Genomic DNA, 71,093 nt, shown 5'->3' on the forward strand with positions numbered 1-71,093 from the left:
AAAACCTTCCTTTTTAAGAAAAGAAAAGGGGAAGTGCTGTGGGATGGTCTGTATGTCAAGTATGTTGCTGATTGGTCAGTAAATAAATCACTGATTGGCCATTGGCTAGGCAGGAAGTATAGGCGGGACAAGGAGAAGAATTCTGGGAAGTGGAAGGCTGAGTCAGAGAGACACTGCCAGCCGCCACCATGACAAGCCGCGTGGGAAGGTCCCGGTAAGCCACGAGCCATGTGGCAAGGTATAGATTAATGGAAATGGATTAATTTAAGATATAAGAACAGTTAGCAAGAAGTCTGCCACGGCCATACAGTTTGTAACTAATATAAGTCTCTGTGTTTACTTGATCGGGTCTGAGTGTCTGTGGGACTGGCGGGTGAGAGAGATTTGCCCTGACCGTGGGCCAGGCAGGAAAACTCTAACTACATTTGTTTGTTTGTTTTGTTTTGTTTTTTAACAGGGTTTCTCTGTGGAGCCCTGGCTGTCCTGGAACTCATTCTGCAGAACAGGCTGGCTTTGAACTCACAGAGATCCACCTGCCTCTGCCTCCTGATTGCTGGGATTAAAGGCATGTGCAGCTGTTGCCTGGCCAGAATTCTTACTTCTAAAGGTTTGGATTATCTTGTGTTCTTTGTGTTTGTTTAAGAAAAAATTCAAGTTAATTTCCCACACTCGGATTACCCCTAGCCTCCACAGCAGAAGACTAGGCAGATGCACCTTTCTTTCTTGTGTATGCAACAGGTGACAGGCACCCCAGGTTTGGTGCAGTCACCAGCTTCTTTTTAAACTGTGGCTCTGCCATTTGGAACTTCTGTGCTTGGGCTTGCCTTAAGTTTTAGAAGGGCTGCTGGAGTTCCACCTATCACATGTGCACTCCTTCCCACAGGGAAGAGTAAAGGGCAGGTGTCCTAGGCAGCTTCAGCTGTCAACTGAATGCAGTTACCTGAGGGAGTGTCAGTTGGGGGTCTGCCCAGTTCTGATTGGCTGTGGACATGTCTGTGAGAAAGTATCATGACTGATGATTGATGGGAGAGGACCCAGACCACTGTAGGCGGTGTCGTACCTAGGCTGGTTGTCCTGGGCGGTACACAAAAAGCTGGTTGAGCATGAGTCAGGAAACAGCACCCTCTGTGGTCTGTGCTTCAGGTTCTACCATCGCTTCTCTCTGGGAGGGCTGTGAAGTGTGAGCCCAAATAAACCTTTTCCTCTCCAGATGTTTTTTGTTTGTTTTGTTTTTGTCAGAATGTTTACCACAGTAGCAGAACTAAACAAATACAGCAGACATCCCTCTTTAAAGAACACATCTTGCAGGCCCCACATACTTTTCCACTTACATCCTAACAGACAGCACTTAGTCATATGGTCCTGACATCCACAAAATGATGGGAAAGGTGGTCTATATTCTGGATCACCGTGTGTCCGGATAAAATTGGGGTCACGCTGCTTCAGATTACAACAATGTCTATCACAACAGATATTGGCAGAGGCCTAGGTGTCCTTGTCAATGCAAGGCTCTTCCTCAAAGTCAGGGCAAGGACACGTCCCTTTGTGTCTGCATCAAGGCCATCCTCTGCCACACCAGGCACTTCCCAGCCTCTTTCTCTAGCAGATGCTACACTGAGTCTAATGAAGCTGCATTCACAGCGCTGTGTTCTCAGAGCCTCTGGTGGGGTTCAAGGCCAATGGGAGAGGAAGGGAGGGAGGGAGGGAGAGAGGAAGGGAGGAAGGGAGGGAGGGAGGAGGGAGGGAGGTAAGGAGGTGAGGGAGGTAAGGGAGGGAGGGAGGTGAGGGAGGGAAGGGAGGGAGGGAAAGGAGGGAGGGAGAGAAGAGAGGGAGGTGTTTCCTCCTCTAGGCTAGGAAGGGCTCAGAGATGGAAGATGACATGCTAAGCTGGTCTCTTTTTATCCTGGAGAGCACACTCCTTCCAAATGGCTCGTGTTTTTCTAGAAACTATTAGAAATCCCCGCCCAAAGCAGGGGATAATTACATGTTACTGATCTCAAGTCTTCAGGTTTTGTGATCTCTCTTTTAAAAGAGATATATTTTTACCACATATTGTGTTGGCAAAACCCATCTCCTTCCCTCCCCATAACCAGACTCTGGTGAAGAAGGAAGGCTACGGGCTAGGTTTGGTCAGAGACCAGACGTGGCTGGTAACTGCAAGGGGATCGCCAGGTGTCTCTGGTCCTTGCCTAGAGCAAAGAAAAAAGATCTTCTATGGCAGGTGTGTTGGGGTGACAAGCCCCCTCTTCAAGTCCCTGGGGTGTGGGTCCTATAAGACAGAGCAATCAGTGGGCCTCAGTGTCTCCCTCCATCCACTGGAGTTGGGCATCTCCACTTCTTGGCCCTGGGCCTTGAACAAAACCCTCCTCTTTATGGGTCTGTTTTCCCTTTGACAGTGGGATCCACAGTTCTTAACCTGAGACTGGCTGCATCCGAGGTCCCTTCCGAGAGCTAAGGATGTCATGCAGACCTTCTTGTCACTGTGCCCAGCCGTCTCTCTGTGTTGACAAAGCCATATTTGTCTGGTTATTTGCCAGTTTAGACCATGAACTGGTCATTTACCAGTTTAGACAGCTGGTTTGTGTCAGTGGTGTGTGATGCCCTGGGGTTGGAAGGCCAGGCCCCCACTCAGGCTCTCAGAGAAACAATTTCCCTGGGAATCATAAGAGGGCTGGAGAAGGCCTCTTCCTCGTGAGCTAGGAATAGGGAAAGGTGGCTTACCTTGACTGTAAGGATAGCCCATCTGAAGGACGTGGGCCAGACGACAGGGAAGGCGGCCATGGGCCAGCTGTAATGTCTGGGGAAGGCTTTCTCCCCTCCCTCCCTCTCCACTGATCAGTGTTTTAGGAACCATTTTCCACATTTCCCACATCCAGACAACTAACTGCCCTGGGCTCGATTCACACCTGGCTTTGAATTTTATAGTCGCAACATCATGCTTTATTTATTTCTATTTCTTGTTTTGTTTTGAGACCAGGCCTCTCTCTTCTCCGGTCTGGCCTCGGCTTTGCAGGAAATCTTCGGCCACAGCCTCCAGAGCACTGGGATTACAGGCACACAGGCTGGACGTCCTGTGTGGTGTGTGTGCACCGAGGCCAGGTGTCCTCCTCTAGAATTCTCCACCTTATTTTTGAGACATGGTCTGTCACCGACTTCGGAGCTCACTGATTTGGCCAGGCTGGCTGGCCAGCAAGCTCCAGGATCTCCAGATTCTGCCAGCCCCAGCGCTGGCGTACTGGACCTGCCGATATGACAGCTTTGACCTGGCTTTCATGTGGGGGCTGGGGATTTGAACTCAGGACCTTATGCTTGTAGGGCAGGCACTTTACTGTTGAGCCATCTCCCCAGACCCTAGATAGACTTAAACAAACAAACAAAAAATTATTTTCCAGATTATATGCCCACAAGAAATTCACTTAGTCAAAGCTGGCCAGTCTTCTCGCCAAGTATCACGCTTGGGAATGCTTACTGGGTGAGAATATTTCACTATAAATTCTCTTCAACTTTAGTGAAGTATCATGAAATTTTCATGACAACTAAATGGAACGATTAATGAATTTGACATGATGCTCGCGTTTCCAGACAGTTAATTAAACATTTACTATGGTATTTTTTTCTTCCTCTCCATAGTTTGAGGCCCAAACTCCTCCCTCTCTTTCCCACTACCAGACTCTCACCTGTGGGTGCTGTGGGCACTCCATCCTAAGTTACTAACTTGGGCACTTAGTAGGCACACAGCCAGTACTGACTGCCCTTGGCTAGGTCCTGGCCTTGCCTTAGTGTTTGTGAATGATCCAGAGGCTCAAGGGGCACCTGGTTACGAGGTGCTGATGACGGTGGCTGATGTGTGTGGGGGCATGTGGGGTGCCATGAGTGGTGGGGGAGCAAACGCCTTAGGCTCCTTCCTAGGTTCTGTAGAATGCTCAAGTGCCGCGGCCAGGAAGCTTGCATTGACGGTGGGTAGCCCAGTGCCCCTGGTCCAGCAGGTGGCCATGGCAGTTCCCAAAGAACTGAAATGTTCACACAAGCTTAGGTAAGCCCCAGCTGAAGCCAAACTGCAGTCACCCCTGGGGCTTCCAGCTCCATATTGACTGATGGTTTTAAAAAACCCTGGGCCTAGCTGGGCAGTGGTAGTGTACGCCTTTAATCCCAGCACTCGGGAGGCAGATCCAGGCGGATCTCTGTGAGTTCAAGGCCAGCCTGGACTACCAAGTGAGTTCCAGGAAAGGCGCAAAGCTACACAGAGAAACCCTGTCTCGAAAAACCAAAAAAAAAAAAAACCAAAAAAAAAAAAAACCCTGGGCCTTAACGTTTGTGTACTATGTACTGTGTGTGTGTGTGTGTGTGTGTGTGTGTGTATGTATGTGTGTGTGTGTGTGTGTGTGATAAAACCACCTTGGAGCTCTTTTAGGGGGTCTGTGTGCCCCACCAGCAGCATCCAACAGCCTTGTGTTGAGCCTAGCACCCAGAGGTGGGGCACCCATGTGTGGCTGGGACCCTTCTCTGCTCCACGTTTGGGCACTGAGGGCCAGGAGAGCTTGGTGCCTACAGTCCTAGGTACAGCCTACCCTGCCGGCCACATTGCTATCCCAGCCTGAGGCTGGGCTTCACCTGCAAACAGCTTGCAATTCCCCTCCGAGGTCAGGGGTGATAGTCCATCTCTTGCACACAGCCTGAGTCTCAGAATTCACAGACCTTACCTGAGCTCTCCTCAGGTAATGAGTGATTGTTTCCCAAGAAGGTAGAAACATTGTTAATATCTAGGGCAACTTTTTTAACCCCGCCAGCCCCCCTTTTATTGGGGCCACTTGTGGGAACAAGGGTTTCCTCTGACATGTGCCCCCCAGCACCACTTCATCTGAAATAGAGGTTGAGCAGACTGTTTGAGGGCCCCCACAGCTACCGTAGCCTCTGTCTTCACACCATGGGTCCTGGGTTTTGCAGAGAATGGGAGTGGGCGAGGAGAGCTACACAGCACCCCCTGCCCTCCAAAAAGGGAGAAAATTCACTCTCCAAAGAACTGTAAAATTTATTTCATATTGCGGCTTTTCAGAACGCCATCATTGGCACCAGAGATTATAGATACACAAAGAACAGCTTCTCAGGCCTGGGTACAGTCTCCCGCAGTGGTGAGCTCCAGGCATGGAGGAGAAACCCCAGGTGTTGACCAGGAACAGAAGAAGAAGCAGGGGGTGGGGGAGTGTGGCTGCAAAGGAGGGCAAAGCCAAGCTGCAGTGCAGCAGGACAGTGTGCTGGGGGAGGGGTGTCAGGTGACACAGGTGGTGTGGGCCACTAGACTGCGGTGCAGTGGCATTTCCGGCTCTGAAGTCCAGAGCGCAGATCAGCACACTTCTCTCACTGTTACAATATTCTACGGCTCTGGAAACCGAGGGGCACATGGAAGTCTGTCACGAAGGTCACAGGAATGACCAAGAACAGAGAAGGGGTCTGGTTTCTGCCCGGCCCTGATTCCTGTTACAGGCTGGGTATGGAGTCATGTCTTAAGTTTTTGCTAAAACAACAGGCTTCTGAAAAGGCAGCAGGCAAAGTCATGCACATTCAAGTTCTGCAATGCTGTCCCACAGCCCTGGGAAATGACTTCTCTGGAGTAAGCACTTGAAACAGGAATGTGGGGCAGAGGGAGTCAAGGGCTGTCACTTTCTCAGAACCTCATGGAGTAGCAGACCCCCTTCTCCCAAGCCAACCAGGTCGGTCCCTCTCTAACCAGCCACTTCCTGGGACCTGCCTAACTTCCCATGGGCAGACTAGCATCTATAGAGAGCGCCCGGTGCCCAGGGTCCCGCAGCCAGCAACATGAGCTTGCTTGCATGTGTCCTAACTTTGACAAGCTCCTCTTCAAGCTCCTACAACCCACATCCAAGGGACCCCATTTTTCAGTTGGGGGTTGTTATCAAAGGGGGTGGGCCTGCCCCTAAGCCAGATGGGCCCAGCAAGCTTCTGCAACAACCTATACAAAGAAGCAGGCCAGTCAGTTTTGCTCTAAAGGACAGTGGGCACATTTCAGCCTGGCTTTCGGCTGAAGCCACATACACGAATGAGGTTCACTTGTCTAGATGTCCCATGCGGACGAAACCGCATGCAGTATTCCACAAGAAGGCTGCAGGGACAGTACAGGGCCTCACCAAGCAGGGCACATCCACGGAGCGGAAGGGAAGGGAAGGGAATGATGCAGACAGGCTCCAGCAGTAGCCCTTGACGGCCCTGTGAATGAGACACTGTACAGGAGTGCCCCCACCCGGAGCCCAGAGGGAGATGCTTTCTCAGTAAGGCATCAGACATTATGCACACAGGGCAACATGGGAACTTGGTGACAACAGAATCTGATATCTCTATGCGACGTTTCAAAGAATCCTCTTTGAGAGAGGAGCCAGGTTTAGGTCAACCCCTCCTGGAGAAGCTGGTCTCAACACTGACAGGTATGGGGTTTTTCTGCCAGGCAGGCCTGCAGAACTCTGGGCTTAGCATTCAGCAAGGCGTGGTGGGGGTACCCTATATTTTAAAAATGTGTATAAACAGGTGTGGTAGCCTGAACTCCAAAAGATTTTCAAGTAATAAAAAGTGCGGTATATAAATTATTGCCTCTCATCTCTTGTTTACACCTCTGTGTACGGGAAGGGTGTAGGATGGGAAGGAATGAACTCCTGCAGAGCCTCCTGAGGAGGGATGCCTCTGCCCCTGCTGAACCCTAGGGGACCTCACTACACACACACACACACACACACACACACACACACACACACACACACACACATACATTTTCTCTTGCACTCACATAAGACAGATGAGCAATCCTCCTAGAGTTCCCATCACATCCCATGCACTAATTAAACTATTGGAAATGAGATCCTAAGCTCCTCAAAGTGACGAAAACAGACAAACGCTCACATCAAAAACAACCATTTCTGGGTAGAAGGGAACGGTACCAGTGAGAGAAGGACAAGTTGTTCTAGAGCCTGAGGTAAGGGCTGGTGTTGGTGGCAATCTTTTCTAACCCTTTTGGGCTTCCTGGGAGGGGACACTTGGGCGACTGTCCCTTTCCATCTTGGGTTGACTACTAATTGGCTTCTTGAAGTGAAAATCAATACAGAGTGGAAATAGATTGTCTGAGGTCAAGTAGCTAACACCCTGGGTCTTTCCTACATGCCAGTGTAGTACTGCATACATCCCAACCTTGGAACGCTGGTGTCCAAGCCCCTTCTGCGGGAAGAGAGCCGCTGGATCCCCCCGGCACCAAAGGCAGGGAGTAGCTTTGGCTTTTGGGGCACACCTTGCCCCTTCCACTGAACCTTCAGTTTCTGTGTTTTAAAGAGGAAGAAAAAACTAAGATTCCTTCGGTAACAGTTTATTTTCATATTGGGAAAGGCATCTGGAATCAGGTGCCTCTGTGGGGGCAGTCCTGACTCAGCTGTAACCCAGAGGGACAACATGGGTCCCCTTCGGCAGGGAATGTGTAACTGCTCACAGCCTATCTGGACAGAAGCATCCGTTGGCTTGCAGGTGCATGGCCCTGGGGAGCCCGCCATTCTTACACAGGAGGGGCCCTCTGAGACATGGAGGTACATCCCCACTGCTCTGTTCAGGCTGAGCTCAACATTTCTCCTTCAAGTTTCAACACACTCTCTAGAAGTTTCCATCAAACAAGCACTGATATATTATATTAAAAAATAGTGCAAAATCTCAACATTTATATAAATAGCTCTAAACCCCTGCTTTGTAGGATTTTTTTTTTCTTTACAAGGTAATACACACTTTCGGAGTTGGCACTCAAAAAATTGCCATTTTTTTCTCTTCTAGTTCAGAAAACAACTTTTTTTTTTAATAGGCCTCTTCTAGTACAAAAATACTCCTGCTCTCCCACATACAGCGTCTCTTATTTTATATATATTTATATATATAATATTGCAGATCTTAAACAAAGGTTTTGTGCAAATATGTCTTTAAAGTTAAGTGAAACCATCATAAACAAAAGAAATTAAGCATTCACACATGGAGCTCAACTAAGAACAATGGGAAAAGACTAGTGGAGGATTTTTTCTTTTGCCTTCAAGACACAGCTCAACAAAGAAACGTGGTTTTTTTTTTTTTTTTTTTTTGCAAGCTTTCTGAGCTTCTGCATTCAGACCACACAGAACATGTAAATATTTACACACAGAGGAGAGCTGGCACACGCCACAGGGCCTGTGTGTCCCCTGCCTTCCACTCTCTTCTCTCTTAAGTGCGGAGTGTTTTTGCTGTTTTGCCTACAGGTGCCCCGGCCCCCACTCTTAGAGGGGGTGACCTTTCTGCTTCTCCTTCTCCTTGTTCTCCAGGGGGGCAATGTGAGGGTGATGGAGCCGGGTCCCCTCTAGCAGGGAGGGCGGCCCGTTACTCTGCTGGTGCTGGAAGGAGGACCCTGGGTAGTGACCGATGACCTCACTGTAGGTGGGGGGCGGCCCCTCCATGCGCCCCCCACTGCTGTAGCAGGTAGCGCTGATGCCCGAGTTACTGCTGGGAGGGCAGGGGCCTCCCAGCATGGCGCTGTCCATAAGGTCGCTGTCGAAGATGGTCCGGTTGGGGGGTGCACGCACAGACTCTCGGTTCAGCTCCAGCTGTTGCTCAGGGTCCCGTAGCTGGAGGGTGCAGGGACCCTGGTAGGGCGGGGGCTCCTCCCCATCAGACAGTGAGATGGTAGGTGGCAGGGCAATCTCCTGCTGCAGGTAGGGGTAGGTGGGCTGGAAACGGCTCCGCTGGACGAGGGGGGGCACAGCCAGGCGGCCAGCGGGTCGAGGCGGGGCATAGACCTGTGGCTGGAGCGGGCAGAGTAGGCTCAGGGAGGGAGGCAGACTCAGGTTGGGTCCCCAGATCCAGAGACTGAGCTGTGGGCTCAGGAGGGGCTGCCCCAGGTGAACCCCTGGGAACTCCTAGAAACAGGGCCAGCTGCAGATGCTGCTGCTGATGCCCCTGGAGTTGGAGTGTGTGATCCTGGACAAGGGCTCTGAGAGCAAGGGTAGTTACTACAGGAGGGGAGGTGGGGGCTTGTTCTTACCTCTGGCATTCCGGCTGACACCGTACTCTCGGAGGGCCAGAGGCATCCTTCCTGTAGAGTGGAAAGGGATACAGGGTCAACAGTGGACAGAGCTGTTGACACAAGGTTCCACCCATCCTAAACACAAACTTTTCATCCAGAAGTCTTGGGCCCATCCACTTCTCATCCTCCACCCTCCCCACATCTGTGTGGTCAAGGACAAGATCACATCGGCCTTCTTGGCTTCTCCTGCAGCTTCTGCTACTGTCCCGTCAGGCTTTCCAATGCACACACGTCATCCGTGAGATACCCTCTCTCAAAGCCTTCAGGCAGCTCCCCTGGGCATTACAGCGAATCTGCAACTGGCTTATAAGGAAGCCCAACATGGCCTTCCCGCCTGCCTTCTCTTCCAGAACTGCTTGCTCCCTGTGTGATCTTGCCCAAAATGTTTAACTTTGACCTGGCAGGTTCAGCATCTGAACATGTGGATACATACACTTGGCTGGAGACATTAGTGAATTTCATGATGAATGTCACAACCACCTGACCCCCAGGATACATGAGAAAGTGATAGGTGCCACCACTGCCCCCACCCCCAGACTGACAGAAATCAGGTATGACATGTCTCAGCATGCTAAGCATGTGCCACAGGGCCTGTGGATTGACTACTCTACTTGGGCCCAGTTTCCTGTTGATGTTCAGTGCCCAAGTCTCTACAGAACAGTGGCTCTCACCCTGTGTGTGGCAACCCTCTTGGGGGTCACATATCAGATATCCTGCACATTGGAGATTAACATTACGATTCATAACAGTATCAAAATTACAGTTATGAAGTAGCAATAAAAATAATTTTATGGTTGGGGGGGTCACCACAACATGAGGAGCTGTATTAAAGGGTCGCAGCGTTAGGAAGGTTGGGAATCATTGCTTTAGAGTCTCAAACACCTTTATTAATAAACAGACACGGAGTCATTTGTGTGAGGATTGACACTCCCGAAGCTCATGTCCTCTGCTGTGACATCCCAGGAGGGAGCTGAGCTGCTGAGTGGCTCTTGGTGTAACTCCCAGCCTGGGGAGAGGATGCCTTAATTCCGGCTTCATTGAGATGTACCTACAGAAGTAATACACTTGAACATTCAAAGCCTACAATCTGGTCAAATACAGACATCCCATCACTGCAATCCAGATGAACACATCCTATCACTCTAAAGCTGGTCTGGGCTGCCACTTCCCTGAGTTTGGGGAAGAAAGTCCCTCCCCCAAGCTGCAGAGGCTTGCAGTTCACCCAGTGGCCACTAGGCGGTTCTGGGACGGCACCTACAGGTGGAGACGGTCTCTCTCCCATACAGTGAATGGCCCAGCTGCCTTTAAGATGTACAAGCCAGACCCACAGGTGTCTCCTGCCAGCTCCTCCTGCTGTCCTCACTCCACCCACTGGAGTCTCCCTCAGCTCTCCCTCCCCCACACAGCCACCCAGTCCACTTGCCTGGGCACCTCTGCCTGCTGGATAGTGAAGGCCTGAGCTGGTCTCCCAGCCCTGCCTTGAATATTAAGCCAGGCACACGCTTAGGGAGATGGGAGCTCTTCCACAGGGGAGGCAGCAGGGCTTGCAAAGAGGTTTCCACAGGCCTCATATGCTGCATCCCCAGGGTCCTGCCTCTGCTCTGCCTCTGCCCCTGCCCACTGGGCCCAGTCCTTCCTTACCCACACCCTCCCACCAATTTGCTGAGATGCTTTTGCATTTCCTTCAGCCTTCAGGATGAGCAGCCAGGCCCACCCTGCCAGCAAACCTCGCAGCCCTCACAAGTGTTTCCTGGCCTATAGCATGTACGATGTACTCCTCCCCTACCTCTGATCCCAGCTGTCCCAGCTAATTTTTGTCAGTTTGACATGACCTAGAGTCACCTAGAAGAAGGAATCTCAACTGAAAAATGGCCGGAATCAGCTTGGCCTATTGCCAGCTGGTGAGATACTGTCTTGATTGATGATTGATGAGGAGGGTCTAGCCCACCGTGGGTGACACCATCCTTGGGCAAGCTGGCCTGAGCTAGCTGAGCATTCGCTGGAGCGTGAGACAGCAAGCAACGCTCCCCCATGGTTTCTGCTTCAGGTCCCTGCCTGAGTTCCTGTCCTGACTTCCCTCAATGATGAACTGTGACCTGGAAGTGTGAGCTGAAGTAAGCCCTTCCTCATCTAAGCTGCCTTTGGTCCCAATGTTTTATCACAGCAACAGAAAAGCAAACCAGAACACTAGCCCTTCCCCTCCTACACACAACCTCATCTTCTCTGTCCATAATGACCTGTCTACATGCCTCACTCTGAAAAGCTGCAGTTTTACCGGGAGGGGCTACCATACCCCCATGACTACTGTCCAGTGTGGTTCACAGCACATGCTTAAGGTATGGCCCTCAGCCACCACGCAGCTGTCACTTAGTGCTCCCTAACCCTGGGGCTTCAGGCAGCTGCTGTGGGGAGGTGGAGGACAGCCCCTCCCTCCTTTCTTCTAGAACTTTGTGTTCCTTGGCCTATTGTGGCTCTGGGGCTCCTTCTTGCTCCTGACACTGGCTGGGGTACTGGCTCCTGTTCTGTGATCACTTCTCAGTTGGGTTGCCAAAGTTCACCACGGCTTCTCCATAGCCTCTCCCTGGACTTCCCCAAAGCAGGAATCTGCCAGCCATTTCCACAAAGGGTCAGAATAACATTTCTGTATGCATGAACTCTCAAAGAATAACCAAAAACATTATACCAGAAAAAACTAAAACTCCAAACAGTTTCTGCTTTATTAAACCCTAATACTTCACAGACACTAACAGGCATGGTTGTGCACCAATAAAACTTTATTCACAAACCCAGGCATACAGCCTTTGGGCCAGACCAGTTTGTTGATGATGTCCACCTAACTCCAACTCCAGATCGAGGGCTACTACCGGCCTGGAAAGTCCCTTCAGGCTGCTGCTTCCTGGCAGGGGTCTGACTGTCTCCTCAGCTCCACAGTGACAATAGTCCCTTCTCTGTGGGCAATTAGTCACCATCAAATTCTGCAAAGCAAACCTCTGGCAGGTAGAAAGCTGGGACCCACCCTGACACAGGGTGAGAAAGGCCTGAATCTCTTTGAAGCTGGGTATAGATGTAGGCCTTAGCTCCCACTCTGGCTGACCCCTGTATCTGGTTTTACTATAGTTTTGCCTTTGGCCCCAGAACACGACTCTTGGCAGGCTAGGCTCCATGGGAAGCAGGAGGCCTAGGCCAAGGGTTGATGAGAAGATAAAGCATGGCTTCCTCCCAGCCCCTAGGTGAGCTCCTGGTCTTAAGTGATCTTGTTGACAAACCACACTCCCCAGGGAGCCACTGACAAAGTGGTGCATCCAGCCAAGTCCAATGGGAGCAGGCACAGGCTGTGAGGGGCGGACAGGAAGTCAAGGCAGGGACCAACGGTCTCAACGGACACATGAAGGACAGCGGGTGGATGCTTGGGAGTGGGCATGTGTGTCCCCCCGACCCTCCTGCTCATAACTTCTTCCTGTTTATCACATGGGTCTAGGGAGAGGTGACCTGCACATAAGGCAGGTGTACTGAGACGAAACTGTAGCCCACTCACACCAGTAGGAGGGGACCCCCAACTCCAAGGTCTCCTTGAAAAGTAGCTATTGCCAGAGAGATCCAAGGGCCAAGGCCTGGATGGGCAGGAGAGCCTAGCGTGACACACTGAGCCCAGGCAGACAATTGTAGCAGACATCTTAGATGTAGGAAAGAGAGGGAGTCCCAGGGGGAATTGTCACCTTCTGCTCCAGGCCTCCCCTGGGCTCCCTGTTTATCCAGCCAGGTGGCCCTGGGGAGGAGGGCCATAGTCTTGTCTGTCTGTCTCAGGCGCTGAGTTCAGGTGTCCATGCAGAACAAGCTCCTCCCCCTCCACCATCTGCACCCAGAGCCTCTCTGTTTTCTCATTCCACACTGCTGGCTAACTGCACCCCACAGCGGGCTGTGGGATCTTCACATAACCCTGATGTGAAAGCTGTTCGGCCTTAGGCAAGTGCTCCACCTCTCTGAGCTCTAGTTTCTCCTCTAAGGGAGTGAGCCCTGGACGCAGCTCATGGCTGGTGCCCTGTGAAGAACACTTGCCAGGCAGATGGCAGTGCCTGTTGCTAGGTAACAGAGATAACAAATGAGCCAGGTGAGCCAGGGCATGGCAGGCAGGATTCCTACACAGCAGGTGCCGGCTTTGCCCTCAGGATGTGTCTTGGGCTTCAGTCAGGAGTGCCTGTGTCTCTGTCACAGTTCTTGCCCCGATGAACTCGTGATGCCCTGAAACTGGGCCTGACGCAAGCGGAGATGCCCAAAGCTGCCAGGGACAACCCTGCTGTCTCAGGCAACGGGCAGTTCTGTCTTGGCTTAGCTCTTAGACTCTAGGTGCCTCTGCCAGCCTGGGACATCCCCCAAAACTGGAGCACTCTGCCCAGCATGGCCCATCTCATGCCATCCTCCAAGCACCTGCTGAGCCATCCTGGAGCAGGACTGCCTCCTGGGGCTGCACATGCGCTAGCTCTCTCCTGCCACTGCCTGCCTGGCCGACAGCAACTTCCTGTCCTGCACTGTGAGCCACAAAGAGACGACAGCTCCCTTTGTCCCACTGTCAAAGATGGTGAACACCTGAGGGCAAGACAGAGGTTCCCAAAGGGGCCCCATGTCACAGTCAAGAGGGCAAGTGCCACCCACAGGCAGTGATTCTGGAGTCCGGTGGGGATGCTGTTGAGTCCCAGGAAGTCCCTGATGCTCACAGTGCTGATGCATCAAAACACAAACTTATGTCAGCCAGGGTCCCCTCAGGCAAAGTATGGCTGTTCCTCAGTACTACAGAGGGCAGTTTTAGGATCCCCAGAGGTACCAAGACCAGTTTTGCTCAAGCCCTTCGTGTGTGTGTGTGTGTGTGTGTGTGTGTGTGTGTGTGTGTGTGTGTGTACACTTGCTTGCTTGCATAGAGATCAAGTGGCTCCTCTGGGTGCATTAAGGTTACCACTAGGTGACTGACCCTGGTAGGATGTAAATAAATGACCTGTGACTAGTTACACAGTGTCATTCAGGCTAACAAGGGGCCCAACACACATAGGAATGCTTGCTTCCTGGGCTCTGAGGATGGCTGAGCCCCTGAACTCTTATCCCAAGGCTAGACGGACTTGGTCCTCCCTCCCTCTTAGGAGCATCATGTCTCCAGCCACAAAGCTGGACCTCAGAGCTGCTCACCCACAGCTTCCCCCAAGCCGGAAGCCCCTTATGTGGAGCCCCTGCCTCTGTATGATTTTCTGCCACCCACAGTCCTGGGATGGTCCTGGCTGTCTCCTGTGCCAGGGGAGCTTGGGCACACAGGGAGCCCTCAGCAGAGAGCTGGCGGGTGAGGTATCACGTGGATGAGGCAGCCTTCCAGCCAGAGATGGCTAGCTTACCATGTCAAGCCTGAATTACCCATGTGCCGCCTTTGCTGGCTCATCATTCCTGAGGAGCCAGATGAGATTCAAGCCCAGGGAGAGGCTCTTGCGTGTCCAGTTGCTTCCATGGCATCCCAAGGCACTTGGACTACATGGCCCCAGTGCTGGTGGCATGTTGGCGAGAGGGTAGGACTGCCACCTCCTTCTATCTAGGTCACAGCCACAGGACTGGGGCCATCTTTCCCACACCTCTGTCCCGGTGGGCACCCAGTCAAGCACCAGCTGCTGCCTCTCTGCTCTATGTCATCTAGCTTCTCAATGGCCTTGGGAGGCCTGACCTGCCACCACACACCCTAGCTGTCTCCTGTCTCCCTGCTCCCCCCAACCCTGTTCCCACTCAGTCTACAACAACGGAGGTTAAGATGAATCCTAGTCCTGCCTTGCACAGTGGGGCTCCTCAGAGAGGCTCTGGAAGCCCACGAAAATCGTACCTGACCCCTCCTGCTTCCTCTGGGAAGACAGCAGAAGCCTCTCTGCGGTAGCTGATCCCAGGGTAGTGCTGGGTATTCAGGCACATGTCCCCTCTGCCCCGAAGGTGCACATTCCTCCAGCCCAAACCTCCAGTCACCCCTGGGCCTCCCGCACCTCAGAGCAGGCTGAGCCAAACCCACGAGGCAGTTCCTGTTCTGCTGACTGCGGGAAGTCAGGGGTTTCTGGGCCCATATCCTGGTTCCTGAGGCACTCAAGTAGGGTAATGTGGGTGTTGAGTCAGAGTGTTCCATGCAGCTGGAAACCCAGGCGGCAGCCCCGATAGTCACTTACTGAGGACAGTCCGTCATCTCTCCTCCTGGCCTGGCTGTGCCGGCTGATGAAGGAGCGGGCTGATAGCTTGTAGTGGCTCAGCAGGCATGTGATCATCACCACCATCACCATCATCACTACCACGATGACCACTATCTGCACGAACTCCAACTCCGCTGTGGGGAAGAGAGACACATGAGACTTTAGGGCCAGCCTCCAAAGGCTCCCATCTACATAAGGCTGAGGCAAGGGGAGAAGGCAGCTCAGAGAGCCTGTCCAGAACACGGCCTGGCTCCAACCACGGACATGCGTGGAGACACAGTCTCAGTCCTCAGAGATGCTAGGCATGGCCTGGCTCTCAGAAAGGAACCTGTGTTTTAGATCCCTGTGGCTGGAGTCCTTTCACTTATGGGGCCTGGGGAACAATGTGGGGAAGAGGGGGCTCATGGGGGCTGAGGGAATGCTGGAGTAGGCTGTGATCAGAAGCAGAGGCAATACATGGGCATGCATGTACACAAGACCAGCCCAGTGCAGGGGTCTCCAATATACTAACAGTCACATACCCCAACAAGCAACGTTTCAACCTTCCTACCCACAAAACAACAGCCCAACACTCTTACACACCCCAGCCTTTTCCGCCACCAACATTCCAATCCGCCTGTGTATCTCAAAATAACATCCCAATACTCCTACACACCCCAACTCCCCACCAACTTCCCAAACCCCCTACACCCTCAAACAGCCCAACATTCCAACACTCCAACACTTCTTCATTCCCCAAACAACAGCCCAGAGTTTCTATGTCAACATTCTGACATATACGCAAACCCTCCTAAACACCCCAAAATAACAGTCCTATACTCCCATGTTCTTCTTCATCTCAACTTTCCAAACCTCCTACACTCCCCAAAACAACAGCCTAAAGTATGTTCATCCTGTACACCCTGACACTTCATGATGGAGTGACATCTCAAACGCCCCAACCCTTCCACACCCCTCAAAACAGCCCACTACTCCACACTTCAACACTCCCATATGCATCCCCCAAACCACACCTCAACATTCTGATGCTCCAGAAAATACCTGAGTAAGCAATGGGCCAACCCTGCTTCACACCTCAGACACCTCAGGAAACACAAGACAACTCATACACACAACACACAGCTACATAGATAACCCGTAAGCACACACACACCACATAGCCACAGATAACCCATAAGCACACACACCACACAGTCACACAGCCACACAGATAGCCCACACATCATACAACCACACAGATAGCCCACACAACACACAACCACACAGATAACTCATAAGCCCACACACCACACAACCACACAGATAACCCATAAGCACATACACCACACAGTCACACAAACTTACACTTACCACACAGGGTCATGGTTAGAGGCTCCTCCTAGCGAAGGCCTCAGACACATCCCAGGTACTGCACATATTGGGATCCTTATTTTTTTTTTTCTCTTCCTGTTTTTGGTTTTGGCTTATTTCTCCCCTAGAAAGAGGAAAAGCCTTCCAGCGCTGGGAAGGGAAGAAGCTATTTTGACACTGTTTAGGCTGCGGGTGGTTCTGCTGAGTCCAGTGGGCTGTGGCCCGGCAGCTGGCCACAGCTGGTGCCAGCAGAGCCCCCAGCAACAGGCAGGACTCCAGGAGCCTTGCAGGGCACTGGATTCGGCAGACAACGGGCAACCGCAAAGGCCTTGCTGGAGGTGGAGGCACCATGATGAGTCTTGGAGGGAAGACCTAGGGGGAGCACTCCCTAATGCAAAAGAGGGAAGGGACCCCAAGGCAACAAGTTCAGTTGCAAGAGTAAGCCAGCTCTGCACTAACCAAGGACAGGAACTGAGGAGGAGGGGTTGGAAGACACCATCGGCCCAAACCTCAAACCCTGGCAGGATTAACTCTCTTCTCTGGTTTCCTCATTGCCTTGAGCAGGGCAACAGCACACTCAAGGTGGGCACTGTACTGTGAACGGGTAGACACTCAAGGGCCTCCCACTGTCCCAGGTCAGCCCCTCAGCCCCAGCCAGTCTCTAGAATACTGGCTTCCCTTTCTGTTGCCAACACCCCCACAGCTGCTCACCAGACAGACCCACAGGTCCGCCACACCACTGGTCACTGCATGTGCTATGAAAATCATCTAGGCAGGACCCACCCCGCTACTGAAGGTCTGTGAGGCTGAGACTGCCCTTCCCCTGATGTAAGTGCTTTCTCAGGCCCCATCGGAGGGCAGTCTTCAAGCTGAAACAGAACCCGAAGGAGTGGTTCACAAATTCCAAGCACTCACAGCTGGGACTCCAACCCAAGCCTGGGCTGCAGCTGGAGTTCCTGAACTAGGCTCAGTCTCATTTCACCCTGGAGGAGCCAGGCGGGGCTACGGTGGAGAGGGTCAACTAAAGGGTTCTGTTGGGATTCACCCATGCCTCAAATAGGGACCCTTTTAGTGGGGGGTACAGAGCCTGAGTAGAGCCATGGTAAGGGACACCAGGTCACTGCAGCCACACTCCTGTCTCCCCAGGAGAGGTGGGGCTGGGGCTGGGCAGCTTGGCTTGAACGTGCTGGGTACTCCGGTCTGGCTGTCAGAACCCAGGATAAAGTGCAGCATTCAAAGGACACAGGGCCCGCTTTGTGCAATAACACCCACACTCCCCCAAAGGGCCCTCAACCCCTCCCCCTCGACTCTGTGCACTCCTCACCCTGTCCTGAAACACCCCCTCTGGCTGTTTCCAGGGCTTCTGCCCACATCAGGCCTAAAGGGAACAGGGAGGTGTAGACAGCCTTTGTCCCTGGCCTCTGGCAGCCTGAGGGACTGGATAGGCGGCTACACTCCTCGTGGGGTGGTCTGGGGCCCTGGGAAGACTGGGAGACAGCTGAGGCCTCAGGGCTGGCAGGAGCCGACAGGATGTGGGGACAATGGACGTGGCCCCTGCAGGGCCAGTTGGAGTTGACAAGTCTGGGTTCCTGTGTCCAGAAAGCGGGAGAATTGCTCCCCAAAGAGAGGGGAGGACACTGTACACACAAATGTGATCACTTGGTTCCAGGACTACCCACTTTAAGCAAGACCCAGACCCAGAAAATTAATAAACCAGGAGAAGGAAACATGGATCCAAAACATGAAACCAAATCCATGGAGATGTCTAGCAATGTCTTGTGTTGAATGTGGCTGGCCATTGAGCAGGGCAGGAAATGCCCACGAAAGGCTCTCGCGCCTCCACAGGGTGCCCAGCACCCACTGAAGCAAGGTAGGGTGTTGGGTTAGGAAGAGAACACAAGAGTCCTGGTACTTCCATGGCAGGCTACAGATGGACACACCTGGTGTACAGACCAGCCTCCTCAGCAATTCATGCAGGCCAGGTTCAGCTGGACCCATCCCTGGCAAGGCTGGACAGACGAAGCAAAACCATGCCGCAAGGTCCAGGCCACATTGCCCGCAGCAGAGGTGAGAACATGGAGTAAAGCCAGGCATAGTAGCTCATGGCTGTTGTCCCAGTACTTGGGAGGGTGAGGTAGGAGGATTGATGCCAGGTCAAGAGCAGCCTCATCTACACAATGAGCTCCGGGCCAGCCTGGTCCACAGGGTGAGACCTTGTCAATAAATAATAAAAGGAAGCCAATGACATCCTAGCAGTTATCAAACTTTTAGGCAGGAGTGAGAAGGGAGCCATTCTGTGTAGCAAGAAGGGAGACCTCCACAGCTGGTCCCTGGTGCTGACAAGGCTAGCCTGGGCTACATAAGAACCTGTCTCAAAACAAAACAAAATGGGTGTAGTGGCACACACCTTTAATCGAAGCATGGGACAGAGTTTGCCTTTGTCCCAGGGAAGTGGCACTTCAGTTCCGGCTGGTTAAGGTCAAGGTGGCATCCTTTCTGTCAACATCTTTGGTGCCTACTCGAGATGGCAGAGCTATATATACTACATGGAGAAAGAACTGGGTTTGAATCCTAGCCTACAGCTCCTTCCCAATGCAAATTGGGGGTGGGGAGCAAATGGGTCCAACCACCTGGTATCAGGGTAGATGTGCTTCCAGTTAAGAGTGGATCGAAGTGGGGGCTGGAGAGCCAGGCAGATCCACCTGGCTCCTGCTAGCCTTAGAAGGTTTTCCTAGACCAGATGCTCTCCGATAGCCTTCCCCTGGGTCTACCTCAGGGGAGGGTAGCAGCCTCCTTCCTAGTTAACAAGCAGCCCGCACCCGGCCCTGTCTGGCCTCCTGGCCGCACACGGAGGAATTAGGAATCGGCACCGTCTGAAATTTATGAAAATCTAATCTCGTTAGGCCCGCCTGGTGGAGACCCGGCGGGCGGCCTCATTGTCATTCCGAGGAGCCCCAGTCGCTGGGGTTCCGGCCACTCCATCAACAACCCTCCCCCACTGGCTGTTGTATTTGAATATGAACTGGCTCCCCCATGCCCTTGAATTCAAGTAAAATTAGACCAGACGTCAAAGGAATCGCTTTGCCATCTCTCGGGTGCTGTTTCAAACACCCTGAAGGCGCATTTACTTCTTAGTGTAAGAACTTTCGTGATTTTTTTAATTGCTTTTCCTCTGAAGGATTGGGGAGCAGGCAGCAGGTTGTGCTGCACTTTCTGGTTTTCAGGACAGATTTCCAGGCTCTGCCAGGTACCTAGCTCTGGCCAGATGACCTGGAATGGCAAAGTGACACCCCACCTTGCGACTTCAGTCACTGCTATCTTGAAAGCAAGAGGACAAGACACAGCTCGAGGTCAGGAAGGGACTCCACTCCTGGCTGCCTTTTCTGGGTTTTGGTCATTGTTTTGTTTTCCCCCTGCTGAGACAGGGTCTCATTTTGTAGCTCAGGTCGTCCTGGAACTTACTATGTAGACCAGGCTGTCCTCAAAACTCATGAGATCCACTTGCCTCGCTTCCTTCCCAAGTGCTGGGGTTAAGGGCCTGCACCACTACTACACCTGGCTTGTTTTGTTTTGAGACAGGTTCTTATGTAGCCCAGGCTAGCCTCAAACTCAAGGTTATTTTTGACGTTCTGACCCCTGCCTCTACCTCTCACTGAGATTACAAACACCAAGCCAGACATAGGAATGAGGTCAACACTCCAAGATCCTGGGTTCCAATCCTAGCCCTGTCACTTAACTATGCGGGGAAGATGACAGGGGTTAGCAATCCTGATAGATGATGTTCAAACTTACTCTTTGCTATCCACTGCTCATGTCCATTTCTCCTGATAGCCCACTCTGGGACTCTCTCCTCTGACACAGGTTTTCTGTTGCTAGGCAGCAGCCACCGTGTGCCCCCATCAGGACCCTTGCTGCTTCTAGGAATGATTTTTTTTTTTTTTTTTTTTTTTTTTTTAGCACTCACATGCTTGTTCCCATCAGTACTTTCTGGTCTTTGCCCCAACAGCAGCAGCTCAGGGAGGCGTCCCCAGGGCACACTATCTAAAACAGTCCTTTGCATCCAGACTTGAGGACCCCTCCCTTCTGTTTGTTTTTCTCTGTAGCATTCATCTAGAATTCTCGATATGACCCACAGTTCTTGCCTTGCTCCCTAGAACATTGGTCTGAGCTTACTTACTCTCTGTGGTGCCCCAATATTCAGAAGAGTGGGTGTAACACATGTATTCAATCAATGCACATGTTCTCTCTTGAAAGGGTTAGTGTGCCTCTGCGGGTCTGCAGAAGAAGTGGAAGCCAACTGGGATCCAGATAACAGCAAAGGCAGCATGAGAAGCATGCCACGGGGCCAGGAAACACTGACAAGAGGTCACCAAACAGGATGGGCCCACTTAGCTTTAAAAGCTAAGGGCTGGGAGACGGCTCACTGGTCAAGTGCTCAACCCGTGAAAAGCTAGACAGGACAGCACACGTCTGCAATCCCAGCCCTGATCCCTAGGGCTCATCGGCCAGCTGGCCTCTCGTAACTAAAGAGACTGCCTCAAAACACTCCTGAGACACAGCACCAGAGGTTGACCTTTGGCCTCTATGCCTGGGCTTGCACACCTGCAGGCATACACAAATGTAGTGTGTTAAAAATTAAGGTAGACTTCCTAACACAGATTCTACTTTCGGGGGCAAGGGGACACAGAGATCAGGAGGTACACACAGCATGACCATTATGGGAACCCAGATGTCCCCTCCATGGATACATGGACATGCATATGACAGTTATGAACATATACAGTTACATTTATGGTAAAAGACAGAGGGGACAATTAAGGAACATATCCATTTCCAAAGTAACCTAACCTAATCTCTCTGCTGAAAACTTCACCCCTGTGTGATAATGACTGCTGAGGGGTGATGTCTGGGATTGAAGGTGAGAACAGACTAGCTGCTGTACTTTGTATACCCTCAGCAAGACAGGAAGGGGCACTGGGCATCCCCAGGATCCCATGGGTGCACCGAGACCGTCAGCTCATCATTTCCCTTAGGCCTCCCCTCTTTATCTGGCCACACCCACATCGCCACGCTATGAGAGCCAATGGCCCATGGCCTAGCCTCAATGCAGAGAAAATTCCAGAGACAAAGGTACCTTTCTGAACCTTCACATTCTACACATCATGAGGGTGAGAAGGCTCTGAGAGTGTTGCTTCTCCATTATGTTTCACAGAGTGGTCGGGACCCATCTGGCTTCCCATATCTCAGTATTTTTTCCTTGATATATCTTCCATCTACCACCCACCCATCTATTATCCGCCCATCCTCATCCACCTACTCACCCATTCATCCGTGTTTACATCTGTCTGTCCATCATCCAACCATCCATCTATCCAGGCTCTCATCCACTCTCCATCTTCTTTTCCTTGCTAGAATCAAGACTGACATTTTGGGCCCTAAGAAGCTCTGCTCTTGGACCATGATACCTGCACATCCCTGTACCTCCTTTCCAGGCTCAGTCCATTCCTCAAACTCCTGGAGTGACTGGGGAGCCCTGGGCTACCCCTCCTCTGGGCAGGAAATCTTAAAATGGTCAGGCATACTTCAACTCCGCAATCCCTTCAGCCAGAGCCCAGCAGGGTGTGGACAGCAAAGGTTCCACAGGGATCTGCCCACCAGAGGAGGAAACACCAACAGGTACTTAGGAGCCACAGAGTGGAGACAGGGTCAGCTCTACACTACCAGCCTGGTCTTGCTTGCTTCTCTCCTGGCTTACAAAAGACTGTCAGGTAGAGGTGGGTTGCCTTCTCCCTCAGTGGCAGAGTGCAGGCCAGGTTCCCCACTTACTGCAGAGAAACACAGACCTCCATGCTAAGCTGCTGAAGCATGCAGGAGGTGGCCACTCGGGAGGCCAGCATTGAGCGCTGAGACTTTATGTGCATGCAAGGAACAGGCCTGTGAAATAAGGAGTCCCAGGAAGGTGACAGGCCTGTCTAATCACTTGAGAGCCTTGTGATTAAATGCTGCTTCAATAAGGGAAGGCAAAGCCGCGCCTTTTATCTTTCTTGCTATTACCCAAATGGAAAGAACTAATGGGCTTTTTTTTTCTATTGTCACCGGCATCGAACATCTTTAAACACCCGCTGTCAGCACGGCGTCAATCCTGTTCATGAGTTATTGGCAGGGCAGAGAAAATTCACAGTGAGAGAGTGCCTCCATCCATGTGACTGGGGCTGTACCAAAAGATAGTTAAAATAAGCCAGATGGACATGGTTCATTGAGCAAAGGTGGTAGGAGGGCCCAGGACAGGAGCCTGGTGGCAGTGTGGATGGCCACAGCTTTGGATGGGCACCCTGGAACTCACTGTTAAAATCAAGCATTCTCATAACCTTCCAACCCTGCAATTCTAACTTCCAAAGTGGCATCTGACAGAATTAACAGAAGAGTCCTCTGCTGATAGCATACGTGGATGTGTGTGGGGGGTAGGGGTGGGGGGTCACACCGCATGGAGTATTTCTGAAGTGGACAGCTAGATATCACCTCAATGTCACCCAGCAAACCTGGCGCACACCATTATGACACCAGTCAAAAGATGATATCTGTCTGTCTGAGGGCCACTCAGTCTCAGTGTGAGATGTCTGGGGCTCGACAGCCCCCGCCGTGGGGGCTGTTCTGTATATTTAGGGGTGCTGAGCAGCGTTCCTGGACTTTGTCCACCCACTAGATGCAAGAGCTCTCATCACCTCCCTGGTGACATCTACATGTGGTTCTAGATGCTTCCAGATGTGCCCTGGGCACAAGTCACTCCAGATGAGAGCTGCTGGCTCACAGGGCTGCCAAGGGAAGGAAGCAGTTATGGTCACACAGGAAGAAAGGGACACACGACAGAAACCCAGTTTACAGAAAAAAAAAAAAAAAAAAAGGTAAAAAATTGGATTAAGAATGGTGCCTTCTGAAACAGCAAGACTGTGTTTCTGTCTTTTGTATTTCTCCATGTTTTGCATTAGTGCATGTATATGTGTGCACATGGCGTGCAGGTAACCTTGAAATCTAGAGGCGTTGGGTCCCTCTGGAGCTAGAGTTATAACAGGCAGTTGTGAGCCACCCAACCGACACGGGTACTAGGAATCAACTGAGTCCTTTGAAAGGCCAGAGCACACTTTAACCACAAAGCCATCTTCAAGCGTTTTTATGTCTGACTTTTGTATGTAGGCTTTGGGGTCTAAACTCAGGTCTCATACTTGCCTTCTGAGGCATCCCTTAAGGCTCATCGTTGGCCTCTTTAAGAGAAGCATTCATCATTTATTTATTTTCTCTTTTGAGACAGGGTCTCCCTATATAGATCAGGCTGGCCTCAAACTTACAGAGATCCACCTGTCTCCCAAGTGCTGGAGCTGAAGGCCCACGCACCATGCCTGTTTATATTCATCATTTTAAGAAATCTTAATGACATACTCAAAAGATCCCTTGTACATAACCCATGTCTGTTTGTGGATGTGAGTTTCTGAGTGTTGGCCAACAACAGGACGCACAATGCCCTGGCCCGGGGAGGTGACTGCGTTCCCTGGAAATCAACATGCATTTTCAATTACTGATCTTCAAGGGCCTAGTATTTCCCGACATAAGTCGGGACTTCAGCACCCAGGAGAAGGGAAGTGAACTCGAGTTCTGTTTCCAAGGCTTTGGGACAAAAGGTTGGGCTCTGAAGCCGGGGCACAATGCAGTGTGTATTGAACCTCTTCTCAATGGCTCCTCATTCAGTGCCTGGGGCCTCATTGAGGCCTGCCGCGTGCAGAGGAGCCAAGGGTCAGCTGGGAGGAGTCTTAGCACTCACCCGGGGGTGGCCCTGCCTTTCAGGATCAGGGAGGGGCAGCTATTCTTGGTCCTGCCTGGGACAGAGGTGGGGAGGTGAACTGACCAAAGTTAGACATCCGAGAGGCTAGAGGGGCGTGGTGAGGACCTGCCTCTGTCCCAACTGGAGATCTCTCCTGGTGGCCAAGTGCATGATATTGCAATTTATAGGCTCCTTCTCTGTAACAAGGTTCCCCAAGCACCTTCTGCACAGGGCTGCAGTGATAATGGAGTCAACAGTATATAAAGTGCAATGCTGCCATTCTTGCGGGGACCCAAGTTCAGTTCCCAGCACCCACTTGGGATGGCCCAGAACTACCTATAACTCGAGCTCCAGGGGGACCGGATACTCTCTTTTGACTTCCTATGGTACCAACACATATATGCACAGACAGATATACACATACACAGAGGGATAGATAAACTTAATTTTAAGTGCAAGGAATGGAGCTCTACATGTCGCTGTAGGTGACAGGATCAGCTGCTAATGAGGGGCACCAGGAAGGCAGGCCTAACACACCTGCCCAGTGTCTGCCCAATGAAGGCAAGCCCCTGAGGGCCACCACTTACCACTTGTGGCCTCCTGATGGCTTCGCACCTCTCCTGCAGCCTGGGTCACCCTCTCCCTGCTGACTGGCTCACCCTGTACTGGCAACCACTTCTTTGTTTTTTGTTTTTGTTTCCTGGCAACTTTAAACTCCTCCGTGAAGGGCTTAGTTTTGTGTACACCACCTGTTCCATCTGCTGGGACTTCTAAGAAAATGGTTAAGCCAGGAGTGACAGCCTCTGGGCCTGTCTGGTGGCCTCTGTTAGTGGTGCCAGTCAGCATGTAATCTGGTCCAGCAGGCACCCACAATTGGCACGAGCCTGGCAAGCCTGAAACATGCTAACTAACAGAACTTCTCATCACCCCTCAAGGCCCTTCAGTGGCTGCGCAAGAGCCACTTTCTATGATCGCTATGGCGCAAAACCAGACCACTGCAAAGAGACTCTCTGAGTCCTCTGCCAGTCTCTCCTCGGTGCTGGGGGTTATAGTGCTCAGGAGGCGAGCAGCAGCAGCAGCAGCTGCCTATCCACACACGGTCAGCCAAGCAGCAAGGACCTGCCACTTCTGAGCACTGCAGGACTCACGGACTACCCCTGTGTCCTATCTTCATGCTGCTGTTCACTCTGTGTGATCCTGAGGACCTCACCTTCAAAGGCTTGTATAAACACTTTCCACCCTTGACCCCTTTTAAGAGAAAATTTTATTACATTCATTTTATTTAGTGGGGGTGGCATGGTACATACGGGGAGGTCAGAGGACAACTCACAGGAGCTGCTTCTCTCTCCACACCTTGTGGGTCCCAGGGACAGAACTCAGTTCGCATCAGGCTTGGTAGCAAGTGCCTTTACCTACTGAACCATCTCACTAACCCCGGAATCTTCCTTTGTACAATAGAGAATATTATGTAACTCTGGGCATATAGGTATACAAAACAAGTATACAAATCAAGCATTTATTGATAATAAATTGCAAAGAAATTTATTTAAAAATAATTCTTTGGCATATGTACAATTTTGCCATCTATCAAGTATGAAAGCAATTTGCACACTAATGGGCGAGCTTATTTATTTTACATAAAGAATTAAATCCTGGATGTTTATCTGGTCCTGGAGGATGGAACATCTTAAATGCTTTCTGGAGTTGACTGATATTTTGATTTTATAATAGTAAACACTGAGAAAGCAGATTTGCATGAATACGTACTATCAAATGGTAGGCAGATTTGGGGGCTGTTTCTGAAATTATTGGAAATCCTGTCCTAATCCTGAATCAGAATTCATTTAATGACTTTTTTTCTTTTTAGAGAAACTTGGGGGCCGGAAAGTGGGTTCCATGGTTAAGAACACTGCTGCTCTTCCAGAGGACCGGGTTCGGTTCCCAGCACTCATAACAGGTGACTCAAAACTGCCTATAACTCCAATTCCAGAGGATATGACATTCTCTTCTGGTCTCCACACACACACTGCACACAAATAGAACACATACATACACACAGACGAAACACTCATACACATAAAATAAAAATAAATATTTTAAATCTTAATACAATCCAAAGATATACTAATTTGATACATGCTGAGGAACGGTGGTAAGGAAATATTCAAAGTCTTTGTTTTCCACAACTAAGCTATCATGTTTCAATCAGAGCAGAAAACAGTATGTTCAGTAAAACACTGCAATCCATGACATACGACACTCTCAGATCTGAACCGAGGCATTTTCAGGCAGTGTCCACTGGTGACGCATGGCACAACAGGATGCCCAGTGTGAGCCAAGGCCACAGTGAGACCCAGGGAGGCAACACGGGCGTGCACTGGTGACATTGAGATTCATGACACTTTGACTGAGTTAATTTTTGGTTTCTGTGTATTCAGAAACCCATTCCTGTTGCCAGATTTTTCACAACCCCCAAATCCAGTTATGCAGCCCCATATGGGGTGATGACCCACAGTTTATGAAGCTGTGGCTCCCCCACCTCCAGACCCCACGACCAAATGGTGCTCCCCTCATTCAGTAGGCGTGAGAATCCCACAGGAAAACGGATTGCATGCTGCCGGGCTCACAAGAAACTTCACACAGCTTACTGCTGGAAAAGGAGACCACATATCATCATGTGGCCCTGTCTCCCCAACATTTGTACACTGGGGTCCAACCCCCCGCAGGTGTACTTGGAGGTGGGGCTACAATGTTCCTAAGGCTACAATGTCCCTGATCCAACAGGCTTAGTGCCTTCTTAGAGATAGATCCCAGGGATCCCTGCCTCTCTTCACCCGTGACAAGCCAGAAATCAGTCCTTGCTGGGATCCGAATGTGCCAGTGCCCCAGTTGTAAAGCGCCTCTGTTCTCAATACCTCAACGAGAGTCTAGTCTGTTGTCTGAGTCACACAGTCCCCAATGTATTGGTCTGGTGGTCCGAGGTGACCGGTGCACTGTGCAGACAAGGGTGGCCATCGACTGGGCTGTGGATGTAGGAGGTTCTGCAGAGGCAGATTGACACAGGCCAGGGGCACCTTTTGGGGACAGGGCATGTCAACAACCTGCTTCAGCTTGCATGCATGGATGCAGAGAGCTATCTTACATGAAAGACTTCTTCTCGTTGACAGGTCTGTCCTCGGGGCCCTGGCCGTGTTACCCACTCACCTGAGAAGCACTGAACTGCTGCCAGGAGTAAGCCCCAGAGCACAGTGACTCAAAGTGTCGCCCCCCAGCATCCCAGCTGGGCTCACCTCTGGTTAGATTCATTTGGATACACAGTCAGTGGTCTAGAATCTTCTACAGCTATTGACAACATTAAGAGTGTAACAGGAAGGTGGAAGGTCACCGTCATTTCACATGATTGTCCCTTCAGCGCCTCAGGATCTGCCTTTGTCTTCTTGTTAACTTCATTTTAGGGATAAAGAGTCTGAGACTTAGAGAGGCTTGTCCCAGGTCACACGGTTTAAAGGGGACACAGGGACCTGGTGGGGCAGTCACATGCTCAGAGCATGTAATGGGTGAGACAAGGCATATTGCCGACTGTCCCACAGTGATCACTTCCAAGCCAGCCTCGTCCCCAGCTTTCCCACCTTCAGTCTCCAGAAGCAGCAGCAGGAGGGCAGTGGCCCCAGTCTCCAGATGCTTACTGCCCTGAAAGGCAAGGACATGGTGGCACATGTCCTCAGGATAACCTGCCGACCCAGTCTGCACCTGGCTCATCCCCTTATGTGGGGCTCAGAACCTAAGGAAGTGCCTGGGGCAAAGGTTAGCCCTTTCTGTCTGTTTAACAGGTTTGTTGGGGGGGGGGGGTCCCTTGGAAACAGTGTAGGCTATACTCTGACTAGCCATCAAGGGGAACTGGTGCCTGCAGGAAGAGGTGCGGCTAGGCTGGTGGGCCCACCATCAAGAGACTCAGAGAAGCCAGGCACAGAGCACATGGGAGTGTTTCCGGAGTCTGTGGGTCCCTCCCTCCCAGAGCTGCTCTGTCTGTCTGGGATATAAACCTGTGGAGCCTGCCCCCACACCTCCAACTGTCTGTGTCCCTTCCTGTTCCTTTCCAAGCAACTTGCAGAGCCAACCCCAAGAAGGAAGTGGTCTCCCAGCTGCCGTAACTCAGGGCCTCTCACAGCCAGCTCTCAGAGCCCCAGCTGCAGCTTCCTGTCCACAGAACTCCATAAGCAGGAAGTCCCCATCCAAGGAAGGGCAAGGATCTCTGTCTAGTGTCTCCAAGGAAAGTGGGGAGCTGCAGAGATGCCTTGCTCTGCGATGGGGTGGGGGCAGTGAGCAGTGTAGGCAGGTAGCACAGCTCTGAGTTCAAATGCAGACACAGGTATCCACCCCACCCCCACCCGGGGCTGTGAGCAGCCACCCTGCCCCACTGCCCTAGGATGTTCATATAAAGCTACTGTATCAACCTCATGAACGGCTTGTGGAGTATCCAAGCTAGGACACATGTCCCCGCCATCCCAACACCAGATGATACACAGTAGGTGCATAATAAATGCATTAGGTCAGCTCGACTGACCGAGAGGAGACATGAGTGACAGGATGTCAGCTACATGTTTATGAATGACCTGTGGTGGCTGGTACAGGACAGGCAAATTCAGTTTACAGGATAGTGGCTGGTACGGACAGTGAGGAAGAAACTGACAGAAACCAAGAACTGAAATATTCCATCTCAGGACAAACCCACTTGGGCTCAACAATGATGGAGGTAACATTTCCTCATCTCAGGACTCACAAGCTGTGGATCCAACCACAAGGAGACTCCACCCTCCACCCGGCCTGTCACGGCTTAAGGGCCCGGTGAGGGCCCGGGCAGTGGAGACCTTGCAGATCACCCCTCAAGAGCAAAGGCTTTATCTCTAAGTCTGTCATCCTCCTTTCTCTGTTGACATCCCCACTTCCTCCTGCTCCCTCCCCCAACAACTACTGGGATTTTTAATACTCATGGGTGGGATTGTTGCCGACTCCTCACAGCACATTAAAACCCTGGAAGACGTCCCTCTCACCACCCATGACTGCACTTCTCGGTTCCTTTACCACTCACACCTTCCAGCCCTGCTGGCCTGGTTGTTGCGCCCAGGACCTTTGCATGTGGTTTTGCCTGCCAAGAGCATCCTCTTTGGGTCTCCCATCCCAGCTACACTCTTAACCCTCACCCCTGAGTCAACGGGAGATCTGTTTTGATTAGGAGGGACTCCACAATGTCTGTTCTGGAGTGTCTTCATATCTGACTGCCCCGATTCCTGGTCCTCTTGGCTTGCTAGAGGGCTGCTAAATAGCCAGACAGTAGCCAGCACTGAAGGAGCTTCATAGGCAACAGCTCACCTGACAGCCAGAACTATCTTTATCCCTCTGTCTGCCTGGTTACTGAGCCTGCCAGGAGGCGCTTTGAGAGGACCCCTGTCTGTCTCACATGCACTGTACCCACAGAGCTGAGCATCAGAGGCTTTACAGAGCGAATTTGACATTAAGGGCTCCACCTCCAAAGTCCCTGCACCAGGATCCCAGAAGGGTCCAGTGGGGGGGGGGGGGTGTTAGCGAGAAGCTAAAGGGCTTTCAAAATCAAAACCTGAAGCTCACACTCCTGGGCAATGAAACACAGGCTTCCATTCACCCCAAACCCCACAGACGCTTTATCTGCAGCCAACAGCCGGACACAGGCTAGGTACCATTCAACAGTGAAGGGTCAGCTAAACACCCTACAGTCACACCCTGGAATACTACTCAGCAATTAAAAGGAACCAGCTGCGGCTTTGCCTGGCAACCTGGGTAAACCTTCAGGGAATTACACGGAGTGAGAAAAGCAATCTCCGAGAGCTATACACCGTATGATCCCATTTATGTAACATTCTTGAAATGACAAAATTATAGAGATGGGGAGCAGATTAGATGCTGTCAGGAGAGGAGGAGGCGTGTGTGGCTATAAAGGGAAGGACGCAGTCTCTGGGATGGGACTGTCGTGGGGCTCAACTGTGGTGGTTACACAAATCTACAGGAGATTAAAGGACACAGAAGAAACACACACACCTCAAAGGACAGCTGCCCAGTGCAGAGCTAGAAGGGTGGACCCTGGCCTTGGGGTTGTAGCCACAGAAGGTGCTGGAAGCTGGGTGATATGGCCACTGCCATCTCAAATGAAGATTTTGGGTTTTTCCCCACTAAGTGAATCGTCTGGAAAGGCACCATCCCTTTATGTCACCAGGACCGCCCTGCAGAGGGTATCCCCAGCAACCATCCCTGGGGCACAACCCAGCCAACCCCAGGGTGGCTGTGTGCTACACAATGTGTGCTGTGTAAGAACAAACGCCAAACAGAACCCCCTTCCCCTCTTTGTCCCATCCTCCCCACCTCCATCTCAGCCTTGCCCTTTCTCCTTCCCAGCCTCTCCCTCTCTCTATCCCAACCTCCCTCTCTTTCCATCCCAGTCTCCCCATCTGAGCCCCCCTTCCTACCCCAGCCTCCCCCTGCTCCCCTCCCAGCACCTGCCATCTGGCTACTGCAGGCAACCACATGGAAACAGCCCTTGGCTGTCATCCTTCAACTTGAAGTCTGGCTCCCAGGTTTGAAGATTTAATTCTAAACACACCATTTAAATTTTAGAAATGAAGAGAGAAAATTCCAAGTCACCTGGAGGTGGTGGCTCCTGATGTCTCTCCAATGAGAAAAGGACCCTCCAACCTCATTCCTAAAGGTGAACAAGGGACTGAAGGCTTCTCTCAGCCACTGCACCCTGGATGCAAACAAGCACTCAGGGTGCCCAAGCAAGCTCAAGGTATCAGCCATGAAAGCACTTCGGGTGTGTCCCGTGTCCATGCACTCTAAGTTGCAACAGTTACAGACAGCACTGTGTAGCAAAACGCGACAAGTGACCCTAAATATCTGTCAGTGCAACCCCAGCACAAGTAAAGCTCCCTAAGTGACTCAAAGCACCCTGGCACCCTCCAGGGACAGATCCCCTCCCTCAACTGCTTCCAAGTCATCTCTCAGGGCAAGCTCTGACTGTGAGCCCTGGGGAGAAAGGCTGAGCCAGCGGTGGTGACCAGGGATGGCCTCTCTGAGCCAGTGAAAGATGAGAGCCAATGGGGAAGAGAACAAACTCAGATCTGGAAGTGCAAACATCTTGAGGTGGAAACTCTGGGACAAGGAGACTGCTTGGGGGCCTGGCAGGTGGCATCAGGCTTCCTGGCGGGGAGTGGTGGTCCTGTGTGTAGTCACCGCTCAGGCAGCACAGAGAGCTGGGAGGATTCGGACAGGACTTTGCAATGAATGTGAGCTAGTCTTGTTTACAGCTGAGCACTGCTAGAAGTCTCACGTCCAAGGCCAAAACCAACCCTCAAGCGGCTGCTGCGGCTGCCTGGACCCCACCAGGCTCCTCTCCTCTAGCTCAAATGTAAGAGGACATGCTGTGGCCAGCTGACATTGGGCAGTGCTGGAAGTCCTTCAGTGATCCCAGGGGAAGACATGCCTCCTCTGTGCCGGGGGTTTCTGGGGATCAGAGGAATCAGGAGAGACCAGAGAAGGGAAAGGAGTTGCTCAGGGAAGTCAAGAGCTCAGCAAGCAGAGCTGGTGCCTGGATACGGGATGCCCACGCTGGCATCCACACTCGCACACAGCACAGAGCCTGGCTCATAGCAGGGAACCCAGGTGGGGCTTCAGCTCACACACACCAGTGCAAGACGCTGCATCCAGCAGGTTCTCTAGACAACACCTCCTTCCGACCTGTGTTGGACAGACAGGGACCAGGTGGGCAGGTGTGCTGAGCACTCCACCTGCACTCAGGGACTGCCTCAGACAAACCCCAAATGTGTGTGTTTTTAAGATACTCTGTTTTATAAAGGAGGGTCCTAGAAGCTGATCAGTCCCTCTCTAGGGTGACACTGCCAGCTGAGTCTTGGACACAGTCACCACAAGAGTATTAAGAGACCCCCTTCCTTTTGACATCTCACTCTACGGGAGATGATCTTCCCACTCCAGATGCTACCCCCACATTGCCTCCTCAGCCCCTACCCACAGCTACCCCACATGATGATATGACCTCCAACATTAGGATACCCAAGACTTCTCTGCCTTCCCTTTACCTCCAGGTCTCAGCAGTCCAGGGACAAGGGCTCCTTCATCACAGGCCCACCTCCAGCCCCTTCGGCAGCACACAGGGGTTCATTTATTTGACAAGGAAATGTGTGATGGCCCAGTCCCCCAACACCACCCCGTTTCCTTTCCTGGGCACACATGGCTAGGCTGAAGCAGAGGGCTCCAGTGTTTAAAAGGTGATGCTTGGCATGGGATCTGAACACTCCTCGGGCAGGAGGCCAGCTCAGCCATCAGACCACCGTGGGACCTCAGGCAGGCCACCCTGGCTGTTCTCACATGAAGTGGGAAGTGCCAGTTGAGTTCCCTTCCCAACCTCAACGCACAATCTCTGTGGGCTAGAGGAGTTCCGACCCGCATCCTTCCAGATGTCGGGAGCCTGGTGCTCGCTAAGTCATTTCCCCAAGTTCAGCTTTCAGCTGATAGATACTCCATCCACCCACCCAGAAAACAAAAGGATGGACAGATGATGTGTCCCCATGCTCTGATTTCTGAGATGTCCCTGAAGCAGCCTTCATCCCCCATCCAGAGTCCAGGTCCCCACACCAGCAGAAAGCAGCCCATCCCGGAGGAAGGAAAGTTCAATGGAGCTATAAATACTTCTGCTAAAGGCTGCTGGGGAGCCGGGCTTTCTGCATGAGCAGGCCCACTGAAGAGGAAGGCGGCTCGCCAGATTTGTTCCAAATTATGAAAATAGATGTTGTCTCCCCGCCACATCTGTTTTGCCTGACACATGAGCAGCAATTCGCCTCCTAAATACGGCAGTGCCTAGAGCCAGCTTCCAACCCAGCTTCTCAACGACAGCGAAGGAAGGGGGGAGAGGGGGAAAGGGAGGGGGGGAAAGGGGGGAAGCCCAGTCATCCCAGACTTGGCCCAACTCCTCTTCTGGGATGTCTCTGTGCTGGGGTGGCCTTCAGCTCTCCTTGAACGAGACTGCTCATGTTAGAGGGAGCGGGGGGGGGGGGGGTGTCCCTTGCCACTTAGAAAGAGGTCATTAGACATGATTATTAAAAAGTGAAGAAAAAAAAAGAGTCCCTCTGACCTCCCAACTCCACCTGAGTGCACACAGTTTTTAATTGTTTATTTTTACATTTTATTTACTCTATCGATTGGGGACGAGGGAGTTGCCATGGCACACACACGCAAGCAGAGGTCAGAGGGCAACTTGTAGGAATCGGCTCTCTTCTTTCATCTTCTTCCATCCGACTTGGGTCATCTGTCCTGGCTGCTGAACCATCTTGCCTGCCCGAGGGTACATTTTTGATGCGGTGAGCAAAGGCGATTTAGGGAGAGGAACAGCCATACTATCCCACGTTGGCTTGGTGACTGGTCACCGACATCTGCTCCACTTATGACTCCAGGGTAGACAATTATGGCACAGTCACGGCTGCCAGTGGAGGACCCAGAACTCTGGGTTGCCGAGCCTCCTAAGGCGCATGCCCAAAGGGTTCTGGGGACAGGGACAGAAGTGTGGGCACACATATGCCTTACAGACTAGCAGGTGCTGTCTGTCTGTCCTGGGCCTTGTTCCCTAAGTCTCTTCCCTCAAAATACCTCCTTTTGGTGTTTTCACCTTAAAGATATTATAATTATGGGGACCAGAACAAAAGCTTCCGTGACATCTCGGCTTAATTACAGCAAACTGGTCATCCATCCTCTGTGCTGCCCAAAAATCTATTGGCCTCTGGGCTGGGGGCTGGGGGGTGGGGGGGGATCAGGAAGAAGAGAAGAGGAGGAAGGGGCTCTGCCTGGGGGCACACTGATGTGACAAGCTGTCTGGAGCTGCCCCCATTGCCCCAAGTCACACCCATAGCTGAGTAGCAAGGAGGCACCTCCTGCCTGAGGTCCTGGGTGTCAGGGTTCAGGCCCAGAGATCCCTGAAATCCCTTATTCCTCTCCACCTTTTGTATCCCCAACTGTGTAAAGAACAGAGGGGAGATCCACGATGCAGGACAAGGGTAGGAATTTATGCTTCGCCCGCACTGAGGACAGTTTGGGGAGGGGAGTGAAGGTCTGGCTGGAGCTGGACAGGACAAGGCAGGTCTCTGTCCTCAGCCTTCACTCCAGAAGAGGCTTGTGGGGCCAGCTACAAGCCCAGCCCTGAGCCCAGACAGACAGCAAGGCCTCACTCCGCTGGGCTCCCAAGTGCAGGGCTGTGGCTGCCTCGCAGGGAGGGGAGGTGTCGCAGGGAGGGGAGGTGTCGGAAGGCTCTCCTCTCCACAAAGAACTGGGGAGAAGGGCTGCGAGGCAGATGCACCCGGCTGTTGTGGCACTGAGGGACTTGACTGGTGCCTGGGTTCTTGTGGGGACGGGTGGCTGAGGGAACCCAGAGCCTCTCCACCAAAGCACTCACCCCTTTTTATCCCTGGCAACAATGACCCAGTCGCTATGGCAATGAAGCTAATTAATGACTTTATTTGTCAGAACAAAGCCTCCGGCCCATTTAAGTAACCCCAATATTTACTGAAGCCACTTTCAGGTATCTGTGCGAAGGAGAGAGAAGAGAAAGAACAGAAGACAGGCAGAAAGAAGTACTGAGACAAGTTGCAGAAGGGAATGTGGGCTCTGCTCACCCTCAGAAAGGAGAACACTCAGAATGTCCTAGCATGCCCCCCAGTGCCCCTGCCCCCGGTATAAAATCGGCACAGGTCGAGTAAATGTGTTATAAACACAGAGACCCTGCCAGGAGGCAAAGTGCTTTAATTTAAGGGGGTAAGAAGAGAACATTCCGGGGAGGGGCAGCCAGTCCACCGGGAAGCGTGGCTTCTGCAACCTTCCACTTAGTGTGGGCAGAGGGAAAAGCCATTTCCCCCGAGAACACGCATCTGCGGGACGTCTAGACAGTCATAAAGAGGACAATTACACAAGAAAGACGCTGTGCAGCACGGTCCCTCGGCCCTCGCCAGGGCACTGCTGCTCCCGTTGCTAACTGAAAAAAAAAAAAAAAAAAACCCGACAGAAACAAGAAAGGCTGGTGTGGGCTGGCGGAGGCCAAGCCCACGATGCTTTATGAGCCAGTGTTCTGAAATCCCACTTGAAATAAGCCGGTAAATGAACCCAACCAGGTCTCTCCCCTCATACAGACCAAATATTCCGCCGGCGTGCAGTCTAGACACACAACAAAAGACTTTTTACAGCTAGCAGAGACGCGCTGACAAAGTAGCCATTTACAGACCCCGGGTTGCTTTCTCTGGCTACAATTTGTCAGATGGACTTAAATGAAAATGCTAAGTTATGGGTCTGGTTTAGGTCTGCTGATGGGTGGGGAGGGGGAGTGGGCGGGAGAGAAATAGAAAAAAAAAATCACCTGACTGCTGTTTTCTGGACTGTTCTCCTGGCAAGGCTCTGACTAATCCAGCTGTGCTGACAGGGCTCTTCCACCTAGAAGCCACAATGTCGGAGGTGGTGGTATTCACTTAGAAGTGGGTATGAGGCGAAGGGTTCTGCTGGAATGCATAGGAGAGCACTTATCTGACTTTCGGTGTGCACCTTCCATTCTGCATTTTTACAGACGGGGTCCTTTCTTGTTCTATTGTCTACAGTCCCTAGAAAGAGTTGTCCTCTGTTCCCAAGAAGGGGGGTGGATCCGGTGTGTCCTTGGGGCAGACTTATGGTGACTCTAAGCCCCTCTACTTGCTCATACTAGGTTCCAAGTGAGCTGGAACTACACCCTGGAGGAACTGGGTTCCAGCACAGGCCATAGCCACACATCACCACCACTTCCTACATAACAACCTGGCAGCCACCAGGGACAGGGTTCCCCAATGGGGACCTCTAATTTCTTCCCCTTGGGGTTGTGGCTCTCTGAGCAAGACTTGTGCCTGCCAGGTGCCCAGAGAGGGTCATTCCCTCCTGCAGCCTCTTCGACCTCCTTTGCCATGTGCCAGCCACATGGCAGTCTACAGGAAGTGGCCTATGGGCCTTGTGTGTTCTTCTTTCTCTCCCTCCCAAATGTTGGCATGCAGACATGGGACAGATGCACAGATCAAAGCCCCACTCTACCACTCATAGGCTGTGGTCCACCTGTGGTTCAGTTACCTCTGAGCCTCAATTTCCCCAAAGGGAGGCTCAGTTCCACCCGCCAGACTGTTGTCACAACTGCTGTCCTCTTACTGCCAGCCCCACATCAAACAGCCTTCCTTTTAGAACCAGGCACAGTGCCCTTTGGGGTCACATGTAAGGTAGGTGACACGAAGTACCTGCACCTCAGTCCCCTGAAGGAGGCAGGAACACAGGGACCAGGGCAACCCAGTGTGGTGAGTGTAGTGCTGGCCATGATGAGTGCTTCCAGAACTTCCCAACCCTCAGGCACAGGATCCCCAAAAGAGGCTACACCAAGCCACTGGTAAAGAGGTCACGTCAGTCCTAGGGACCCTCAGGGAACCAATTCTAGGCAGGCCCCGCCAAGGACAGCCACAGCCTCCGAGTTCTAGAATAGAGCCTCAAGTGCCTTTCTGGGTTTTGTTTGGGTTTCCATGTGTGTGTTCTCTCTCTCTCTCTCTCTCTCTCTCTCTCTCTCTCTCTCTCTCTCTCTCTCTCTCTCTCTCTCTCTCTCTCTCTCTGAGAGATTTTTTCAGAGATCTGCCTGCTTCTGCCTCCAGAGTGCTGAGATTAAAAGTGTGTGCCACCTTCGCCTGGCTACCACACTCTCATTTTTAATGACTGTTCCTCATATGTTCTTCCTGCATCCATGGCTCTGCTGTCTGGGGAAACCACCTAGGCTTATCTAGACAGATATGCAGGTCCCTAGAGCATCCACCAGGGAAGGAGGGCACAGACGGGACCTGGAACAGCATGCTCTGTTGTTCAGGGACTGAGCAGGAGTAGATTCCTTATTCTCCTGATTGGACTTGCCCCAAGCTCTTCAGTGATACAGAAATCAGCTACAACGCCTGCTACTCAGTAATCGGACCCCAAAGCCAGAGCAATGAGGACTTGCCCAGGGTGCCCCAGGAACGACGATAGCGAACTCACTTACCTTGTGCATCTGTGAGTCCCACCACACACACACCTTGTCTAGTCACCGGGGTAGACAAGAATAAAATCAATTACCACACCTTTCTCAAACAGCCCAGCCCTGGCTTCAGAAGTTTCCCCTCACCAATGCCCTGGAAAGCTCTTAGCCAATCAGGCAAATAAAACCTGTCTGGCAGGGTTATCCTCCAACACAGGGTCTCTGGCCTGAAGGGAAATGAAAATTATTCATAGGAAAAACCCAGAGGGACGAGTTCAGGGTTCACATCGGAAGCAAATGAAGCAGTGGGTTCCAGGAGCCATCCACAAACCCCACAGCACCCTTGTCAAGCAGGGTCTCGTTGTTCCACGTCTCCAGGGACCAGCCTCTCACTTCATATCCACTCAGGCTCCGGGTCTCATCCACGAACACTAGGGATGTTACCCTGGGTGGCCCAGCTCTGTCTCTGGGGTCTCTGCCTTCACCACAAGCTCAAACTTTCCCTTGAACCTGGCCCAGTGGCCCATCACCAGTGCCCGGGAGCTCGGCAGATGACCCCTCTTTGCCCCTCACTGCCTCCTACTGTCAACCAGCAGCTGCTACCCTCTGCTCTGAACCCCACAAAATTCTCTAATACCTAAGACACCCCAAGGTCTACTGAGACACTGTAGGGTCAGTCCCTCCCTCGAAGTCCTGCTCCTCCTTGTCCCCCATGGGTTTGGGAGCTCCCGGAGGCCAAGACAAACTTCCACCCCAATGTCAATGGCTCCTACAACACTGGCTTAGATGGTGATGAGCCCTTGGAGCTCTCCAGCCTAGGGGCTTCTCCTGCACACAGAAGAGCTTCAGAAGGACAGGTATCTTGAGAAGACAGATGACTAAGGACCTCACACAGCAGGTAGCCACAGCTCAGCTGATCCACTAGCTCCTCCCCACCCTCTGCCCCCAGGTCGCCCCTTCGCTTTTGAGAGCTGCTCTTAGGGCAGCTGGCCATGGCACTGTGGCCTCAGAACCTGTTTGAGGGCTGCGGGTCTTCTTCATCCAGTAGCTTCACCACTTTCCAGCCCGGCTCAGACCAATTAGTTTCATGTCTGCCCTCTTTTAATTATGACGGCATCTCGCTGGGTCTCCGTGCCCGGACTACATTAAACCCCAATTCCTAGGATGACTGTCCTTAGGAAGAGATCCTGTGTGTGTGTGTGTGTGTGTGTGTGTGGCAGTGATGACGGCAGAGGGTGTGGAGGGGTTGTCCTGTGTACTGTGGGAAGTTCAGCTGAGCCCCAGGTCAGCCCCACTGAGTGCCACTAACACCCCCTGCACAGACTCCTACTTTTGAAAAACAAGTCTGTGGATGTTGCCAGAGCGCCATGTTCCTAGTAAGGCATCCGAGGCTCAAAGCCGTGAGGACCCTGCTGATGAACTAGAGCTGAGAGTCTGCCTTTCCCTGGCCAGCTGTGGCTCTCACGTGGTACGTGCTAGACCTTCTTGTCACCAATGGGCCCGGGGACTCGGCAGAGTCACAGTTCCTGTCTCACTAGTGACTTTTTCCACTTGCCCTCTCTTGCCTCAGACATCCTGGCCTCCCCTGACTGGGCAAAGGCAGGCACAGAGCGCCTGGGGGTTCCTCTGGCACAGCTCTGGCCCGACACTGCCTTTGGGCCTTTGTCTTCACTGGCAGCCTGCCCCAGACTTATTGGCACAGGCCGTGGGGTTTTATTTGGCCAGTGTCAGCTAAGTAGTGCTGGGCACACAGACCCAGTGGGCGTCAGCTGGATCGGGCTGCAGGGGGCGTCTCTGCGGGAGTGGCCTGGTTGCCCGCTGGACTACCACCTCTTTTGAAGCCAGCTCTGGACCACTACCCATCCCTTTCTTGTCTCTGCCCAAATCCCACTTGGGCTCGCCCCTGCCCCCTCCAAACCCTGACCCTGCAGAACTAAAGGAAGCAAAGTTGTCTAGACTGCCAGTCTCAATGTGATACAAGGCTTTGTGTGGTGGGGACAGGGTCTGGTCTCCCCAGGGAGAAATGTTGGTTGGGGAGCTTGGTATTATGGGAGATGATTGGACCACTTCTGGGACACCACACTCGGTCTGTCACTTCCAAGGCAGGGACACAGCCTTAATCCAGCATAGGGACTCAGACCTGGGTCTTTGTGAACTCGGAAGCTTGGGACCCTCTGTCTGCCTCCAGTCAGTCCTCAGAACAGTATCCATGCTCTCTCAAATGGCCACACTAATGCCAGTCAGTTAAGTGCAGCCAGGCTGCGGTGACAGACCAGGCCAGGGGTCTTCCTCGGGGAAGAAGCCACATGATGGCCCCTACTGACCCTCTCTGGGCCTTGGGAATCCCGACCTGTAGAGTCAGGCCAGCCTTCTCACTTGCTCTACAAGCCTTCTGTTTAGGATGAAGGCCTACCGACGGCCTGGCTCCGATGTAGGAGGGGCTCCTCTAAACGATGGCCACATTGCCCAGCATCAGCTGAGGTCTCCCCAGCTGCTCTACACTTGAGACTCACCCCTTCCTCAGCAACCCAAGTCTGGACACTTCTACTACCCCACGTACCAGAGAAGGAGGCTGAGGCCCAGGCCAGCCTTCTAGGACTGCCAAAGCCTCATCCACCCTGCTTCCAAGCTGGGGGCCCCCACACCAGACGCAGCGGAGAGTGGATCCATGGAAGTCCTCAGAGAACCTCCAACCACCCACATGCAAGGCAGCAGTGGTGTCTGGGACACTGACAGCCTGGTGGGGCCATGTTTTATCCCACTAAGAAATGGCCAGAGAGGGCTGGAGAGATGGCTCAGCGGTTAAGGGCATTGGCTGCTCTTCCAGAGGTCCTGAGTTCAATTCCCAGCATCCACATGGTGGCTCACAGCCATCTATAATGGGATCTGATGCCCTCTTTGATCATGCAGGAATACATGCAGATGGAGCACTCATATACGTAAAATATATAAATAAATGGTCAAGGGAGAGGTAGGTCTGTGCCCATTCCCTGTGCCCTGCCCCCACTTCCCATGGTCACTTAAACCCTGTGGCAGCTCATTCATTCCCTGTGGTGACTCAAGGGAGCAACCTATTTCCCCATGGCTTCCCATGTGACTGCTCCCTTCCTAAGGTCACTCACTCCCTGAGGCAGCTCCCATGGAAGCCAATTTCCCTGTGGCCAACCATTCTCCATGGTGCCTCATGTGGCTCCAATAAGGGTCAAGTGACAGTCTGTTTCCCCATGGCCACCTACCCCACGGTTACTCAATCCCATGGCTATCTACTCCCTGTGGCAACTCGAGCACAGCGCATACCCCATGGTTCCCCCACTCTTACGTCACTGCCAAGCTCAATCCCCACGGCCTGCCCTCCCCAGCTCTTGGGCAGCCACACCTGTGTGCAGAACAGTCCGGCTCCACTTGACAAACAACAGGGACACTGAGTTTTGTCCTTGTCATTCATCAAATTCTTTGAATTTGGAGTCAAATAAGGAGCTCTCTGTTGTCTTTGCAGTTGTAAGAATCGGGCTATTGTCACTAGGGATGGAGAGACACATGAGCCAGCTCTGTCTGGAGTCTGTCCTTTGAACGGTCACTTGGACACACTGTGCCCATGTTCACAGCATAACGCTTTGGGTTCTTTTACAACACACACTTCAGTAGGGAGAGGGGTTGGAAGGGGTCGGGAGTAGAACGCAAGCTAAGATCCAGGGTACTCAAGCTCTAGCCCCAGCGCAGATACAGCCCAAGGCGGTGAGTGCTGTGTAACTCTGACCTACTGTTCAGGGGACAATGACAAGGAGGAGTCTTACAGTCACCAACACACACATTGTCTATCTGCGTGGATAGCAGGGGCCAACTGAGCATCAGACATATGTGCAGCTGGGGAGTCCCCTGCTCTGTCCTACCCTCGGACACACTCAGAGATGGGGTGCAGACCTGGCTTTGAGGCTCATGACTTCTGAGACACCAGCTGACTGTGGCCTTGCTGCCTGCGGAGTGCTCCTGCAGGCCTGTGGCTCCTCCCCAGAACCTGTAACCTAAGAGAAGGGGGTTAAAGTGAACGTTTCAGAGTGCCCCATCTCACTGCCACATGTGAGCTAAGAACCACTGTGCTCCCCGAACGGTAGCACATTCCCAAGATCTAGACTCCGGCTTACAACACCCATGGGAAGTGGGGGCATCTGCAAAGAGACAGACCTAGAGGCCAGGCCTTCCCTGACCGACTCTGAGAGCTGAAGTACACACTCACAAGTCTCCTCACTGGCTTCCTGACTGTGTGTGAACCTGAGGGTCTAGCGCACAGTAGGTGTTCAGTAATTAAAACACAATTCAAGCACAAAGTGGTACAGGATGGGAGAGCAGACTGGGCATGAAGCCACAGTTGGCACAGATCCCTACCCTCCTGGGGACCCTCCCCAGCTCATCTGGAGAGTTCCTTCCACAGCAGGGGTGGAGACCCCAGGGGGACTCTGCAGGACTCAGACTCAGGGACAGAGCTAAGCTGCCAAGGGTCTCAGGTTGAAGCAGCGGCTCCTCAGATGATCCAGGCAGCTAGCCCAGGGCAGCCTTCTGAAGAGCTGTCTGCTGCCTTGTGGGCCCTTCCCTTGCTGATGCAAGCTCCTCCCCCTGGGGTTAGGGTAGGGTTGGGACTGTTACTCACAGGTGGTCTCTACCCTTCATGGGAAACTGAAGAGGTGCTCCTGCTATCCCCTCTGCTCCCAGTGGAGAAAAAAAAAAAAAAAAAAAAACCTACCTACCATCACGTAGGCAGGGGCCAGCCATGCTACCTCACTAACCCCAGAGCTTGGGTGCGTCACCCCCCTCACACAGTCTTGAACAAATGGGGACAAAGGAATCCTAACATGACTGGGAAGGGTGCAGGCCTGCAACCTCACGAAACCTGTTTCTCCCTAGGAAGAACTCCTGTTCACACCTCTGAACCCTTCCTAGCATCTTTCCCCCCTGAAGTTAGAGACCTCTCCAACATTCTCCATTTCTCCTTCAGTCCAATCCCCAGCTTAACAAAACAGACTCATTTCTTGAGGCACAAGGTGCCCAGCACCAAGCCACACATTCGCTTCATCTAATCCTCCCAGGACTCTGACAAGAACTGCCCCATTTTACAGACAAGGATGCTGCCTCTGAAGGGACATTCTCCTTGGGTGGAGACAGACTCAAGCCCTTTATTTAGCTCCAACAATGACCCAATGGTACCTCTATCTTAGGACTCAATTGCTCCCCAGGGGCTCAGTGGGCATTCCCTCGCCTGATAAGGACTTCAGCAGGCAGGGCCTGGCTCTGTTTAGAGCAGCGGGTCCTTGTGAAATCACGGAGCTGTGGAGTTCACCGGTGTCTGGGACCCGATACCTGGCCTTGTTCAGACAGCACAAGTCCCTTCAAAGGGACCAGACCACACAAGGCCTGTGGCAGGGGGATGGACTCTTAGGTGGAGAAGGAAAGAAAGGTCTGTTCTGAAACACTGGCTCAGCACCTCTGGCCAGCAGCAGGTTCTAGGACAGGGAGGTTCTGGAGCCTGAGTTTCTGTCAGCACTCCGGGCTAGAGAGTCATCTTCTCCAAGATGTCATGAGCCACCATCTCTATTCCAGACCAACACTGACGGTCAAGGTCAACCCAAGCTGGGACTGTCCACTGACCAAGCACACAGCCCACTCTTGCAAATACAAGAGGGTGCTGGGACCGGGCTGTGGGGACCCGACCACCTACCAGGCACAGGGTCTAACAAAAGAACCTCCCAAGCGTCGTCAGTGTCCTCGCTGGTAGGAGGGAACCCTTGACACGGAGTCCTATCAGAAATGGCAGAGCCAGGCACCCCTGCATACATGATGCTCAGTTGCGTCTCAAGAACACAAGGGGCTGCCTAACGGCAGCTGTTGGACTTCAAAGCTTACTGTGGTCAGCTATTCAGCACGACCTCCAAGATCACCATTCTCCTGTATGTGGTTAAACAAACTGAAATCAGAATCCACAAGCCAAAAATCAAAGCACGAAGCAGTGTCACAATACCCAGACAAGCCCTGAGCAGCACACCCAGGATGCCCCGACTGGGCCTGGGAGCAAGCCAGGGGCCCTTAGCCAACATCTGCCTATCCAAAGTCGGCCCCACGCCTGCCAGACCCAGGCATGCCAGCATTCCAGCCAGCCAGCCTCAGTGCCCCCGTGGGCTGCAATAAAAATTCCTAGACAGGTAGTCAGGGCAGAGGCCAGCACAGGATGAGCAGGGAGGTGAGGAAGTGTGGGAACTCCCACAAGGGCTGGGATGCCTGTTGCCTGCCTGGGTGCTCTTCTGGGTCTGGACTGGAGTGCAGGATCTGACACTTGGCTGGGGAAAACCTGCACAACCTGAGTCTAGGCTGGCTGATGCTGTCCCCACAGAAAGGGGATCTGAAGATCAGGTTCAAAGTAACGGTGGGGAGCCCAGGGCCATGCAGACCTCTGCTTCACTTCTTCCTAATGGGCCTCCCTTGATCAAGGAGGCCCATTCAGCAAGTCACATTTGCCAACCACGAAGCCACTCAGACCCCAGCACAATGAACATAAGACTTCTTTTTCTACTCCAGAGAGAGGAACACTTGGGGTTTTACACAGCCCTGTTTTGGGGGCGGTTATGGTGAGGCCACATGGTAGGGTCCATGGACCCTAAGGGTGCAGTGAAAGCCTGCTGTGGTACCCTGAGATTTAAGGTGACCCCAAGCATCTGTAGGAAGCCTGTGCTTTCCCTGTCCCTCTGCAGGTGAGGGAAGTCCCACACCATCCACATCTGCATGGACCACTAAACTCCCTCCTTCATGAAGCACAGACACAAATCACAACCATACCCCTGGGATCTGAACTGGTGACCTTGACTTTTCTCATGGCTGGGTGACCTGACCATAGAAGACCAAATAGCAAAACTTCCTTTTAAAGGGGAGCCCTGCTTCTGCCAAGTTCTACACTTTCAGACAGGGTTTTCCTAGGTAGCCCCAGGTGGCCTTGAACCACAGAGAACCGCCTGCCTCTGCCTCCCATGTGCTGGGCTTAATGTAGGTGCTTCTAAAAGACCAGGAAGGGCTTGGCATCCTGGACATGGCTCCCATATGTCACTCACAGCCTTCACAATGTTTGCCATTTCCAAATATCCTGTGAAAGGAATTAAAATTGCTTAATATTTCCCAACTGGAAAAAACAATTCGCATTACTTGGTTGCTTTTTGTTTTGTTTTGCTTTGAGACAGGGTCTCGTGTAGCCCAAGCTAGCCTCAAGCTCCCTATGTAGCGGAGGATGACTTTGAACTTCTGATCCTCCTGCCCGTCGTGTGCCAGGCTACGAGGTGCAACACTACACCACACCCAGCCTACCCAGGGCTTCGAGCATGCTAGGCAAGCACTCTTATCTGAGCTACAGTGTAGATGTAACCAACCTTCTTATTAAATAAGAAACACAGAACCAATGCAAAGAAGAAAGCCAAGAGGTCAGAGCTAAGAGCTAAAACCTTACCCTTCCTCCTGCAGTGGTCCTACCTCTCCTAATTTGCACCTTTTGAGGTCTAATTTTTTGAAGTTCTATTTTATATCCTAAATAATTAATAGAATCTCCTCTTTGTATCTTTTCAGGAGCAATTTGTAAACCCCAGCAAGGCAAAATTTTCTTTACTTCTTCAAACATTCTTTCTAAAGTATCTGCATTTGAGTCAGCTAATAAAATATCATCCATATAATGATAAATTATACATTTAGGAAATTTTTTACGTACCACTTCTAATGGCTGTTTTACAAAATAATGGCACAAAGTTGGGCTATTCAACATTCCCTGTGGGAGAACCCTCCATTGAAATCTTTTAACCGGTTGAGAATTATTATAAGTAGGCACTGTGAAAGCAAATCTTTCTCTGTCTTTTTCTTGTAACGGTATTGAAAAGAAACAGTCTTTTAAATCAATAACTATGAGAGGTCATCCTTTTGGTAACAGAGTAGGCAAAGGAATTCCAGATTGTAAAGAGCCCATTGGCTGAATTACTTTGTTAATTGCTCTAAGGTCTGTTACCATTCTCCATTTACCAGATTTCTTTTTAACAACAAATACAGGAGAATTCCAAGGGCTGGTTGATTCTTCAATATGATGAGCATTTAACTGTTCTTCCACCAGCTCTTGTAAAGCCTGGAGTTTCTCTGTTGTTAAAGGCCATTGCTGAACCCATACAGGCTTATCTGTTGACCATTTTAAAGGTAGAGCTGTTGGTGTTTTTGAAAAATTATCAGTTGTGCCCTGTTCTTGTATGACATGGATGGCTGGTGAGCACTCATTAGAATAATATCTTTTAATATTTCTCTCAGAAACATGTACTAATTTATGATTTGTTTCTGAGATTGGAGGGATATTAATCTGAGTATTCCATTGTTGTAACAAATCTCGACCCCACAGGTTCATAGCTATGTTAGCCATATATGGTTTTAATTTTCCTTTCTGTCCTTCTGGACCTATACATTCAAGCCATCTTGCACTTTGTTTCACTCGAGATAATGTCCCAATTCCTAACAGTTGAACGTTTACCTCCTGAAGAGGCCAAGTTGGATGCCAAAATTCTGGTGCAATTATGGTAATGTCAGCACCTGTGTCTACCAGACCAGACAACAAAACACCATTTATTTTTATTGTTAGTTTTGGTCTTTGTTCATTAATAGAAGTTTGCCAAAAAATTTTCTTTATGTTTTTTTCTGAATTCCCTATTTTCTCTGTTTCATCATCTCGACTAACATGATTTATTCCTATAGACATTTGGTTATTTAGTTGCTTTGAGTAGGGGTTTCCTCTACAACTGCAGGAAAGGTTTGAACTGGATTTACTGTGGGGGCCTGCCTGAGGCCCCTCTGGGAGTTTCCCGAAACTTGAGGCAGAGGATTACCCTGTCTGTCCCTTGTTGATCTACATTCGTTGGTCCAGTGTTTTCTGTTACCACACCTTCTGCATACTCCAGAAGGAAGGGGCATTCTGTTGCCAGTGTTCCTTGAAGAAACATTATTTCTAGGAATGACCTGTTTACAATCCCTTTTCAAATGTCCTTGCTTTCCACATCCAAAACATCTAACATTGCTCAAACCTTTTGAAATTGTTTTTCCTACCCACATATCATCATGGTCATAAGCCTCAACATTAACTGTATCTCTACAGTCCCTGCCCACAAGTAGATTCTTTTTCTCAGCGCTGGGAACTGAACTCAGGACCATATAATAGGCAAGTGCTCTACCAACTGGGCCTCACGCCCAGCTCTCCACTCCTTTTAACCCTTTAGCCTTTCCTTAAACATGGAGCCTCATGAAGTCAGGACAGTGTGGACCATGTTTTCCTTGCCCACACCTAACAAGAAACCTCCCCCCCCCCCAGCACAGACCTGTTAAGCGTAGATAACATTGACCGAAAGCTTCTCCAGGGGACCAGGCTGTCACGTCTCTGAAGGCCTATGGAGACTTTCTTGGTTGGGTAGATACCTGAAAGCTTCTAGAGCCAGCCCAGGCAATCAGCAGCCACTTGCTCTTCTCCCCTGAGCCTCAGTTTCTCCATCTGTAAAATGGATTTAGGGGCCCCCGAGGGGTAGCATATAACACCGTGCCTCGCATCCACCAGGCACAAGTTGCATGCTGTCTACACAGCCCTATAGACGGTGGGACAAACCAACACATCCATTTCCCAGGTGATAAGTTGAGGTCTGAGAGCCACACATCTGAAGCCACGTACCCTGACTTTGAGGCCACTGTGTCACTGTCTTTTCCTCCCCAGGGAACGCTGGAGTAGAATGTTGGAAGGGGATCTTAGTCTGTCAGAATCACTCCTCTCAAGTTCCTTGGACTATCTGCTTGGACAGCCACGCCCCAGCCCAACCCCCACAAGACAGGCAGCTCCATCCTGTGGTCTAGGCTGTCTGGGAGCACAGTAGCTTCTGAGTTCACCACCTCTGAGTAACCGCTTCCTTAAGACATGACTCACACCTGTCTGGGGTCACCCACATCCTCATTCCCTGCAGAGGCATGCAGGCCAGGTGAGGCGGGCACAGACAGGTGCTCCCGGCTGCGACCTGTGACTTTTGGAGTCACGTGGTCCCGGAAGTGCCAAACCTACCATGACCACAAGGGCTCTGCCCTGCGAGTCCCCCAGGTTGAGATGGAGATGGAGGCCTTGGCCTCAGGCATGGGGCTCAGATGCAGGCTGTAAAGTGTCTCTCATCTAGAAATCTACTGAGCTCATTCCCTGGGGTGCAGCCTGGCTCTTGAAGCCCCTCTGCCTTGTCCGAAGTGGCTGCTCCCTGGGTCACCCACACTGCAGCATCAGGGTCTCAGAGTCACGAGGCTGTGTGCCATAGCTGACAAGGGCAGTGAGTGTAGGGCCGTGGGACCCACAGCCACACAGCCTCTGGAGACAGGTGCAGAGCAAGAGGGATAGGGGCCTTGAGAGAGACAACCTGGCCAACCCAACATTCTGGTATCTCTACTTCCCGCCCTGATGAGTATCACAGCAGGGGCTCAGGCTGGAGTCTGCCCACCCCCCTCTCCCAAGGAGTTTAGTCTGCAGAGGCGGCTAGAGCCTTCACAGACTCTGACAGAGAAGGAAGCTAAGGAGAGGGAGAAGATAAGGGAGGGAGAGAGGGAGGGAGAGAGGGAGGGAGGGAAGGAAGGAGGGAGGGGGGGAGGGAAGAGGGGAGGGGGGAGGGGAAAGGCCGGACTCCGGGTCCTGCTTCTCCACAGCTCTGAACTTTCAGGATAGACTTGCAGGCACCTTGCCGGCTGCTCCAGGGAGATTCCCTCTCCGCTCTGTCCCCAGCACCCTATGGGTCACAGTGACCCCTTTTCCTCCAGCTGCAACCCAATACCGGACAGTTCCTGTTCTCTCCTGCTTCGAGCCACAGGGATCACTGCCCGCTGGCTCAGTGACCCTTCCAAGGGAAGGGTGTGGCGGAGGGGGAAGCTTTCCCCAGCCAGCCAAAAGGGACACACGGAGGGAGACACAGCTGGAAAAGTCAGCGAGGGCGAAGGGAGAGAGAGGCCTCAAATCAGCCACACCCCTGACACAAGGACAGGTGTCTCTAAAGTTTGGCTCTGCCTGGGCAAGCGGAGCCCAGCTTTGGGATCCTCCAGCCCAGGTTCAAATCTGCCTTGCAACTCTGTGCTGAGTGATCTTTGGCAAGTGACTTGGCTCCGCCTCCTCGTGTGCACTGAGGTTGCCATGAGGATTAATGAGGCGGGGCGTGCCAAGTGCTGTGAGCATCTGCCACTGCTAGGGTTTAAAAAGCCACCACTCACTGTGGAGGGAGTGCCTAGAACCTCCAAGCAGACAGAGCGGTGAGATGTCAGGGTTGTTCTCCCAGGGTCTCCCCTTTCTCGATCTTATTTCTGAAGCTCTCCACCCCCCTCACCCCAGCCCAGGCATCTGAGTCTATTCCAGAGCAAAGCCCTCAAGCGTCTCTCTAGACTGTAAAGGGTGGAACTCAACATCTGTGGGAGAAGCAGGCAAGATGAAACAGAAACCTCTGTGGGCTCAGGCGTGGGACACTGGTTCAAAGAAAGGCAAAGTGTTATCAGGGGATCGTTTCACCTGATGGTATCTTACTCCAGGTCTCTAATATATATCAGGGGTCTGGAAGACCTAAGAGCTGAAAGTAAAGCTATGTCACCTGCAGGGAGGGACTCAGCAAAGGGCAGCCTGTGAGTTGATAAGTGGCACAGGAGACTCCATTGACAAGGGGAGGTCAGTCAAAAGGCCTGGTGGCTTCTAGAGGGAGCAATCCCTTGTCCTGCCAGGACTCTGCAGCCTCCACGGCTCGGCACGACCCTGGAGCACCAATGACATCACTGCTTAAACCCACTCAAGAGCACATCAGGAGCACCACTTGGGTAAGGATCTGAGCCCAGCAAAATGCTACAATTGATTAGCAATGTCTGCCAGGAGCAGCAAGTGGAGTACTTAATCGAATGGGAGGTACTAGACAGTCCAGATCTATACTTTGAAAGTCACAAAGCAGGTCAATAAAGTCACCAGCAAGTCTCATGCTACCAGGCCAATAACTTGACAGACATTGCTGATGTGCTCCGTGCCTGGTCTGGCCTAGGAGCTGTGGACTTGAGAAAACCCAAGCCAGGAATATACACTGCACAGAGTGGGTGACCCAGCGAGAAGCTGTGTGGATTAGAATTCATGAGAGGAAATCAGCCAGCAAAGAAATCACATAGGGAGAGAGAGAAATACTCAGGTAATTATCAACCCTTGGATCTGAAGTTATACTTGGAGCCTCGATTCAGGGCATCGGAAGCTGGCTGTATAAATTACATCTCTGGGCCACGTGGCAAACGGCTCTAATTATCTCCTAGATGGGACCAAAGTGACCATTTTAATCTAGAGCCCAAAGCAACTCGTAAAATTAGACAGCAATAGCACCGTGTGCAAGTTCACATGCACACGTGAACTTGCAAGGACCCCACCACAGTAGACATCTAATAATTACAGTCAGAGAAGTGGGGCAGGCAGGGATAGTGACTTCTTTCACAGACTGCACAGAGCGCCAGATCCACACTTAAGAACACATTTAGTGAGTGTCCACCATCCTCGCTAAGACAACAGCACCGTTCAAAGCTGGGTTCCGACATCCCTCATCTCCTACCCATCCCATAAATAGATTAGAGAAACAGTTCTCTCCTATGGCCGTGACCCCAGGGCCACTGAGCTCGGCCTCCCATGAATCACCAGTGGCTCACCATGACTGCATTCCCAAGTGACTGAACGATAAGGAGGAGGCACAGACACCAATAAATGAATCATGTCTTCCACAAGACCAAACCTTTGGCTTTTGCAGACACCAATTACAAAGTAGAAAGAAAAGAACAAAGAAATTACTCAGGGTGTTTGCGCAAAGTTGATTCATAGGTTCACAGAATTATTACCGACTAAATTGTTTGTGGAAAGGCAATTAGAGTCATGACCAGATGAAGCTCACCAACTAGGGAGCTAGGGACTTGCAAAATGGGAGTGCATGTGCACATTCCGGAGGGCTTTCAGGTTTGGGGAGTCTTCTCCCTTTTCACCATCTAACCCTTAAGTTCTGTGGGTGAGCAGGCAGCCACCTGGAGTGTGGGGGGAACTCAGAACTTTGCTATAAAGTCTGAGCAAGTATAGACATACTGGCAAAACTCAGAGACAGCCTTTCTCTGGTTGGAAGGCTAAGCACCCAGCCACCAAATTCTAACATGCCATCTCAGTCACTACCCATAGGAGGAGGTTTAGATCAAAGAATCATTACCTTAGAGCCTGTCCGTTAGAAAAGGGGTCTTCAGAGAGTCAGCCCATGGGCTGGGATTAGAATCTCACGAAAAAGCTTTTGCAGTCCATGTATTTGCAGTCCCTGCGTCAAGGGTGGCCCACCTTATTGGGGTCCTGATTTGGGAGAATTAATTTTATCTTCCACCTGTCTCCGGCTCCCAGGCAGAGTCCCACCTGGCACTGGCACTGTCACCCCGACGCCATTCACTAAGCACTTCTTGTTGAAGAACCTAACAATGACTTCTCTAATCACTTCAGCACAGGAACTAGGCGGCTCTCACAACAGCAGAAGCCACAGCAAGGCAAGAGCAGTGCATCAAAGGCCCTGTGGCTGGAGACCGGCAGAGAGCTCTGTCCTGTGGGGCACCGTGGCCTGGATGGTGCTTTGAGGGAATCGGGGCAAGTGGGTTCCTGGCGCCTCTCAGAGTCTAGTCTCAGTGGGTAGTGGGTGACCAGGTAGCCACGACTGCTGGGACTGAAAGACCTCTCAGGGGAAGGACAGATTGTTTTGCCCAAATTTGCTGAAAAATGGATGTGGCTTTTCACTGCCCTTCTGCCTAGGACAGCCTGGAAGCTGACTTTACCGGCCAAAGCTTAAGGCAATTTGAGCTGAAGGAAGGCTCAGGCCTGGTGGAAACCAAGGAAGGGATTCCATAGAAACCCCTGGTGGGGGGATTCATACACTTTGAAACAGACAACATATGCATATGTTTGTATATATACATTATAATGCTTTAAGGACTATTTTACACACAGGAAGATACGTGTGTGAGGGCCGGTCAGATGGCTCAGCAGGTAAAGGGACTCCTTGCCACCAAGCTTTAAAGCCCTGACTTCAAACTCCTGGGACCACAGGGTATAAGGTGAAAACAGATTTCTCCAAGTTTGTCCTTGTATTTCTGTACTGTGCATCTGTACCGTGTTGAACCTAGATGCCCACACAAACCCATACCTGGATCCGTCACTTCTACCGTGCCCTCTCAAAGCCAAGGAGGAACACCTTACCCTAGATCCTTTACGGACCAACAGAACTCTCGCAGCCCTGATAAATGAATGAGAAACTATGGATATCAGGAGAGGTGACAGCGGTCACAGGCAGACCCTAGCATGTCCCTTTACAGAACACTGCCCCCATACTCCCGGAAGCTATGGGAAAACTGGTGGCCAGCACAAACCCACACACTTTCCTGCTGGTTATCTGTCTGTTGTCCAGCTCTATACCAGTATCAATCACGGGTCCTACCTGCTCAGTCGGGGCTAAGCACAGCTACTGCCACCACAAATATGTGTCCTGGGGACGGGCAAGATTCGGCAGTTTCTCTAAACCTGGGCCATGTGACTTTCCAGATCTGGGCTGTGCCTGTCCATCCCTGGGGGAATCCAGTGTTACTACCAAGGGGAAGAGGGGAAGCAGATGGTGACATTCCCCCAGTGACAGAGGAACCAGAAGGTTCTTGTTCCTGCATCTGTGAGAACCAAATACCTAGGAGAAAGCTAATCCTGATGGCACAGGACTATCATCCTAGTTCCTCAGGAGGCTAAGGCAGAAAGATCACAAGTTCAAAGCAGGTCTAGGCTACAAGGCGACTACACCTTGGGCAACTCAGTGAGATCCTGTCTCCAAATCAGACTTTTTTTTTTTAAAGGGCTGGTGAATGTAGCTCAGTGGTAGTGTTTGGGATCACCACTTAACCCCTTGAGTAAGTCACAATGGCCCAAAACTTTCCTCCAACTCACAAGAGATCCAACATCTTCTGCCTCCTGAGTGCTGGGATTAAAGATGTGAGCCACCAGGCCCAGGTCCAAAACTTTGGTCCAGCCACACTGGGCAGAAACCAACTCCACCCGCACTGCCCTAGGAGGTCAGCGGCTCTCCTCTCCCAGGGTCTTCATGTAGGAGACGGTATCGTTTTTTGTCAGTCTGAAACCTTGAGTGGGACTGCAGCGACAGTGGCCGGTTAGCCCCAGGTTGGGAGACGTCTGGCTGTGGTGGGAAGGCACGGTGCTGATTTCAGCTCCTGCACCTTGACTCAGCTTTGACATCTCTGAGTCGGTGGGGAGGAGGCGAGGGTACAGCTTCCTGCCCCCAAGACTAGGGACTTCTGAGCGTTAGAAATAATTGTGCCTGGGAGCGTATAGCTCAGGAACTGTCTTCACAACCCCACAAAGTGGGCGTCGTGCCTCCCTCCATATTACAGAGGGGTAAGAGGGGACACAGGAGGGGTCTCAAACTTGCCTCAAAACTGAAGGTCTTCAAAGCCTGTACCTTGACCACATCCTGATCTGCCTGGAATATTTTAGAAGCCTGCATTTTCAAACAGGCAGGAATAAACACCTCAGCTCCTAGAAACTTCAGGGGCCAACACAGACTCTCCTGACACTGATTAATAGGAATCAGTGACTATTTGGGATGACGGGTATCATGAACAGACCCCAGCATCTGCCACTTTTTACAGAGTATCACTCTGTATGTCCTCCCACCCTGCCTAACCAACGTTCCCCGCCAGGCTTGGGGGGTATTACAACGAACAGACACGGGCCGCAGCCCCTCTGAGATGGGCGACCAGCAAAACAGACACCATCATCGAGTGGCCCCCAGGTCAGGTGTGAAGGTTCAAAGAGAGGGGACTGACGCCCAGTCACGGCTTTCCTGATCTCCTCAGCCCCAGGACTGGCTCACGCCTTCCGGCTAGGCTCTTCAATGGAACATTCAGCAGCTATTGTACCATTCCCAACTGTCACATCACCTGAATGACACAGGGCACAAGCGTGGGACAAATGCTATTAAATGCCAGAAGGCGTTCTGTGTCCTGTGATGTCCCCAATAATGTCTGGATTTGGTCCCTCTGGGGACATTTGTCAGTCCGGTGTCAAACTCAGCGGTAACACATGCTGGTGCTGGTATCACAGAAAAGACTCTGGCTCCCCATACAGCCCACCGGGCAAACACACTTCCAGGGATGTTGAGGCCTGGCCAAGTGGAATGGTCCTAGCAGCTTACTGCGGCAGCTGACTGACTAGCACTCTTGACCATCAAATAATACAACAGAGGCTTGCAATCTTAGGGCTACGAACCTTTGCAGAGAGCACGGGATGTGGTGTGGGAGGTAGAAAATGCGTTAAGTGTGAGCACCAGGGACTTAGGTTGGAGTCTCGGCTGAGCATGAGGTCCTGGCTGTGTGACCTGGGACCAAAGGCTTCTCCTCTCAGATCCCATTTTTCTCTCTGCAGAGTGGCAGGAGCAATCTCACAGGGCTGTTTCTAAGACTGAGGGGGAAAATATTCGTCACTAGTACCTGGCACACAAAAATCTCTTCCAGATCCAACCAGTAAAAGGAAAGGAAGTAAACATCTACCAGTCACCCTGGGAACAGAGGGAAGGCACTCTGCAGCTCCCAGAAAGCTGACGCCCCAAACTTTTGCAGGTTCCAACCCCCCCTCTCCGCCCATGGGGCTGAAGCCATGCTATGCGCAAGCTGCCCTGGGAATTTTCCTCAGCCTGGTGACAGTGGTTTCTGCCAGTGACTAACAAGACCCTGGTGAGACCCCCACCCTTCCCCTACCCAAGGTGTCAGGGTTTAGCTTTGTAGTGTCACTGGATGGGAAAACGAGGCTGTCAGTGCTCTGGGTTGCCATGGCTTCCTGAAGGGGCGCAGCTCACTTTGGGAAGAAGGCAGGGAGAAATAAACCAGAGGCTCCATTCCTCCCATATCACCAGCAGGGCACTGAAGACCAGGCCTTTGTACTGAAGCAAAGTGTGGACCCTGACTTCCCAAACTGTGGGCCTCTTATCTGCCCCTAGGCACCAGTCTTCGAACTGGACCCAGTGAGTATCTGGATGTCTCAGGGTAGCGTTGATTTCACGGCTCAAGTTTGTGCCTCCCCACTGCCTCTGCCCCAGCATCTGGGCCCCAAAGCTGCCCAGATTAAGAGACCCCTGCTGGCAAGCCCTAAGACACTGTCTGCGCCTCCTGCGCCAGGGCAGGCATGCTGGGGTTTCCGCCAGCTCTGTCTGCGGTGGGCCTGGCAAAGACAGGATTATGACACCAATATTCAATTACCCACATTCAAGGTCAGCCTCCCAGGTGGGCCTGTGGATTCCAACATTCCCAGCTGGTCTGAGGATGGGGAAACCTGCCCTTGGTAAAAGCTTTCTAATGAGGCAGAATGCCAGGGTGGGACCAGCAGAGGGCAGGACAAAATAGTCACAGCTAATCTGAGCCCACCACCGCCCTTAGCCCAGAAGAGGCCACTGTACCAAAGACCTCCAGATCCTTGCCCCGTTCCAGTACAAGAGGGTGCTGCGACACCACATTTTGAAATGTGACAGAAAGCAAGACAGCAACAACTCTGGGCTTCTCTGTCCCTCTGGTCCTTGGCCACTCTGCAGGACCGGTCACTCAATGGTAGACTATGTCTATGGGTGAGTTTTGTAGGTTTTCTTGGTGAGAGAAGGAAAAATAAGATAAAAACTGCAGGCAGGTAGAACCAAGGAGCGGCAGAGGCTGTGGTTTGGTAGCAGGGTCCTTGCCTGGCAAGGTCGTGGGTTCCACTCTCAGTCCAGAAAAGAATCAACCCGTCAATCAATCTAGGAGCTTGACACCTGCATCTCACCACCGGCCCTTTGTAACTGAAAGGTCTGGTCCGCATGCACATGCACATGTGGTGACTTAGGGAGGCTTTGGGGGAGGGGGAAGCCTTCCTATTCATTATGTGTTTATTTTGTAGTGCTGGAGACGGAACTCACAACCGCTCACACAGCAGGCCAGTGCTCTACCACTGAGCTATGCTTCCAACTCACGGTGGGCCAAGGGAGTGCATCACAGCTCCCTGAGTGCACCATGGGGTGACAGGGATTGCCCTCAACCCTGTTACACCAGCCTCAGATAGCCCCTCAGGGATGGTTGGCAGCATGGTACCTTCTTCAGGGTTCCCTAGGACACACAGAGAACAGACACACAGACACACAACTCCACGTGTGTGGGCCACACCTGTGTTATGCTATGACTTTCAGGAAGCAAACGGGAGGCTTTGACCTCCTGCCCTCACTTTGGGCATCTTCAAAGAAGTGATGCTAGGGAGGTGGAGGGACTCAGCCTCCCAGGCCTGCCTGTGAACGACGACACCCCAAGAGAGAAGGCACACCACATGGCACCCCGCTTTGACTTCCACCAGTATCCGCATCCAGGACATTTCCTTACTTTTAAAAATTAATCAGTTGCCTGGGCCACCTAGCCAGGCAGGGCTCTGGGTTTGCCAGCCTCAGTCACTCCCTCCCCAAAGCCTCTGGATGCTAACAACGTCTCTTACTGGGTTTACCACCCGAATCTGCCCCCAACGACACCACCTTGCTCTCCTCTTTACAAGGACAGCAAGAAAAAAAAAATATGTGTCCAACTTGTAGGACCAGGAGACTTCCCTGTTCTCCCCCTAACTCAGAGGGAAGGCAGCAAGGCACAGTAGCTGTGCGTGCAAGCTCGTGCCCACATGTGTGAGATCATCCCTACAAGTGTAGGAACAAACAGTTACTTTGCACCTTGACAGACACTAAACAGGCCCGGCTGGTCCAAGACCACAGTCACAACACACAGCTCCCTTGCTGCCTAATGACCTAAAACCCAGACAGCCGGAGACCTGTGGGTTAAAAGTCCCAGTGCAGAAGCCCACGAGGAAGCAGATGCTGTCCAATGCGCACCATTCACCCTGGACCCAGAAACACCCTCCTGACTTGAAGCCAGAACCTTGACCCAACAGACTCAGGCTGAAAAGCATCTCCACAGGAGACATCGTCTTCCTCCCCCTGTGGTACAATAATGGGCGCTCAATAAAGCTAAGCAGATGAGTGGCAGGTGTCAACTTCAAGGACAAATGGCTGACTTCCGAAAGGCCCCCCTCCAGCACCCAAGTGTCTTGCTGAAGCCAAAAGTGGTTCCCAGCAGGGCATCTGGAGACAGTCTGTGTGTCATAACTAGAAGAGAGAGAGGTACCAGCATCTGGTGGGTAGAGGCCACCTGCATGGGCCAGTCCTCTCCCTCCCAACAGAGAATGATCTGGCCCAGTCTGGAGGCTGTCACCCCGGATTCAAACAGTGTTAAATACAAATGGTATGCACCAGACAAACCAACAGAGGCAAAACTGGATGTCTTATGAGTGAGTGGCTAAGGGCTCAGAACGGTGTGTGCGTAGGGGGTGGAGGTGAGTGCATGCTTATGTGGGTACATGTAGGTAGGTACACAGGCTTATGCCTGTGGAGGCCGGAGAACAAGCAGGAGTGTTGGTCCTCGAGTGCTGCTCACCTCACTTAAAAATGTTTTTAAACATTTAGGCATTTATTTAGAATGTGAGTGTGCCTGTGCATATGTGTGCAAAATGAAAGCCAATCAGTCAGGACTGGGGGACCTCGGTAGCCAGTCAGTCCAGAAAGTACTCTGGGTGTGCATCGGCCTGCTCTGCAAGCCATGACTAAAGCAGGAATAGAAAGTCAGGGGTTCCACTTTGAGATATAGATTTGGAAAGAGGTGGAAAGTACCAAGAAAAATGTGTATATGGAACAAGGGGTGGGTTCCTCAAAGCTGTGGACTCAGGTTGGTTCCCAGGGAACTCTTTTAGGCTCTAAGCTTAAGGTGGGTCTGCTCTGGCACCCAAGTTCCAAACTCAAGGAGCAGGACATGGGGTCCAAGGGAAACAACTCCGACCAAGAACTAGAATGGGCTGGGGACCTTAAGTCAAGCGTCCTGCCTTCCTTTCTCTCATTTCTATGGAAACACAAGAGCTCCAAGGTCACTCAGCCCCTCCCAGGTCTGAAACATAGGACAGCTGAAGAATGCAAATGGAGATGGACCAGGGGTCCGGGGAGGAGTCACCAGTACTGCAGCCTCGGCTGGATCACAGGGGTAGAATCAAAGACTGTAGCTTGGGATTCAATGGCAGGGTGCACTCTTCCAGTGAGGAACTGTGGCCCAGGAAGGCTTAAAAGTCCCTTCTAGACGAGTGGGGAGAATGCCCTTGCAGGTATGAACTTCCACCCTGTTAGGTTAAAAAAAAAAAAACAGCCTTAGTGTTCCCTCCTAGCAGGGGCTTCCAGGAAACACCAGGCCTTAGGGCTTCCTCGAGCTAGACTTTTAGGGAACACTAGCAACAAACTGTTACATTGTTAAAGTGAGCCCTCCCTGTTTTACCCTCTCTTTTAGTAAATAGACTATGCAGACACAATGTGGGGACAATTCTGAACTAACCCGGGTGGGTGATGGGGGTTTTCCCGACACTAACCCTGTCAGTCGGGGAGAACATGGGTACCACCAAGAGTTTCAACCATTTTATTCTCAACCAAGATGTTATAAGGGCCAATTATGAGTCCATTCTCTCCTTTCAGCATGTGGGTTCCCGGGACTGAACACCGGTGGTCAGGCTTGGCGGCATGCTACCGGCACAAGGTTGACTCAACGAAGGGACAAATTAAGAATGATTTGTTTTGTTGTTTTTCAAAGTCTATAAAGCAGAGAAAAGACAAGACCACAAAGTCCTACTGTGCCTAGACTTTGGAATGTGGTGTCATATGAAGTGGGTCCCTCTTTTCTGTAGGAGGGCCCCCAAGGCGATGTGAGGAGGGAAAAAAGGCAAATCCACAGAACTGCGGTCAGCCTCTCCCCAGACATGTGTGGACTTATTTTAATAACATCCCGGTGAATTTCATGAACCTCCCTAGATCACACAGGGGCTCCTGGGAAGCAATAGGGTTTGACACCAAGGGAAGACCACAAACACTGGCTCTCGGCAGGCTCTCTTGACACCTCCCGCCTGGCTCCGGGCAGCACAAGGAAGCTGGGGAGCAGTGGGACACAGACAGTTCAGGGCTTTCAAATCCCAGACTGGGAGACAGAGAGTCAAGGTAGGCATGGGGACCCACCATCCAAGCCTGCTTCCAGGACCCAGGTGGGGCTGGTCATAGGTTATTTTTACCCCTTCTGCTTTACTGTACATACTGGGGGTTGGAGGTGGGGTGTGTGTGTGCACAAACTGTAGCAGCTGCCTGTGAAACCAGCCCATGAGTCACCTAGCGACTACCCTGTTCTGTGGCAGTTGCCCCTGGGTTCCGCTAAAGGAAGGATGTCTGGGTTAGGGAAAGGCTGGGTGCCCTTTTGCCTGGAATGCTTTGGGGTAACATTGAGAAACTAAAAAAACAAAAAAGCGAGTTGGGGAAGGGTGCAGATTAGAAGGCAGATGGCAAAGAGTGAGGTTTCAATTCTTCAACCAACTCAACAGCCACCTGGGTGGGCCACAGAAGGAAGTAGATGCTTCCTGATCTCAACTTCTGGTGGTTCAGATGTTGACAATGGCCGAGGCTCAAGCATGGCACTCACCACCCTGGGTCTCCCACCTCCCAGGAGGTCCCAACACACACTGCCCCAAAACTTCGACTCATTTGTAACCACCATCCCAGCCAGAGTGAGCCAAGCAATCCAGACAGAGGCTATTTATAGGAGTCCGGGACAGACATTCACAATGACACACACTGGGGATCCGCGGTGGGCTAGACGCACCAGCGCTGAGCCTTGGATTCAGACACCTGGACACAAACGGTCCACAGATCTGGCTGGATTCACACCATAGCGACCACACGCACACACCAAATCAGACACCCAGTGGTGCAGGGACACTCAGACACACACACACACACACACACACACACACACACACACACACGGCCGGCACAGACCACGACTCAAATTCACAGACATTCAGAGACGCGCCGAGACTCAGACAGACAGACCAGCGTACTCTACAGACACACAGAAACCCGGGACGCATCCCCACGGCCACTCCAGACACATGCCAGGAGCCCCAGACACCTCCCGGGCTAGACTGTCTTCCCCCGCCCGCTCCCCCCGGCCCAAAGTTGATAAAGAGCCTAATTGCTCCATCGCCTCGGCCCCTGGGGAAAACGGAATGGAAACTTCCTGGGCCCGGCCCGCCTGGCCCTCCTGCGCGGCGCGACGTCCCCGCCGAGCCCCGGGTCCGAGTCGGGCCGGGCGGGGCGAGCGCGGCGGGGACCGTGCCAGGCTCGCAGCGCCGCGGGACAAAGCCGGGCCGGCCGCCAGCTGCCGCGAGCCTCCGGGAGGGCGCGCCCCGGGCGCGGCGGGCGCAGCCGGGGAGCCTGGGCGAGGCAGGCGCGCGCCCCCCGAATCCCCACGCGATCGCGACGTCCCGGGCTGGGGATCCCACGGAGCTGTCCCGGGAGGAAAGGGCTCACTCACTGATCTCCATGCTGGGGAACAAAGAGCGCTGGCAGTTGCACGCGCAGGAGACATTGGGCTGCCCGGCGGCGGCGGCGGCGGTGCCGTTGACCCCCATCAAGCGGTCACGGGCGGCGCGGGGCGCTAGGCGCGGGGCGCGGGGGCGGCTCCGGCCGGCGCGCGGGGCTCGGGCCCCGCATACAGCGAGCGGCGCGGCGCGGGCTCGGGGCGCCGCCGAGGTCCCCGGGGCGAGCTGGGTCCCCCGGCCGCCGAGCGGGAACCCCGGGGCGGCGGGCCGTGGCCGCGGGTGGCGTGCGGGGCACGGGCGGGCGGCCGGGGCGCGGGGCCGCCGGGCTCAGCCTGCGCGCCGGCCGATCCGCAGCCGAACGCCGCCGCCCGCTCCTCATTCAAGTCCAAGGAGATCGGGTTGCGCCGCGCGCCCGCGGTCGGAGGCAGGCAGACGGTCTGACGTCAGCGCTAGACGGGGCTGCCGGTTCCCACCGCGCGGGGGCCGCGGAGGGGGCGCGCGCTGCGCCAATCCCCGCCGACGGCCCCCGCACCCTCCTCGGCCCGGGGGGCGGGCCCGCCGCGCACGGGGCGGGCTCTTAAAGGGCCCGAGCCCTGTGCCCGCGTAGACCCGGCGCCCTCGGGAGTCCCCAGGTTAGGTCCCCGGGGGTTCCCAGTTCTATGGCAGCCACAACCCAGAACAAGACTCAAAGCGAGAAGTTAAGGTGTTCTTCCTCCAAATCCTGCCCCTGGGTCCTCCACCCATGCTTTTTGGGGCCTCCTGAAGACTAAGAGGTTTCTAGGGCGCCTTGAGGTGTTCAATACATGGAAATCAGAGATGATGAACCCCGGGGTAAAAACCTGGGGCCGGATTTCTCAGAAGACTCTCCATTTTCCATTCTGCAGCCACACGAGGCTCCAGCTCCCCCCCCCCCGCCCTTGACTCCCTCCCCCCCCCACCCCCCACCCCCGGCATTTTAGCTGGGTTTTGGATAGACTGAGACTCCTGTAGACACGCCCTGGATTGCTCCTAGAAGCACCCTCCAGCCCTCTTTTTGTAAATCAGTGCCCATGACTTGGGGGGGGGGTCACTGTCATGGGGCACCCCAGCAGTTACACACTCTCTATCTGCTGCCCCAAGGGCCACCTCACCGGCTGGAGTGTGTGGCTCAGAGTGCAAAAGGGGGTCACGGGAGTGTGCTTTTTGTCATTAAGTTTTAATTAATTACTCGAGAGCTCCGGGAATCCATGCTCTGGGTACAAAGATATTAAACTATTACGTAAGAGGCCTCTCATCCTGAGCACAACTCTAGCCTCAAATGTAAAGTGCCCCTCTGACCCCTTCCTGAACTTCCACACTACCTTGTGTAGTGTGCCTACTGTGTGCCCGAAATGCGCAGATAGTAATGCCACCCCTAAATGTTACTTGATTTGGCTTCATTTTACAGCCAGGGAAAGTGGTCAGCGAAGCTCAGGTTAAGGAGGGCACAGGAAGTTGGAACCTGAGTTTTGCCCAAGCGGGGCTTAGGGGGTACCTGTTCCCACACATGACCCTTCTCCTGTGAGTCCCTACAGGCCTGCCCCCTTGTCTTTAGGGAGTGGGGAAGCTTTTACGGGTTATTGTTATATTATTTTTAATAGACTGGATGGAGGAGGAGAAGGCGGAGCTGAGAATAGTCTAGAGTTTGCGGAGCAGCCCAGGAAGTGGGTTCCTCTGCCCCTACCTTCGGGGACTTTCCTGGAGGATCCACCCTGGAGCCCAGTCCCGCCAGAGGGAAATTCCAAGATGCTCCTGCCCATTTGTTTGAAATAGCAGCTCAATCTTGGTATTTATATGTGTATGAATTTTTGCCTGTGTGTATGTCTGTCTTTCTGCCCTCCTGGACAGAAGAAGGCCACGAATTGATCCCCCGGAACTGAAGTTACAGATGGTTGTGGGCCAACATGTGAGTGCTGGGAACCGAACTCAGGTCCTCTGGAAGAACAGTAAAGTACTCTTAAGGGCTGAGCCGTATCTCCAGCTACAAGCAACTTAGTCTCAAAGCCACAATCAGTTCAGGGCAGGGGCCATGGCCTCACCATGAGAGAGGCTGCTATTCCCGAGCACCAGTAATATCCACCCACTCCTCCATCCCACCCCACTCCACCCCTAACCCCTCCCCGCTCCCCGCCCCCCCCCCCCCCCCCCCCGCAGATATTTGGCATGGGAAAGCCTGGTTGAGATCCAAATGGAAGGGAAACTAATCTTGTCTGGGAGGGTACTGAGAAGCTGGGCTGGGTGGTAAGGTCAACCCCAGGCCTGCTCACCTCAGCTGTCGGGTCTGAATAACCTCTGAGTTGCACCAAGAAACAAATTGGAAGTAACTTCCAAGGCACCCCCCCCAAAAAAAAAAAACAAAAAACAAAACAAAACAAAAAAAAAAACACTGAGCCTTGACCCAGACTGGGCAGGGTGTTCACTTAGCTCTTATTCTAACACAGGCGGTAACTGGGTCGTTTCCCTATGGGCGAGGGTCTAACCTCAGTCTTTCAAGACTGACTAGTTTTAGGAGAATCATGGCAAAGGGAAGGAAGGGGGATCAGCTGCTCCAGGGCCATAGAGTTCTGGGAAGGGGTGTGTGTGTGTGTGTGTGTGTGTGTGTGTGTGTGTGTGTGTGTGTGGTGCTTTGCAAAAACCAAAAGTGGGAAGTTTACATAAATTTTTTATAAATTAGAGGGACTTAAAGGTCTGAATTCCTTTGCATAAAAGTGTCTACAAGGTGTATGTGTGTGTATGGGGGGGGTGTTGTGGAATATTGGCCATTGGCAGGCTACCTTTTATAGGAAAAAAAAGCATTCTTTCCGAGGTCAATGGAGATTGCTAGCTATACCCTCCTTTCAGTAATCATTCAATCCACAAGCTCCCCTGGGGCTTGGGACCTTGGCCAAGGATTTCAGGAGTGCAGCTGCACCTGTCTTACAGAGGACTTCTCGTGGGGAATCTGGCTTGTCCGTCCATGGGCAATGACTTGACCATTGGTTGTATTGGAAATAAGGCCTTTTTAAATTTAATTTGTGTGTGTGTGTGTGTGTGTGTGTGTGTGTGTGTGTGTGCGCGCGTGCGCTGCACTCTTGGCAGCCAGAGTTCCTTTATCAACTGAACCATCTCACTGGCCTTTTATGTGTATATGGCAAGTGTGTGTAGGTACCTGTGGAGCCCAGCGGGGCACATCAGATCTTCTGCAGCTGGAGTTGCAGGTAGTTGTAAGCTGCTTGATGGGTGCTGGAAACTGAACTCAGGTCTTCTAGATGAGCAATGCATGCTCTAGACCACTGAGCCATCTCTCCAGTCCGTGTGGTAACTTTCACACATGGAGGTTGAATGGCAGCAGGTAAAAATAGCCAATTAATTCAGTAAACTGAAAAGCAACCAAACTTCCCACTGCTCTCACCCCCTATTGATCTGGCCACCATTTATTGGGTGCCACAGTGTGACCCTACTATGTCGATCCATTACTTGAGACTGGATGGCTTCACGGTGTCTGGCCCTACTTGGAAGGCATAAGACTGAGTGTCCAGCATGATGGTTGGAACAGACGCTCAAAGACTGAGTGGGCATGGCTGTGTGACCTCAGCTGAGTGTCTTCACCTCTCTGACTTTGGTTTCCTCCTCCGCAAAATGGGGCAGCTGATGGTACCAACACGTGGCAAGATCATAATGGGAGAGGAGTTCAGGGCCTTGAGAGTGGCTAGGTGGGCGGGGGCATGGCAATTATTACTCCTTGAATCCTCTGGGCACCCCTGGGGGAGAGAGGCAACTGCTGTCATTAAAGTCCATTTTACAGGCCAGCAGACTGATGGCCTGCTTATAGACAGGCCCCTGGCTAAGGCAGACAGCGGAGGAGGGCAGAGCTCCGGAAGGAGCATTGGCTGCACCACCAGCATTCATGGTAGTCTTTGGGTGTGAGGGCTGCCGGAGAAAACCCAGGGCAGGCGACTAAGTCTGTCTATCAGGTAAAGCATGTGCGGCATGAGTATATTCCACCAAGTATTTGGGACAGATCTACACTAAAGTGTGTGTCTCAGCTGAAGTCCGAAGTTACCTGGATGGCTGGATGGTTTTTATTTGCTGACCTTGGCATCCCTGAATGAGCTGAGAATTTGTCTGTGAGAGGCAGGGCCTACTGTCAAGATGGGCACATTCTGCCCAGAGGGAATGGTGCAGGGTCAAGGTGGTGCTGAGTGGAGGTGGGGGCACTTCTCTGCCAGGAGTGGTGTGCCCCTCACTACCAAGCTGAGGGAGTCCTCCCTCCCTCCTCTCCTCCCACCCTCCCTCCTCCCCTTCAGCTCTGGCTCCTTTCCCTTTGTTAGGTATCTGGGGTTGATTCTAGAGCCTTTCCATGACACCTGAGCCACATCCATACCTTCTTTTTATTTTATCTATGTAGCTGTTTGTTTGCTTGCTTGCTTGTTTGTTTGTTTATTTTTAGGCATGGTCTAAGTTGTCCTGGCTGGCGTTGAACTTGCAATCCTCCTGCCTCAGACTCCTGAGTAATTGTGCCATCATGCCTGGCTTGTTTATTTGTTCTTCAGATAAATAACTGCCCTCCTACTCTATGCTGGGCTCTGTGTGGCCCACTGGCTTAGGGCTGAAAAGCCAGACAAGCTGGGACCTCAGACACAGGAGCTAAGCTGGAGCCAAAGCCTAGAGAAGGAGTTCCTATGTGGAGAGGTCCTCTCACTCTGAAGGCCAGGTGGAAACCAGCCTGTCCTGGGACCAGGCCCTCCTGAGGTGAATATTCTTGGAGGTGACAGACCAGACTGTGCCTGTGTGAACATGAATCTGGTGATAACTCAGAGAGACACTCTGGAAGATCAGACAGCAGAAAGGACTGTGGCCAGGAAGTTGGGGCCTTTCTGGGAAGGTGGGAGCTGAGGGATGAGTGACAGGGAGGGCAGCAAGTGCCAAGGCTAAAGCCGTGGGTGGTATGGGAGCTAAGGGCTCTCTTGGTCTCAGAAAGTCTGGAGTTTGGGATCTATTTCCCAACTCCAGCTTCGGTCACAGGATTGTGAAATGGGTCTGTGTCCCCAGGCAACTGCTGGGACAGGCCTTTCAGGGACTCCAGACAGCATGGCCCTGTGCCCTACCCCTGGGCGGGATCTGCTCCAGAGGGACGTTGAGAGAGAAGAGGCCTTGTCCTGGCTGTAAAGGGACTTTGATTTGCTTTCAGCCGCAGTGTGAAACTGGCTGGGGTGTAAGATCCTTCCCTAAGCTCTACACGCACACTCTCCCTGGACCCCAGGCTCACCCCAAAGGCCTCAGGCTCAGTTCCCTGCTCTGCTGTTCAGCGTTGTCTCAAACTCTATGATCATTAATTTTTGAGCAAGGACCCTCAAAATCCTGTGGCCAGCCTTGTGCAGATGCCAGGTCCAAGCTGCCTGCCAGATGAGGATGGGTAGGAGACAGCATGGGTTTTGGCTGGAGTTGGAGGAGGCTGGCAATGTCTTCATGGTGCCCCCTGGCTGCCTATGGTTGGGCACTGTGGAAAGTCAAAGCTCCATCAACAGAGAGCCTGCTTTGAGAAAACTCCCTGGGGCTAGCCCTCCCCCCCCCCCCCCCCCCCCCCGGCCACCACTACCTTCCTGGGGTCCCAGCTGCCTTCAGAGAAGCAGTCCCAGGCAGCCCTAAGTGGTCTGGTGACACACCTACCCACCTCTTCTCCTGGCTTATGACCTTTGAAAGTCCTTCTAGCTGAGGCATTTCCCCCAGGTCATTCCTAGCATGCATGTAGCCCTGCTTAGCCTCTCTGGACTTCCTGCAGTCTTGCTTTACTTAATGTTTATTGGGGCCTTGAGCTGGGCCTGCCTGACCCTCACATGCTTCCTTGTAATCTCATAAATATTCCTCAGGGTCTCACACTGTGTCCCCCAAAACCTGAAGTCCAAAGTATTATTGTTCCCATTTGACAGGAGGGTTACTGAGGTTTGAATTATGAGTGAGTTTGGGAAGAGGTGTTAAGACAGGTACTTGGGTCCGTAATCACAAGGGGAGGGGTGCACCTGACCTCAGTGGTGCTGGACATCTCAGGCCACCCCATCCCCTGGACCCCAAGATCTACATTCACCCTTCTACATGGTTCTCCTTTATACAAGCTTGTCTAAGGGGAAGAATGTCTGCATCTACAGAAGTGAAATTTGTCAGAGCAGCTGGTGAGCTGAGAGACAGACACTTCTGGATCCCCTGTGGGTGACCTCACCCAGTGACGTCACCTCGCTGAACCTGGGTGGTAGTGGGACAGAATTTCACAATGAGGATGAAGAATAGTGGCTGTAGTAGCAGCCTGTGCATGTGTGTGAGGTCATGATTGCTGTCACGTGATTGCTGTCCCTTGCCTGGACACTCTAGGAAGACAAGCCCATGTGGCTTGTTCCCTGCTGGTTCCCATGGCCTTGACTGAGCTCTGTTGAGCACTGGGGGCTCTGTCATTCTCTGTGGAGAAGCCTGAGGATCACATAAGCAATGCTGACCATACTGGGAGCCAACTTCATTCCTTGCTAGCCAATCTTCCTTCCCTGCTCACTCATCTTTCGTTTCCCAGTGACTGCTCACCAAGTACCCCGAAGCTTGCTCTGCACCTACCAAGAACAAGTACTTGCCTGGAGCTAGATCCAGAGTTCTGGTCCATGGAGTGGCATGGAGTGTCTGTGTGCATGTGTATTTGTGTGTAGGTGTCTATCTGCAAATTCAGTAGCCAGGTTTCTTGGTTGGGTATTATGTGTTAGATGTGAACACAAGAACTTATGGGTTGAGTGCATGTTACTGTGGTTGAAGGTCCCAACAGTGAGCCATATAGGCTCGGTTCAATAGCTATAATGTCCATGCCCAAGAGTGTCACCTGTCTGTCCCTGTCCTTCACAGTGTCTCCACTCCAGGGGAGAGCTGATTCAGTGAGAAGGCAGGATTTGGAACCCCATCAGGAGGACAGAAAGTAGAAAGAAGGGAAGATCAGAAGGGAATCTTCCAGCCAATCCTGTCTTTGGCCATTAGTAAACTGAGGCCCAGGAGGGACAACAGGTCAGGTGTTTATGAAAACCAGAGCTGAGCCTGGCTTCCTCCTGACTCTAGACCCAGACCCTCAGTGGCTCCTTAGTGGCCTTGAGTAGCCTAGTGTCTATACCTTTATAGCACAGGATGAGCCTGAGGCCAGCTGGAAGGGTCCAGATATTCAACCTGCATCTAAATCACTCCCCAAAAGAACTATCTTCAAGCTGCTTTCATGAGTCAGAGATACCTGCCAAACATCTGTGTCCATTGTCAAGAAAAATACTGTGAATGGCTGTTGCTGGAGAATTTTTCTCCAGCTCCCGCCACCAAGTCCCGCCAGTCCCAGAGCCCACTTATAAAATAAACATACAAACTCTTATATTATTTAAACTGCTTGGCCATTAGCTCAGGCCTGTTATTGTCTAGCTCTTACTCTTATATTTAGCCCATTTCTATTAATCTTTACTTTGCCACATGGCTCATGGCTTACTGGTACCTTACATCTTCCAAAAAGATGGCCGCTGGACACGAACTCCAGCCGCTAGCCATTGTGGACCAGCGACCCTCCAGCAGAGCCAGTAGCCGCGCCAGCAGCAGACCTCGGCCCGATGACCTGGAGATCTAGATAGGGGCTTGAGCATCAGAGATGCCACTCGATTGTGGAGGAGACACTGCCAGCCGCCATGATGACAAGCCGCGTGGGAAGGTCCCGGTAAGCCACGAGCCATGTGGCAAGGTATAGATTAATGGAAATGGATTAATTTAAGATATAAGAACAGTTAGCAAGAAGCCTGCCACGGCCATACAGTTTGTAACTAATATAAGTCTCTGTGTTTACTTGATCGGGTCTAAGCGCCTGTGGGACTGGTGGGTGAGAGAGATTTGTCCTGACTGTGGGCCAGGCAGGAAAACTCTAGCTACAAATGGCTTTGTTCCTCCCTCCCTCCCTCCCTCCCTCCCTCCTTCCTTCCCTCCCTTTCTCCCTGTCTCCCTCCCTCTCTTCCTTGCTTTGAGACAGCGTCCATCTCCAGGCTGATCTCAAAGTCTTGTTCCTCCTGCCTCAGTTTCACAAATGCTAGGATTACGGGCAGGCAGGGTGCAAGGCCCTGGCTGGGGCTTGGCACCCTGTGGCTGGGTGTTAAAGGAAGTTGGTGGACAGAGCTTGAGTGTGCCCAGTGGCAGTCAGCCACAAAGCATGAGGTGGGGCTGTACTTTATACCAGGCTCTGCCCCTGGAGAGTTCACCCTTGGAGGGGCTCACATGCTCATGGGCTGGTTTCTCAGACTCTGATTCTGGGTTCCCAGAGCTGTGAGGTTACATAAGTATCTGTTACTAACAGTTTGTCCTTATTTGGGGACATTGGGCCTCAGTTTCTTCTCTTAAATGAGCTCTTGGCAGGGCCACTGTTAGGATCCAGTGGGGAACTGGTAGGACGGACGGCCTGGCTGGGAGAAGCTCTGGAGAAGGGTCTCTCTGAGACTCACAGCCCCATACAAGCCGCACTGAGCCCCCATGTCCCCTAGTCCCTTTGGAGACTCTCCCGCATTTGTCATGTGCTTTGTTATGTGTCTTTACTCCCAGCTGGCTGTCCCTGCCTGTCCTTAGTGTCTGGTCCCAGGAATAGCTGCTTAAATGTTCCCAAGGCCTCCAGAGTGCCAGAGGAATCTGGCACACCAGCACCCCACAACCCCTTCCTCCCGAGTGTGTGGTTCCAGGTCAGCATGCCAGGCCCTGCAGCTGCAGCTCTGAGCTGGGCTGGAGGGACCTGTCAGTCCTGGAATCTGCAGCAGGAGCCTCCTGCAAAGGGACACTGCCCTCGGTCACCGGGAAAGAATGTTCAGACTTTTGTCTCACAAAGAAACGGGTGCTGCATTAGGAAATAGAGGCGGGCAGCTTCTGCTTGGCCTCTGCTGCCCCCGAGGCTCCCCACAGTGCCGAGCACACGGCAGCACTCACTAAATAACAGCTCACTGAACGGATGGGAAGAAGCACCATGCGGCCAGGCCTGCCGAACCAGCAACCCATGTTCTCGGGAGGTGGAGGCAGGAAGATTGTAACAAACCTCAAATAAGCCTGGGCTACAGAGAGTTCTAGGCCAACCTGGACTACCATGTGAGTCCCTGTTTCAAACCACCTCCCTCCTCCAGAAAAAAGCAGTGTAGACAAGGCCCTGACTACAGCTTCGTTTCTACCTCAAAAGACAAGAATGTTGATTTTATTCGTTTGTGAAAGAAAAAATGCAAAAAATGGGGTGGGGTAGGCAATCGTTGAATAAAGAAACTCAAAGATAAAGCCACTGGCTGGGTATGGTGGTGCACACTTGTCCAGTACTTGAGAGGTGGGGTGTGGGGTCAGGAGTTCAAGGCCAGCCTCCACTGCACAGCGTTCCATGCCAGCTGGGTTACATAAGACCCTGTCACCAGCAAGATAAAATTTGAAAAAATAGAATGATTAGAATTAAGTCTCTCAAATGTTGTGTTTGTTCTGTTTTCTACTACAAACAATTTTAAAAGTGGTAGAGGAGCTGGGTGGTGGTGGCAGCGGCGGCAGGGGCAGCACACGCCTTTAATCTCAGCACTCAGGAGGCAGAAGCAGGTGGATAAGTTCGAGGCCAAACTGGTATGCAAAGCAAATTCCTGGACAACCAGAGCTGAAACACAGAGAAATCCTGTCTCAAAACACGCTCCCCCACCCCCACCCCCACCCCCGCCAAAAAAGTGGTAGCGGGTAGGTCAGTTGTGGTGGTCCCTGTCTCTAGTGCTCTAGAGGCAGAGGCAGGAGAATCTCTGTGAGTTAGGCCGAGCTTGGTCTACAAAACAAGTTCCAGGCCAGCCGGGGCTACACAGTAAGGCTCTGTCAAATAAAATGTAAGTAAGTGAGAGAATATTTGCCTAGCATGTACAAAACCCTGGGTTCCAGCTTGGTCTACACAGCAAGTTTCAGGCCAGCCAGGGCTACATAATAAGACACTGTCTTTATAAATACAAATAAATAAATAAGTAATAAATCAATAAATGTGGTAGAGTGCTTGCATGCACAGAGCCCCGTGTCTAATCCCCAGTGATGCATAAAAGCGGCATGGTGGTGCCTGCCTGTGATTCTAACGCACGGAGGATGGATCGGGGAGAGGGACCAGGAATCCCAGGACATGGCAAACAAAAACTTCAAGGATACTTAACCAAGCTGAAGCACAGCCTCTTCCTCCTGAGGCTCCTTTAACAAGGCTGGGGTGCCAGATACCAATGACATCACAGGCTGGCCATAAAGACCTGGGAAGGACCAACCCCAAGTTCGGATTCTGAGAGAAGCCAGTTCAGTTGGATGTAATTGCTGGTAGTCTGGCCCAATGGAGGAAGGGTGTTAGGAGTAAGTACCAAGTGCACGTGATGGCAGGGTGGCCGAGGCGGCTGTGGGCTTTGTTCCCTTCCTGAGTGTGGGTGCCATCCCCTCCCCCCATGGCTTAGGATCCAAGCCAGGTGACTCAGCCTGGCTGAGCCTGTTTCTATCAGCAAGGTTTTCTGAGGACCCAGGAATGGCATTGGCCCTGACAGAGCACCTTCTTGTGTGTAGTTCCAGCCAGCCTTGAACATGTGACCCTCCTGTTTCAGCCTCATGTGTCCCAGGACGACAAGCTTGATCGTAATCATGGCATTGCTCTACATTTTTTAGAGCCCTAGAAAAAGTCCTAAGAAACCAACCCGAGCTGCTAGGACTCGGGAAAGCAGCTGCTTGGATCTGCCTGGTTCTGCTGGGTGATGATGCTCGGGGAAATGTGAACAGCCTGGCTGCCCCTGGGTCACTCCTCCCACAATCAGGCCTTCCACAGGGCCAAGCCTGTGCTGGGCTAGAGTGGACACATAACTGGCACACAGCCTGTCCCTCCCCACCAGGGGATTGGCAGTGTCAATTGGCAGTCACCAGCTGGTGACTGGGGACAGCCTGCACAAGTGCTTTGCATTTGGCCTGAATGATTTTACAAAATCTTTTTCCAGGCTGGGTGTGGTGGC

General features: G+C 52.3%; 1 protein-coding gene across 1 annotated transcript; it reads right to left on the reverse strand.

Moving 5' to 3' along the window:
• Positions 1-7,347: 7,347 nt before the first annotated feature.
• Pmepa1 (prostate transmembrane protein, androgen induced 1) lies at positions 7,348-60,213 on the reverse strand. The gene is made up of 4 exons (XM_059259793.1): positions 60,078-60,213; positions 15,268-15,422; positions 9,047-9,097; positions 7,348-8,807 (listed from the first exon to the last, which is right to left on the reverse strand). Exons 1-4 carry the CDS (start codon positions 60,172-60,174, stop codon positions 8,286-8,288), a joined length of 825 nt encoding a protein of 274 aa, XP_059115776.1. The 5' UTR covers positions 60,175-60,213; the 3' UTR covers positions 7,348-8,285.
• Positions 60,214-71,093: the final 10,880 nt, after the last annotated feature.

The sequence above is a fragment of the Peromyscus eremicus genome, chromosome 4 (assembly GCF_949786415.1).
Source record: "Peromyscus eremicus chromosome 4, PerEre_H2_v1, whole genome shotgun sequence".
Classification (NCBI taxonomy): Eukaryota; Metazoa; Chordata; class Mammalia; order Rodentia; family Cricetidae; genus Peromyscus; species Peromyscus eremicus.

Excerpts from the sequence above, each read along its gene's own strand:
- Pmepa1 (XM_059259793.1), bottom strand. The coding sequence starts at position 60,174 with ATGGGGGTCAACGGCACCGCCGCCGCCGCCGCCGGGCAGCCCAATGTC. Across the intron at positions 9,098-15,267 it reads GAGATGACGGACTGTCCTCA|GAAGGATGCCTCTGGCCCTC; the intron begins GTAAGTGACTAT and ends TCCACTCTACAG. Across the intron at positions 8,808-9,046 it reads TGTCAGCCGGAATGCCAGAG|CCACAGGTCTATGCCCCGCC; the intron begins GTAAGAACAAGC and ends TGCCCGCTCCAG.